The sequence below is a fragment of the Ascidiella aspersa genome, chromosome 6, assembly GCF_963924565.1.
Source record: "Ascidiella aspersa chromosome 6, kaAscAspe10.2, whole genome shotgun sequence".
In the NCBI taxonomy this organism is placed as follows: domain Eukaryota; kingdom Metazoa; phylum Chordata; class Ascidiacea; order Phlebobranchia; family Ascidiidae; genus Ascidiella; species Ascidiella aspersa.
The window spans coordinates 7395029-7467117 of NC_139452.1; the positions used below are offsets into that span (position 1 = coordinate 7395029).

General features: G+C 40.7%; 3 protein-coding genes across 3 annotated transcripts in view; 2 read left to right on the forward strand and 1 right to left on the reverse strand.

Moving 5' to 3' along the window:
* The first annotated feature begins 2808 nt into the window (after window positions 1-2808).
* On the forward strand, window positions 2809-44157 carry LOC146139434 (uncharacterized). The gene is made up of 12 exons (XM_083391739.1): window positions 2809-3178; window positions 7489-7918; window positions 29505-29735; window positions 30958-31051; window positions 32247-32444; window positions 33278-33330; window positions 33822-33999; window positions 35914-36064; window positions 36889-37051; window positions 39435-39532; window positions 40359-42788; window positions 43255-44157. The coding sequence occupies exons 1-12, from the start codon at window positions 3153-3155 to the stop codon at window positions 43400-43402; spliced, it is 4200 nt and encodes a 1399-aa protein (XP_083247865.1). The 5' UTR covers window positions 2809-3152; the 3' UTR covers window positions 43403-44157.
* Window positions 44158-48300: 4143 nt separating this feature from the next.
* Window positions 48301-55424, reverse strand: LOC146139435 (beclin 1-associated autophagy-related key regulator-like). The gene is made up of 10 exons (XM_083392137.1): window positions 55208-55424; window positions 54754-54819; window positions 54438-54480; window positions 53542-53733; window positions 52479-52621; window positions 51949-52066; window positions 51027-51319; window positions 50067-50243; window positions 49313-49477; window positions 48301-48936 (listed from the first exon to the last, which is right to left on the reverse strand). The coding sequence occupies exons 1-10, from the start codon at window positions 55414-55416 to the stop codon at window positions 48801-48803; spliced, it is 1542 nt and encodes a 513-aa protein (XP_083248263.1). The 5' UTR covers window positions 55417-55424; the 3' UTR covers window positions 48301-48800.
* Window positions 55425-70237: 14813 nt separating this feature from the next.
* Window positions 70238-72089, forward strand: part of LOC146139436 (uncharacterized) — an 8581-nt gene continuing 6729 nt past the window's right edge. The window contains exons 1-4 of the mRNA XM_083392444.1: window positions 70238-70525; window positions 70865-71090; window positions 71477-71581; window positions 71793-71853. Of these exons, the coding sequence (XP_083248570.1) occupies window positions 70341-70525; window positions 70865-71090; window positions 71477-71581; window positions 71793-71853 (577 nt within the window). The 5' untranslated portion in view covers window positions 70238-70340. The remainder of the gene's footprint in view (window positions 70526-70864; window positions 71091-71476; window positions 71582-71792; window positions 71854-72089) is intronic.

Sequence of the window (72089 nt, forward strand, 5' to 3'; positions counted from 1 at the left end):
CAGTCAAGCAAGCAGGCCGTCGTGTGTTATCAGATATCGCCCAGGGCCCCCGGCTAATACATGAGCGGCATCAGTTTCGCCTGTCCAAATGGCCCGAACGGAGCCGCGGACGCCGCACCGCCATTTAGGGCCGGCGGGGCGGAACGGCGCAGGTGAAAATTCCATCGGCCACCCCCCCTGAAAATTTGTGGTTTGGGCCGCTGGCACGACAAAGAAAAGCTAGATATAAGAGTCCGTTTCGCGCGATTGTTACCGAAAGGTCCTGAAGGCGATGCTTTTTTTAACGAGCCGTCAGATCAATAGCTTTTCTCGCCCGCTCGACAGCTACCGGCCACGTCAATGAGGCAACAAAATATGTACTATGTCGCCCAAATTTAGTGGTTTCAATTCGAAAGTTGACTGTGTCTCGTTTTGGCGATTATACGTTGGATTTGGTGCAGTTATGCGGTGTATAAATCTTGTTTCGCGTTTTTGTAATTGGCGTGTAAGCATTTGTTGTTATAATCTAATAACTCGCATAAAATTCAAGTTGTTTTGATTTATTAGTTTTTTGGTGCTAACGCGTGTAGTCAATAGACACATAACAACAATACTGCTAAATCGATACTGGCACAATAGAACAGATAAAGCAAGGTGCGAAAAAAAATAGTTAATTTAATTACTATGGTAAGGTTTTTGTCCTAAGATATAGTTATGCAATCAACAAACCACAAACTTAAGTATAGTTTTTCCTATAGATTTATTAAACTTTACAACCGTTTTACAAAAACTGCTGTACGTCTTGTGAAAGCATAGGAGTCTGAAACGATTAAACGGCGTTGATAAATGTGTATTCATGCGCAATGTTCCCAGTGCAAATCGCGATAATGTCTTAGAAACGCGATCACCGATCAGCCTTCATCAACGTTTTAACGCGTCTGCAGTGTTGAACTTCGGCGCTAATGGGTCCACGCAAAATTATATCTTCAGACGAAATACGGCGGCGGCAGACAAGCTAATGCCATGAGCAATACGCTATCGCGGTATCGGGTTATGCCAGATGGGACGGACGAGATAGGTTTCCTATTTCTCATCAAAACAAACACAATTAGGCGTAATTAAGGGGGACATTAACTTTATTTAGGCGGGCGACCTATTTCAAACCATGACATAACGCCTGCTGGCTCAGCTGCCCCGTTGGCCACCCGAGCCGATAATTGCGAATTTATATTTATGTTTATTTATAGAGATTACCAGTTTTCAAGTGTTCGCGCGTGCAAAATACGCACTAATGTTCTTCGTTGTTTGGAATTTTTAACGTATAGCCCACGGATCCGCGCGCTTTTTGGCGAACGCAATTACGTGCGATTGGTCAAGTGCCTTAAGGATGAAATTTCATTCCTGGATAAGTGATTGGCCTCTTCGCTTGTCACCAGCCCTAACCCGAGGATCTGGGCCGACAGCCACCCACCCACCGGCCCGCCAAGATATATCGTTGTTTTGGAGTGATTGCCTTCACAATTAGCGGCCGCGCCAGGTGATATCGGATTTCTCCCGCCGCCCCAACGCTTTCCAATGTAGTCCTGGCGACCCGCTGGCGTTCTCGATAATGGTCGTTTACAAATTGGCTTACGGGCCCTAAACACGCCGGAGGGATTGGGCGCTAAGCCAAAGTGTAAACTACTTTCGAGGGGCGCCGCAGTGCGTTTTTCCCGTGGTTGTCGTCACAGAGCCAACTGAAGCGCGCGCGAGCTGGAAAAGTTGAAAAATCAAGCCGGATTACGGCGGCGACGGCCCACGCTTATCCAATTTTAAAGGCCGGGCGCGCGTTCGCCGACAGTTGGGCAACATGTGCCGACAGCGCTGTTATTGTGAGTTGGCTGGCGGCGGGCTAGCATTGGTCGGCTGAGTAGCAAGCGCTGGATAAGCCGTCGCCGGTCCACCGATGCATAATTGATGCAGCACCCGGGCCGGATTGACATATTGGAATTCTCCGATCGATATATTCGGCGAAAAGGAGAGAAAGAAGAAGGTGTAGACTGGCCGCGACCGCGCGCGCACCCGATCGCCGGGCACAGTTGTAGCTCTAGCTCTTAAAGGCGGCGGCGTTTCAGCGAAGAAAACCCCGGGTTTCTATCAGCGCACGCTGCTGAGTTAGCTCGCGGAAAAAAGGAGGCTTTCGCGTTTCGCCCGCCCTCTTGTTGACAGCCTGTTGTTGACAGCCCGGTAAATGCGATATTTAGCAAATATTGGACTTGTGGATTACCGCCAAACCGCCGCTGTCAGGCCCGGCGCGCTTTGAAGACCTTGAAGTCGGCCAGCAGCTTGGCTGGTGATTTGTAGCGCTTTACGGCGGTACTATAGATCGCGTTCAGGAAGTTAGCCCAGGCTAGTAACCTCGAAAAAGTTTCAAGCTCTGTTATTCTATATTATACTGTAGTCAGTCTTTGCTTGTTGTATGTAAGGCCACTTTTAAAGGCAGTCATTTTTAAGTTTATAGCGGTGCGAATATATATAAATCGCGCTATTAGTGAACTAGGTGGTCACGTTTGCTGGCCAAGCCGGGCGGCGTTGTCAGGGAGTGCTTCTTTTCGTTTTGGCCAAAACTCGAACGCTCGGCACGATTGGAAAGCACGCTCCAAGTCGGCCAGTTTTATTTTTCGCGCATTCTCCGTCTCGGGCGTAAACAGCATGATCGGAATTCGGCCGTGGCAACGCGCGGCGAAACAGGAACCGCGCGATCACGTCACGGCCGTAAAACTTCGCCGCTCGCGTAACGGGCACGGGCGCGCATTAAAAGTCGCCCCGATGGTATTTGTTCGCGTCTCGCCGACTTTCGCGCACCAAACGCTTTGCGGCAGAGGCACCAGCACTCGTTAAAGCTGATTTTACGGGCGCAGGCTGCAGCGGGACACGGAACTATAGCACTACCAGCAGCAGCAGCGACATCATTAGGCATTAAGGCGCTGTACACTGAGCATGACTGGTGTATCCGAGCGTTAGCCGACGCTAAAGAAACCGTGCATGGACTTATACCCACTATCGCCCAGCGCTGAGCACCACACCTGCCCGACTGAAAGCGAAGGCGATGGAATGATTTTCTGGAGACTTATCGCCGAGCCAAGCGTGTACGATTACCTTCGCAACGGCGGCCCAGCGCCCTTCGGCGAGCTATGCACAGGAAAACAAACATTCCCGGGTAAGTGCCAGTGTTTGTCGAGCCAAAAGCTTGTATTTGCTCGCCTTTGTTATGGTTATTGGGACTTATCGTGCTGCTTCGCTCTCTCTCTATAAGTGTCAGCAAAGTTTGCGTCTGTATTTTTGTCCACAGCGCTGCAAAATGTAATTTCACCTTTAGGCAGCATTGCTGCTCAACACCATTTTTAAACTATGATAACTTATATACAAAGCATTTAAATAAAGTGGTAATTTATCTGTAACTGTGAAATGTGCAAACTTACGCTCTCAAAATAGATGGTATTAATTGCTGTGTTCGACAATTGCAATAGGTATGTGTTAAACCTGTTGAAAACCAACTGCTCAAACTAATGAGCTTTGCGTCTTTATAATCGCCTAAATTATTCAGGTTACGTTGTACACACGCTTTTACATTAAGGCTTAACAAGGGCACGACTCGTTATTGAGCAAGTGTAATTCAATTTCCCGCCCGTAGAACGAGCCTGGCATTACTGCGGCTGTATAAAGGCAAAACAGCGAAAGAGTGCCTTGTCGATTCCCGGGGCTTGGGTCGTAAACGGCAGGAGAGCCGCCCGACGACTGGAATCAATGAATTATTCAGTGAAAGCTCCCAAGTCCAAGCTCTAGGCGAGCGGCGAAAGGCAGCAACAGAAACAGCAGCGTTTATTGCCTGTCGTGCCGCCGCCGAATTTCTAAGTGGGTTTACTTGTACGCTGTGTGCTGCGTGTGAACAAGCTATAGAGCCCGTCAGAGCCCGGTTCGATTTTTGAATGATTTACGACGAGCCTCTTTGCGCAATACCTTCACACGGTGCGTCACACCTAAACTACACATGTCTATACAGAGGTTTTATAACTGTGCGCGCAGTGGGTGGCTATGCACTGGAGGCGGGCTTCTCTTTTTAGGGTATATTGGTTTCACCAGGGCCAAATTTAAAGTTGTCATTTTGATTTTGCGACTTTTTAGTTTTGACCTCTTGGCCTTTAATCGGATCACCCCGTTAGCGCACTTTAACCCCAAGAGGCTACGCCCCTGGACCCATTGGCCGCAAAGTCACTGCGGCGGCGGGCTTTCATGACGTCACAACGACCTGACGCAGTCGGCGACTCTGTGATGTGCGCGGGAGAACGTAAATCCAGTCATGACGGAACGTATTTCACAGCGCAAAACAGGCTTGATCGCACCGCGGAAAACCTAGGACCTGTCACCTGCCCAATGCTGCTGCTGTAAATATCAAGTCCTCGGCACTTGATTCGATTTAAGCCCCTTTATTGAGCGCTCACTAATCAGTTTAGCCCTAACGCGCCCAAGGTCTTTTTGTAGTGCAGTAATCGCCCGGAATTTCGCCATGGATGTCATCAGGTGAGATGTTTCAATAAAACGATGGTTTAAGAACAAAATAGGACACAATTCGAAGAAATTGGGCGTTTGAATGCGTTAGAGGTGAAAACATTTTAGGCCAAAAGTCGTCGATGACCGTAAAAGCGAAGGACCTAGATCACTTTGTATTTTAGTCCTCATTCACCAAGGTCTTTATGCGGGCGCGTCACTGGCACACAGACTTATAACAAAACAGGATAAATTTTAAAGAAGTTGAGCGTTTGATTATTATCGGTGTTAAGAATTTCGGAAAGAATTTTTTTAACCTCGATTCAAGATTCAGTGTTCATTGTTTTACAGACCCTATGCGGAAAATTTTTGCTACAGACGTAAAACCAGTTAGTTAAGACTTCGTAGTCACCGACATACCAGTTTAAAACAAAAAATCATAAATTTCGAAGAAGTTAGGCTTTTGATTAGCGGCGCTTACACCATTTAGGCGGGAAACTTTGGCGGCCCACCAACGTTAAGGAATGCAGTCGGATTAAGTGGCAGCACATGAACACCTACAGCGGCTTAGTTGTGGCGTGCATGAGTAAACTGAGGTAGCGGGGTTTCGTCACGGGAGAGGTGCTCAATTCTTGATGATTTCACTGCAACGTGTAACCTGCGCCGCTGCGAGAAACGACTTGTCAGATTCGGGGTGCTGACGAGAAGCCCCCTTACCGACCCTCGATGACCCCCTGTTTAGAAGTAATCGTCATATTATCTTTAGGGGAATAGAGAAGAATTTAAATGGCGTCATGTGTGATTCTTTGTGGTGGGGAGGGATAATCCCTGTTTCACTGTCACCGTTTCCCATGAGTTTTGCTACTTAATCTTGTTTTAAATTTATTCATAATATGCCGAGATGAGTTTGAAAGATTGGGACTATTTGGATAAATTTAGAAAGATTAGACTAATTTGAAATAGCACAAAGCCTCAAAATTGTCTGATAAATTGATCAACGCGAGTAACGCATATTATAAAGATGATTAAAAATGCAGCTTAAAGAATGATGGTGTACTCCCATAAGGACTGTGATCCAGCAATAATCGGCCAAAATCGGGTAACTCCAAGCTTTCGCCTCCACCCTAGACCCACATACCTTTGAAACTTGTCAATGGAGGCAAACGAAAACGAAGGCGGAAGTTTACATCAATTAGGGACCTTTGGACAGGTAGCCACCGATTCCCAGAAAGAGGATAAAGATAAAGTAAAAGAGAAAGGCAATAGAGCGGGAGAGAGAGAGAGAGAGAGATGGTGGTCGAGTTAGAGGTTTAAAGTTCGCGCTTTGTGTAGTAAGCAGCCGTAACCAAAACAGGCGCGCTGGAGGAAAGCTAATGGGCCTATCGGAACGGGCGAGAAAGTCGACCAAACGCAGGTGGCTTGCCTGGGCATTGGCTCTGGCCGGGCGGCTAAGGGCGATTAAAACTCGTGCAACCGCGTTCCCGGCATTGCCGCTGTTTGTCGACCAGGGTATTAAGTAAATTAAGTCGTTCGCTTGGCAAGAACTCAACGATGCATTTTTGCCGAAATGTACCGACCTGACAGCTTTGGAGACGAAAAAGTCAGTTGGCAATGTGTATGTAAGGGTCGTTCCAGTTTTTGATGCTGTTACGATCCCTGGGTTTAAATACAGATAATTCGCTATTCTAGACCGGTGTGAGGATTTTCTAACGTATTACTGAGTAAGTCGGCTGGAACTACGATTAATCTAGGCTGGGTATAGTGAGAATGTTTGTAACATCTACGGAAGATGTTTTTTGTTTTAAGATGTATTAACCGACTTTAGTAACCCCATAATCTATTTTGGGGCCGATACGATTGACGTAACAAGGAGGTTTGAATTTTAGGCGTTCATTTAATGCATTCTTTGGGGATACGAACTTGGCTCACCCCTTATACCACGAACAGCTTTATCATTTGTAAAATGCACAGGTGGGTAAATAAATAGCCATGCCGGGCCGGGGCGTTCCCGTAACACCTGGTGTGTTGCAAACACTCGGCCGACTCGTCAAATGCCAATTAAGCAAAACTTAAGCAATCGCCCAAGCTATGGCACCTTTATTTCGCGTTGGAAGCCCAGAGAGGCCTCCTAGGCAGCATTTAATCCGGCTGTGGGTATGTGGCTTGCGCTGGTGTGTGCAAACAGCACAAGGCACAACGAACGGCCGCTGCTGCGGCTGAATCGCCTTTTAATTCAATTCGAATTTAACTTGCGTCGTCCTTATTTGGCCTAAACGTGCCGCTTGCCCGAGCCGCAGCTCGGTTGCATGTGTAGGTTTTAACCTCGCCACTCGAATAAATACAACATATGTAGTGTATGTAAATGTGCCCCGGAGCTGCCCTTTCAATAAACTTGTCGCATAGGTAGTCTGAAATAGCGAGGAGAAAACAAACGAATGCTCATTTCGCCATAAGTCGCCAAGTTGTAGGATAAGTCGCCAAGTTGTACGAATTCGCCAAGATGTAGGATAAGTCGCCAGGGCAGCAGAGTGGGATGAGGCTCATTGTGCAGTTTTCCTTGCGAATTGTGTAAAATATGTTCAGACCGAGTTGTGTACGATCGCTTATACAAAGATCGAATTCGACATCTTGAGAGAGGGTCTTTAATCAAAGTCTGTCCGCCTGAGTGATGAGCGCGATTCTATTTGAGCAAGAGGAGGCAGGCGATGCCTTTCGCCGCGAAATAAGCGAGTGCTGTTTAACGGCTGACAAGCTGATCGATGACCGCGATTTCGTTTGCGCTGGAATTTTACTGTCACAAATCGCGAGCAAACATAAGCGGGGCAGACCGTTTTGTCGGGTTTGTTATTGTAAAACGGATTGGGTCGCGGACCAGTTCCGCATCAGACCTTTTATTACACAAAAATCGATGGTTTTCCTATAGGCAGGCAACACCAATTTGTTAGCACCTTTTTGTTATTCGTGCTTTGCATTCCTTTCCAGACCCCAAGTAAGAACTGCTACAAGCAACGGAAACGCATTCTCGACGAAAGCGAATCGTAAAAAGCAAGTCGGGGACAACAACCATCTAAACCAGAATTCGCACCAGCGATACCAAAACGGACATCTCACTCAGCAGCAGTACAACCACCAGCGGCACCAGTACCAAAACCACCAGATCGGCCATCAACAGCAACCAGCAGGCAAACACCAGCAGCAACAACAGCAACCCAACCCCAAGCGACAACCTGTCGCGTGTCGCGTGCAGCAGAACGCGTCGACGGGCGACAGGATGCGACAACGCCGGGTATTCCCCACTAATTACTGCGCCCTGCTTAAGAAGGCCCCACCACCCATTCCCACCAATCTGATTAAGGGATTAAATGGGGTTGACCACTCGTCCAGGAAAAAGGACCATCCGGGACTCGGAAAGGTTGGTGATCTTAGTGTATAACTTTCGGGATAACAGGATGCAACATTGCAGATCAAAGGACCATTAACAATATAAAGTAGAGTAGATTAATAAAAAAATTCAAAGCCGAAAAGGTCGAGATCTGTCTTGATTAAGACGTTTCGATACAAGCTTTTAACCGAAGATGATACAAGCTCGTATCGAAACGTCTTAATCAAGAAGATGTCGTTTTTAGCTTTGGAATTTATTATCACATTAGATTAAAATTTTAATAATCATCTGAAACATGGTTTGTACATTAAACCTTAAAATTAGCTTTGTGATGTTCTTATTCATGTATTAAACATAATAAGAGTAGGTAAAAACATACAAACAACCAACAGGTGACTTATCGGTATAACAATGCTTTCCTGGTGCTAACGTAGGGTACAATTACCGGCGTTTCGTATTGTTAACGTCGTATAGCTTTGCTATACTTATAAGAGCAGCAGCTATAGCGAGTCATATAATCTGACTAAGTATTTAATCCGTTGTATCTATTGTAATGGTTAAGTGTGCGCCAATTCACAACCCGTTATATAACAATGGCCACTCGGACGTTGTTGCCACGCTTTCAGCTGTCTGTTCACAGTAACTCTATGTTTTACGGAGGAAGCTGAACTCTATACTCCACTAATAGGATTAAAGGATTAATGATTTCGGAGCTCATTGCTTACGTTCACGCAATCCAAGCATTTGACTCTTGTGTCCAAGGTATATGGCACAATGACACACATACAGAAAAACCAAGCTGCTGTTTCTGCCGTCCATATAATTGCTAGTCATGATAAGAGCGCGTGCGTTCCTATTTTAAGATTGAGTGCTTGCCGTAAGGTGTTGTCATTTTTTTAAGAGCACAACACTTATCTTTGCAACAACATGCGCGATTTTATTTCAAGGTAGACAAAATCCAGCCAAGCGGCGCAAAACCATTTCAAGCGTTTTTACGACGGCTATCTTAACCTGACGATAACAACATTAAAATCATTTGTTGGCTCATTATCCGCAATAGCAAATGATGCACACACTCTCTAATACATTTATCACCGACTTTACCGCAGTAAGCAATCAATTTGTACCTGGCAGTTAAAGTGTTTTACTGGAGTTTAACTGCTTTACGGGTTTGTTTTACACACACTTGTTTGACCAGTGCTTTCATTACTCTCCAGGTCATCTGGAGACTAATTTGTCAGTTTAATTTTGCGGCTTGACGTTTAACCGATATGGTATCGTTTAAATAAGGGGCGCTGTATCCTAGTAACCTCATGAGTTTAATCCAGTTTCATGCTCTTTAGGTTTAATAGTTGCACAATTACAAGATCTTAACGAGATGCACAACAGATTCATCTTCGTAAATTAAGCAGCGCAAAACTTGTCATACACGAACGTTTATTAGATTAGAGCCATTTATGAAGGCAACTCCTTTGAAAAGCCATGCGGTCTAACTTGTTTTGCAAGCCAAAAACGTCTTAGAACCGCATGAGGCCGACGCATGTCGCTGGAAGCGGGCGTAAATGAGATCTTTAGATTTGCCATTCGTTAAGTCGCCTGAACCGCAAGTGCACGTCAGTCGTTTGCGCGAACGCACAGAGATACGCAATGTCATCATTCCAGTCTTCGCGGCATCTCGCATTTTCCTATAGTGCGATGTTGCACTGAATATGTGACGATGGAAATCACCTCGACCCTTGCAAAATAAAGTCGATCTTAATTCCTGATCAGTAACAGCAGAATACCCTAGCAAAGCTAGCAATTCAGGTCCGATACTATTAAAAGATCTTAAAAGATATATATTTTCGAAAGGCATCGTCAGTATCTTTGAATAAACCAACGCAACAGTCTTCCTGAATTGTGCGATTAGAACTGCCAGTTTTCTCCCACAAGTTTGCTCAACAAATTGGTGCGAAATGGTAACTGGCAGTTCATAAAGTGACAGTAATGTACTAGTAAAAACTGCAGGCGTGAAAAACGTGCATAAAACGATCTTTTGCGGCGACCACAAGTAAACCGACTGAGATAGATTCCGAATAAATGCTAGCGCCAATTAGAGCGCCAAATTGGAGCGGTATGTTCGCCTTTCCGCAGCGCTAAGTGCCCCAACGCGCATGTAGTTTACACACACGCGCGTACGCGCACACATACTCACACACACACACACGAAATCTGCGAGGGTTACCGGGGCAGCGGCACCAGCGGATCGCTTATTAGTCGAGCCGGGGCCGAGCGTGCCCGAAAGACCGCCAAGGCTCCTTTTGATTCGGCGCCTATTTGCCCCACGCAAATACGGCCAGCGGGCGCCCTTATCCCCCGCAATGCTTTCGCTGTGGCTGTCGCCAGAGTTGTGCCATGTTTTTGGACCAAATTGCCGACGGCGAGCGCCTCTTCTGAGATTCCGAGACGCCTGTGCGGTTATTAGTTGCGGAGGGGGCGGTTAAAAGACGCCACATAAACATTTTGCCTGGGTTTCATAAGTCCATTTTAATAACTTCTTGCTATACGTTTTACGTACACCTCGAGCCAAACGGCGTTATACAACCTTTCCTTTTAAGACAAGATCGACAAAGTGCTGGATTTTAAGTAACATGTGGATTTCCCTGGAAGTGTTGTTCAATTAACGCTACAATCGCCTTTAATATTTAGCTCAAACGTGTTATAATCGAATAGTAATTACTTTTTGCCAAATGCACTTTCCTTACATCACCGGCACTATATAGCCTTCACCTACCAGACGTGAAAGGTCGACTGCTGGATTTAAGAAACTTGTCGATTTCTCCTGGCAAAGGGGGTTTTATGGACGTAACAACCGCATTTCACTTTTAGCTCAAACTTCCAATAATTCAGTTCTAATTACCACTTGCAATGACGTTTCCTTGCACCCGAAGCCACCAGCACTATAGTATATAGCCTAGACGTGATAGGCCTTGAGCCGGTTCGGCTCGTTCATGCCCCGCCAATCGCGCCTGGCATCTTCTCAGATCGCATTTATCATGTTTGATCAAACCTTTGCGTGCGAAAATACACTTTCCGGCGAGTGGAGATCGGGCCGCCAACAGCACCGCACGGAAGCCCGGCGAAATCGGGAAGTGGCGGTTAAACAAATGCCGTCGTCGTGTTTGGGTAATTCCGGCAAACGTTGACGTGTGAAAGCCGTAAATCATGGTCGGTTGCCGGCGATTCGACCAAATTGGACTTTGTCCGCAAAATTAGGTTGGTCCTAGTAGGGAATATCGGGGTGAACGGAGGGTCATTTTGTTATAAATTTTATGCCAAATTTTACCAAAATCCAACACCTATCGTATGCTATTTTATAACTTGATATGGCGGCCATCCTTTTTACGTTTATCTTTGATTTTTCACTTTGCCTAATTCCTGCAAGTTATTTGAAAATGTCAGACCCTCAATTGATAGCTTTTTTCTACCGCGTCCAAATAGTTTCCGCGTGAATATTTAAAATGTTCAATAATGTTGCTTAAAAAATCCTTGGTAAGTTTTATTCACTTTGGCACTTTCTTATAATATTGCTTTGGAAGTTTGCCAAAGATAATCACAAATATCAAACAAAATCTACTTTTGTCGGCAAATACATTCTCCAGCGTGCATTTATCAATGAAGTAAAAAACCCTTTTCCAAAGTCCGGTTTAGATTCCAGTTCGGAAGAATATACTTCAACTGGCGGAGTTCACGTCTGCATAAAATGTTATGCAAAAGCGACCAGTCGTCCAGCGCCAGTCAGCAAATCCAAACCCCCACAATTTCACCAAATCACTGTTTTCGCGTCGCTTTTGTTATTGGCTTTGGACGCCGCGCGCGGCAGAAACAGGAACGCGTGCGATTACTGTTCAGATATCAAACGCCGTATATTTTCCCTTCACTCGCCGTGTGTGCCCGCTTGAAGAAAAGGACACTGTTTAAACACGGTCTCAGCCCGGGCACCCTTGTCGGTTTTGTGTGCCTCAGAAGTCAAACACGCTGGCCGCGCGCGCTCGCGTACTAATACATTGTCGACGTCACAGGCAATTTGCTGACGTCATAATTGGAATGCTGAGCCGCATCGCCATGACAATCGGGCGGACGTTATCTGTTTTTTTATTCCCTTGCAAAGGTGACCCTGCTGTCGTTAAGGTTAAAGGCCCGGTTAACGAGCCGACCGCGCAAACTTTCACCCAATAAAAGTTTTATCGGGCGTGAGGCGGGCACGATGGCGAAATGTTTGTCAGGCAATTATAACGGCGCTTGGTGGAAGGCCTCTGAGAAGAGTTCGACCTAGGGTGTACGCGTTTTCAAGGCAAAGGGCTTGCAACGATACGTTGACAGCATAACGCCTAACAAAGATAAAAAATTCCTGATTTGTAAAAAACTTTATGGTTTTAAATGGAGTTACGCCGTATTTCTTACTTGCTCGAGGTTAGAATCTTGTCAAATTTTCCTCCCAAAGTTTGCTATACTTACGATAGGTTTTGTGATACGACATAGTTTTAAGTTAAAAACGGTGGAATACATGTGCGAAAGAAACATTGACAGTCAACAAAATACTATTTTTTATGTACATTAATAGTGAAGCTCAAATGTAAGAAGTCTGGCTTAAAGTTGCCCACAGCAAAAATACAAATAGATTTCGCAAATTATAAGAGGTTAATTCCACCGGCAATTCTTTTACATTCCCGGGGGCAACGCCAATGATATTTTGTATTATTTTAACCCCGGGCGTTTTACCATTTCAAGTTGGGGCGACATTGTATTAAGATGAGACGTGTGTCGACTGTGAAACATTTGTCATTCTTCCAAGCTAGCTCGCGTAGGTATATTTTCAAACTGGCAAAAACGGGTTTATTATACCAGCGGTTAAACACCTGTTAAATTAGATAGACTATAGCAAGCCACCTCGCTCACAACAATAGCTTCCTATCGTGTTTCACGCGACACACGATAGATTTCTATAGCTTAAAACGAAATCTTACATTAACCCAAGAGACAATGCCGAAGAAAGGGGAAATGGGCTTAGACGCTGTGTGTTGCAACACCGATAGTAATCGTCGGGTAAGCGGAAATCCAAACTCAAACGCTCGAGTAGTTGCAAGAATTTTTCGTATTCCCGTTTTAAGTGCAAGGGATTGTGTATCAAGCAGATTTCTACGGGCGTTTAAAATTACAAAGTTCTGCGCTTTAAAAAATCTTGATTAATGCACCTGCGCGCATGCAATTCGAACCGAAACTACGCCAGGAATCCTATAAAATGGAGTCGATCAAGCCTCTTAACGTTTCCGACCAAAAACAAACCGATACAATTGCTTTCCAAATCCCAGCGCAACAAACCACGGCGCACTGTCCAATGTGTACAGGAGACACATGCGTATTAGAAATCGACGTGCGTATAACGCAACCCGTGATTTACGGCGTGACGTCACAGACAGAGGCCGACGCACGTCACGCCAAACCAGTGGGACGGAACACGAGGGGTGCTGCCGCTAGCCATGAGGCGATTCCGTTGGTTACCAATGCACAGTGTTTAATACGACGCCGCCTGGATTTGTTGTTTTGTTGTGTTGAGCGCTTTTCATTGCAATACACGAGCGCAATCTGTCGTTGGCTCACGGTCGATTTTAATGATTTCCTAATCTTCCCTTTGGTCTTTCGGGAGCCGGACCGTCGCGCCGTGGCCCGGAGGCGCGCGCACACGGCGACAAAATTGTAGGTCGCCATCGACTTGCCTCTGAACGGACAAAAGGCCAGGGCAACATATTTTCGAAATTGGCTATTGCGTTTTTTCGGGAATGCGCCTAAATTACAAAACCAGGTCTTGTGCCTGTAAGCCGTTTGGGTTAATGTACATTTTAGGGATGAGGTCCCCTACATTTTCACACAAAATTAATACTAAAACATTCTTAGCTTTTAATCAGCGTTTAAATAAACCTGTTAAAAAGTTTTTTTGCCATTTTATACACTTTATATATTATTTGGTCCCAACAATTAAAAACATACTTTTAAATGGTCAGCATTAAACCTATAATTAAAATGGCCTACATTTATGCCAAAAGTCTTATATATATTGGATTCCTTTGCTGGTTAAAAGTCTTGCTTGGCAAAAGAGAAACAAAACCGCTCTCCGACCGCTATATACGATTGGACTCGTAAATTACGGCTTATGTATTATTCAGCGAAGCGCATTAAGCTTTAAAGGGCCTTGACTGGGACGAAAGCTCAATGGCGCAATGGCGCAAGGCTTCAACCAGTGTAAGGTATTTTGAAGATAATTCCACGCACTTGCAGAGCTATTAATTATGTCATAGGCATAAAGTCACAAACTTTAAGTCGATACAAATCAATACGATGGCAATTAAGTGTTTCACTCTATTTTGGTTCGCACAGTACGCCCTTAACTAAATACGTACAGCTTTTCATAATGGCCTTACAAATTACCTCTAATTTGTTCCCTAATAGCCGCTTTGCTTGAGCGCAAATCGAAAATGTATCATTATGCACCAGTAGAGAACATGACTCTCAGTCGCCGATCCCTAGCGCGGGGTCAAGGGTTCACGGGGTCACGGCGCAAAGGTCAAGTGTCACTTCGGTGCGGCGTCGAGAGTCCGGCCATCCATAAGGGTCGCGTTTCCGCCCCCTACTTGGCCACGTCACTCGGATGGGTGAAACATTATAGGGGTGTAGCGTTGCCCCTTATCGGATAATCTCGCGCCCCCTGTTTTTATCGCTATTGAGAAGCGCGAAGAGAAAATTTGGGAAACTGCTTGTTCGTTTATTTAAAGGCGACGGTTTTGGGTGGATCAGATCATCTGGGGTGGGCGAAATAAGCCACCGTTCTTCTGACGCTCGTTGTGCAACAAGGGCTTGCGTTGTTTTGTTTTAAATAAAACATTTTTTACAAGCTTTTATAATTACGAGGCTGAAATAATAAAAGTCAATCACTTGATTCAAGCACATTGAAGTCACTTGATTTTCGCAAATTTTACTTTTTATGGGGTTGAATATGTAAAATATTATTCATAATTGAATGAGTTAATCTATTTAATAGTATGATATTTAGTATTGAATTTTAGTTGGACTTGACTTGGCATGGTCGATTTATTTGATTAGATCGTGTTATACAATTTGTACTTTTGTGGCGTAACTGACTTTAGTTGGAGTTGTGTCATTTTAAAACACTTTTCAAAACCCTTCTTAATTGTGTTGTGATGTTACATTTTGTCAAATAATAAACATTAACAAAAATATAGTGAGCACAAGTAAAATAGAGCAATTTAAAGAGGGTGTGCTCTCATATTTTGGCAACAACAACAGTTCACGCAGAACATAATTTAAGCCGACGGGGCTTTCTGTTAATGGGTTCTTTTTAATTTTTTTGTGTATGCGCCTAATATATATTTATACACTTTTAGGACATTTTTTTAATGTTTTTTACCGTCTTAAGTGCTTGACACCGTTCGAAACGGAAAAGTGTTTTCAAACTCCCGTCATGCCGCTCGCTTTGAAAAACACGCGCACTTTGAAAAGCCATTTCTGTCCACAAACACCTGGCTTACTTAACTAAAGTGTTACAGGCGGCAAGAATAAGGTGCCAAAGTACACCGCCTCGAGAATCAATCGGTTTTCCGAACATGGTTCACACACCAGTCATGGCGCTTGTTTGGAAAACGACTTCCCCCGGGTTTGGCCAATTGCAGCGACCTTACCTGTAATGTATGTAGACCAGTGAAAGTGAGCGGCGCGCACAAAGCCTATTGACGTACGTAAGGCGAAAGTTATTTCGGTGAAATTGCCGTGAACGAGCCGACGCGAAAGCTCGGCTGTCGCTCTGGTTTGCTATTTTCTTCGTTTTCGCCTCGTCCCTTTAATGCGAAACACAATAGCTCAAAGGAGATGTTATGGCGGCCGAAAATAGCTTTTTCTGTAAGACTGTCGTCGCTTTGAATGCCATGATAAAAGTCGAAATGATCGGTTGTTTCAGCGGGGGTGTTTGGGGGTATTCTATAACTGCTGATAGTTGGGGGTGATGCCGTTCTCCGTAATAGTGATCGTATTCTGAAGCAAACACGAGTTTCCTCCAATTAATTGCACTAAAGCTCATATTAAATTCCATAAAACCGTAGTTATGTATAGGCAGTGGCATTCGTGGCGATTTTTTTTCTTTTAAAAGGTCATTCGAAACGTTCACAGTAACAAAACTAATATAATAAAGCGAAAATAAATAAGGTATGAAAACTCGAAACTTTAATGTTATTCTATTGTTTGTAGCTGGAATTAAACACATTATAATGTGGTGTCGCTTGCACCGAGAAAAGTCGCAATACATTTTGTTGTTGTTATTGCATTCGGCTTATACTTGCAAAAAGGCAACGGCGACCAACGTAGCCGCAAAGGCAGGTGCAACGAAAGCAGAGCTGTTGGCGTAATAACGGCGCACCACAATACTTGCTCTTGAGACTTGTACACCTTGGCTGGTTGTTGCCGCGCTCTCAAGTGCTGGTTTCCACAGGCTCGAAAAACTTAAACGATCGAGCGAGTGAACAGAGCACACAAAACGCACGACGTTTGAAGCATCTCATAGGTGAAACAGGTGCCCGCGACGATAGCCGCTTGTCACTCTGGCGCGTTTAAAGCGAAAGCGCAGTGCTGCTGTTGTCACAGGCATTTTCCGTTAATACCCAAAAAGCAGGTGCGCCGGACCCCTATATAGTCGAAAAGCCGCGAGAGCAAGAATCACACGACTCTCTGAGACAAGCCCCACGCATAGACTTCTCGACTAAATCGCGAAAGTATTCGCTTAAAAGCCGCAGAGCGATGGCATCGGTTACTCGGAACGATGCTGCCTTGTCAATCTGGGCAAATGATGGGCGCTGGAATTTCACTTTCGACTTAAGTCAAGTAATAGATCCCAACGGGAATAGGGAACCCATACGCCTGTGTTAATCCCTCAAACCGCGCCAGACCCGGGACGGGTGCCATGGGCCGCATTTCGGAGCCAAATCGCGGCGTCATAAGGGTTTGTGTGCGCACCAAAGCGGTTGCAAGATAGGTTGTTTCGCTAGATGCTGTGCCTCGTCATATAAGTGAGCAATGCGATTCGTTCAATTCATATTCGTGTAATCTTTTTTGGTGGTGGGAGATCAGCCGCTAAGAATATTGAAGCGCCGGAATCTATAGCATTATTGCAATGGCCACCATTGCAAACTCATCATAACCTATTGAACTCATTTGTTTTCTTGCCCTATAGTACATTGCCTCCAACAATCGGCTTTGGATATTGTGCATTTGACTTGGTATTCAAATAAGATTCTGTTATTGAAAAAAAACTGTTTTTAGTAAATTATACTAGAATTACTGAAGCTGGTTCAAAAAAGAAAGCGTAATCCTTGTACGATTAAGTAACGATTCATTATGAGAAAACAAGACTTTACTTGTCTGCAATATATGACGCTTTTGTAATCTACGGTTTAAACAAAATTTGTGTGTTGTAGCTGGATTATTTGTTTTATCTTATAACAAATATCGATTCAAAAATTGAAATGAACCACCCTTTCGTTTAAGGTATTTTTTCACACTTGCGATCAACCAATCATAGCCTTTTATTCTCAGTAAAAGCGGTATTGCCGTCAGATTCGGGCGTTGAAAATGGGCGAACGCTTTCATACAGTGCGCAGATTGATTTGGGATTCTGCAAATGGAAAACGTTTCGATCTGACGTAAACGATTTACGAGCCCGGGAACAATCGTGTTTGCTGGGTTCCAATTTCAAGTTTTCAAATTGCAATTTCAAACCGCAGGCTAGGCTCTAAGAAACATAAAAAGTTGCACTTTAATAGAGAGTTTTCTGGCAAGGAGACATTGCTCTCCCAATTAATGGGCGCTGAGAAGCAAAAACGCGTGAGAGGCGAAAATGAGAGATATATCTACCGGCTTCCGCGAAATTGGCAGAAGGGTTTGTTTGGGCTTGGGAGCAACGAAGCAATTTCGAAACCGCCGACGAAGGCCGTTAAAATTTTATTTCCGGCATAAAAATCTTGCGATAGGCGACCGCCTTTTGACGCTTTGCAGCCAAAACATTTTACTTGGCCACTAAACACAGGCAACTATATAAGGTGCAGTGGTGACCAAGAATAACCGCCAAAAAGAGGCCTAAAAGGCTTGTTACCATGAAGTCTACAAAATATCAAATCTTAAAACTTTTAACACGCTAATATGTCGTTTTAACAATAAGGACACAAATTATCGATTTTCATATTTGTAGACCTAAAATATTAATTTTAAACTTGAAAGATCTTGAAGATCGACTTTTTTATATGCTTGATATTGGCAGACTTTCAACTTTTTGCGGGAATTATGTTAAGACCACGGTGGAAATTTAATAGTCTTACTTTAATCGAACAACAAGGTGTGGCGCACAGTAACTTTTAACCACTTTCGCACCCTCTTCCTAAAATTGCAGCCCGCTGCTTTTTAGGGCGGCCAAATTTCCAACCATGTCGCTTATTGCTTGTCGCGTGCGGCGCGACGTTATTGTGTAGCGGGGCGGCGCAGTTGAAAGGGACTGGACCGACATCTTGCCAGGCTCGCCGCTGTATACACAGCTGGTTCTGGCGTGTATAGCAGCCGGTGTGTGTGTCTCAACACACGTTAGGCCGTGTGATGTCTCGCTGCCAGAACGGGCTGCAAAGGTCTGGACGACATAAGCGCTCGTGAGAAACGGTAACGTTAAAGTGTTTTACGGCCGATTCCGTCGCCTTGCTTGCCTGTCGCCCAGGCCTTTAATAAATCTCGTCGAAATGAAGGCAAATACGCGCTAGCATGAGAGGCATAGTTGGCATGATTATATAGAACAATAAATAAATCGCAACCCAATAAAACCCAAACCACTAGGGGTGGACACTAATAATTTTCTTCAAAAAACCTTTTTCATAGAAAGGAATCAGTATTGTGGCGACCATGGCTCGGTTTTTCAAAATGAATTTCTCTTGTCTTTATTCATGGCGCATTCGATGTATTTCCCGTCTTCGAAAATGTCTATAGTGGACCCAAACAACAACAACATATAGGGCCAATAAACAATTTGCAGACTAGAGATATTGACGATTCGTAATTGGCTTTAAAGAATGCAACATAGCCTAGAGATCATCGTAGGAATCAATATATATCGCCCTTGACTTGTACGTATTGCCCGTGTTAATATTTTTGGCGATTTCGGTGTATAGTCCTTGTCCCACGATACTTTTGTGGCACTAAACAAAAACGTAAGCTCAATGAAGGATATACAGATTAGAGATCTTGACGATTCGTAATTGATATCATACCATGCAACATAGCACAGAGATTATTGTTGCCCCCAAGGAAGATTTTCGATACATTCGGGCTACCCAAATCGTAAACTGTTAACTATACACCAGGTGGTATATTGTCACGTTGTGAAAAGTTGTTTTTCGTCGAGATGGAAAGCGATCCGACCCTGATCTTCCACACCTTGCTTTGGTTAATTCGTAATCGGATATCACACGCGGATTTGACTTTTCTCAAAATAGCCGAGGAAGTCGTGTGGCTTACGCGTTCCATAAGTATGTTATTATCGTTGTGTTGTGTTTGGGGCGTGGAGTAATGGCGCATTAAATATGTAGGTAACATCGATACAAAATGCAAAGCTGGAATATGCGATATAATCGGCAGTTTTTCTCTCCTGTTTAAACCCTTGGAAAGTAGCTAAATCCACTATTATCTTTGTACAATAAAAAAGAAAAATTGTTAAAATCGCAAAAACATACATTATTTCAATTTTGTTTTGTTGAATTTTTTTTAAACCTAATAAAATTACTTCGAAGACTCACTTGTTAGACTTCACGTTTTCATTTTTGAAAATACACAATGTTAGTTTTGCCCCTTATATGTACAAGGGTCGGTTTCTAAAACGAGATTATGCGCAAATTCAGATTGCGTCTTACGGCGGTGACAATTTTGCGCCGGCGCGGGCCTGTCATTAGCCTATCGCGGCGCCCCCTTAATTTCGCAACCCGCTCGTCAATGCAATTTGCGATTTCAAAAGTTGAACTTCAAGTTTCAGCGTCAAAATAAAGCGATTCATGCGCGGGCCTTGAAGGCGCAAAGTATATTTGCCAGGGTTGTAAACAAGTAGTTCTGAATTGACTTATGTCTCAATAAAGTGATTTGTGAAATAACTCAAGTCCAAGTCAGGGCCATCAATTAAAGTTTAAGTCATTAACATAATAAACATATTTAACTTACAAATATATAACTCTTCCGATTCTAAGCAATATTAAAATTAGAAAACAACAAAAATGCATTATATAGTAAGCCAGCTGCTTCAGCCAAAATCGAGGTTGAAAAACGAAATGTCCCCCAAAATTTATAATGAACAATATGGTCAAGTCTTTTATTCAAAAGAATATAATCACGTTAGGTAATTTTGCCCAAAAGTACAGTCGTCTAAAATCCCTGACGTCACTAAAACTCGGATATCGTCTCATCATTGGATCTTCTGCGTTTTGTTTTTTAGCCGGGATCATGTTTTGTTGCTCGACTTTTCTCCAAAGGTATTAAGAACGAAAGTGCGGTCGAATATTAAACGTCTGTGTTTGGCAGAAACCGCGGACGTGTTTGCAAACAGCAGGTCGTCGTCGTTTTGCGTCGAATTCGGAATTTTCGAGCGGCTCCGAAGCGAAAAGGCTATAATCTGTTTACCGGCTGCACTGGAAAAAGGTGATTGGCAAAGTGGCGAACCTGCCTAGTCGAGTGGTCGCATAGGCCGATGTTTGCCGCCAGGTGCTCACTGCTCAGCTGTCGTAAGCCGTGCAAGCGGCGAATTTTACCGGACCTCCGATCGTTGTTTATACCCAACCTTAAAGCCGCCGTAAGCGCCCGCAAAGTTACACGAAACCTCTTCCTTTTTTTCGATCGGTTGACACCGGCTTCGATTTTAAACTTGTTTTCCAGCATTGCTTAACCATTATTATCAACAGTTTGAATGGCACAGCGGAAGCTTAGCCTTTGCACACTGCTTTTTGTTATATTTGCGCTTCCTATAGGAAAAAATAATCAGTCCTCTTTTAACTGCACTGTTTTGCATTTCGCAAATGTGAGAAACGCGTATTAAACTCGCTACGCACTTTTATACAACCTACAAATCAATCTCGCTTTCCAAAGGCAAGATTAGGGTGGGGGAAGTGTAAAAAAAATAAAAAAAATACTTGGTCGCCACGTTACACAAACGCCCTCTAAGATTCGAACAAAAATGGTTAGGCGACAAATTTCCAATACATTTCTAAAATAGTAATCAAGCTTTCGGTTAAATCAGTTCTTCTCAAATTTTTCGCGGCCAACAAAAACTTAAGGTATAATCTTTGGCGACCCTCTTCTTTTCACCGAACTTTTTGAGAAAGGAAGGCGCGTTCTTCAAAGTGGCCACATCAACCGAGCCTTGCATTCCCGTGGTCCCAGGGCAAGGTCGATTTCTGTCGATTCGCCTGTCGGGGAGTGAGAGAATGTCCGACATAACAACGAGAGAGGGCCTCGGAAGGAAGGAAAACCCAATCAGACGCAATAACCGAGCTGTCGTCACTAGCTCAGCGCCCGTTGAGATTTATGACCAATAGCCGCGTCATCGCGGCAGTGTGTGGATCAATCTCCTTTGCTGGACTGCTGCCGGTGCTGGTGGTTCTTATTGATTGGGCTGATACACTGGGGGACTTGGGATTGATTGCTTTGTGGCGTTAATTTGAAATTGCCTGGTGCACGTTTTAGGGCCGGGCTTTGGTGTCGACCGCTTTTACTTGTGATCTTCTGTTGCCATCGTGCAATACTTTAGATGATACCAGAGCTATCTAGAGTAAGTTGTTATGTGTTTGAAACACACTGTAACGGTTGCAGTGTAATACATCCCTTAAATAAATACGTCTATACGGGAAAAGCGAGAACAAATAAAGACTTGGCTAACACCAACAGCATATAAAACACTGTATGATCACTTTTATCAGAATTTTTTTACTTGGGATGTACAACCTTATTTGGGGTTAGGGGGTGGATTTTACCAGAGGCAAAACACAATTTTGTAAGTGGTTCGATTTAAATTCTATTCCTGTTAAGGATTAAATAACAGTGTTATCGTTGCCACTGTTTATCGCGATAACCTACTTAATTCTTATTTAAATAGGCTATTGGGAGTTTGATGGTCCGTCCGCGCAACTCTACTTCTTACAGTGGTAAAATGGAGAAACAAAAGCCTAAATGTCACTGATTTGGATTACAGACATTCCACCATAAGAGCGATAAAATAAACCCGGGAGAAACGTTTATGACCAAGCTAAACTCTCGTGAAAAATTTCGGATAAAACATTCCGCCCATATTTGACACGTTGTCTGCTGTCTTATACACGTTTCGGTTGTGCATTACCACATAAAATCATAACAGTCTATTAGTTGCTTATCGGTCCATTAAAGTAGATTTATTCGTGAACTGGTTGTAGGGTTTCTAAGGATTTAGAGACAATATGAAATTCTTTATAAAGCTAGAAACTTTTTATGAACCTTATTTGAAAACATCACACTATTATCTTTAATTTCTCATGGGCTCGGATTTTATGTCAATTCAAAAAAATTGTTACAAAGCATTGAAAATTTTCCTTCAGTTATAGTTTAGACCTGACGATGTAGATGTAAGTTAAGGGCTGCTGTATGGACAGCAAATACGCGCCGCGCATTGTGCATAAGCAGTCGGCATCAATGTGGGCTTCCATATCGATCGGTCGGACGAAGTCCCTACTTACTGCAGCAAGACGCAAGCAAAAGACAGCGACGGCGACATATGGCTTATTCGCGCCAGGCGCTTAAGTGAAATTAGCTGCTGACCAGAAGTAAGCTAGCGACGGGCGAGCGGCAGCCGACTTGATTAAGATCGTCGGCACCAGCTATCCCCGATTTCCCCTTGTCTCTGTCGCCGTCTCGCCTTTTCTCTCTTTCTTTAGCCTTGCCTTGTCTCGGCCAGTAATCGAATATATGCGAAACCCGAGCGTTATCTGGCGACGACCCTTTTAGCGCGTTATAGCATCGCTGCTACGAGAGATAATGCAGTTTTATTTTATTTTTCGTCTTTCTCGAAAACGCGCGGCGCCGCCCTAAAAGCGCTGATGGCGTTTTTAAACGAGCGAATTTATCAGCCGGCAAAGATGTTTTCCTCCCCCCGAATTCTGACAGCGGCAACATTTTCACACGAAAAAAAGGAACGATTTTAGCAAACGATCACCCAAGATGTAGCAGCACACGCTATAAGAAACACTTGTCCATATAACAGCGCTTTTTAACCGATGGACTCTTTCAGGTGGGCGCGCACTTTCGACTGAGATATTTTAATTTTGGTTCGGAAATCTCAAGATGGGAAAATGAGTTCCTGAATACAGAATAATTTTTGGTGTGAAAATTGCACCGATTTCGGATAAGGATTGAGTGCATTTGCTCTTTTTGTCAATTACTTTACCGCAACACCATGTTGTGAACCCTAAAATGAATTCTTAGTAAAAGGTGCCGCTGTCATGACGTGGAAAATATAGGCTAAAATGCAAAAAAAAGGTTTGGAAGCGCTGTCCTATGAGGTTGATAGAAAAACAGAAAACGAGAATTACGAAAGCGAGGGAAGACGTTGAACGGGAAACTCCCTGTACTTTGGACCACCGAGTTATCGGTCAACTAAATCCTCATGCTGGTCGCGCTTAGGCCTTTTAGCACGCCTTAAAAAATTGGCCTATATTTATCGCGGAAATCCGACTCGGCCGCTGTGCGACTTGCATTAAGTCGAATAATAAGACAAGTCCGAGATGCGAGCTCTAATCCCGCACTTTGCCTGGCCTTAACTCGATTCCCGCGCGAGTTTCTTTTCTCAATGGGAATTAAAGGCGTCCGCGTGCGGTTTAAGGTGTATTTTAATCGCGCTACTGAGAAGCGACCTAAACATTCGAGCGAAGTCGGCTTAATTAGCTTCCGATGATGGCAAAACAAGCGCGGTGGCCATAACCAACGACAACATCGACAAAAAGCACATCTGCTCAATCTGGCTCCTCTCATTGGGGCACGGGCTTGAACCAGGTCGCCTCTGACGTTGGGAGGCCGCATTTTTGTGTGTATCGTGTAATTGGCGTGTAACGAGAGGTTCAAGGCACTCCGTCATGCCTTGGTCCGTAGCAATTAGGCCTGACCTAAGGGCCAGTGTTCGGACCCCGGGCTCGAAATATCCCTTGACGCCGAATTTCACGCGCGCGCTTTTTCACACCGCCGCGTATGGCGCAGGGTGTCTCGCCAGCCGACTTGGGATTCCCGAAACGAGGCCAGGTCCTAGATCGCCGCTTTTCACGCGTTCGACGGGCGACAAGTTGACGCGGACCGCCCGCGCGCCTTGGTTCAGTGCGGTTTTCGCGGCGTGGAATTACAACAAAATCAGAACCCCTGACACACAGGTTTAACGGCCCACCAGCACCTTTACTACAACATGTTTGTATTATGGCGAGTGCCACACGCAGAGACGGTTCGGAGAATTTATACCTCTTCGCCAAACTATATTTGGGATGTATGAAGTTGTCAGATCCGGCTGATACCTGATACTATAGTGGTAATATCGCTACTCGTTCGATACTAGTATTGGTGCCGATCTGATTTCAAATTGACAAGTATATTCAAACTATGGTTTGCAAACCAACGCAGCAATTTCTATCTTGAAAGGTTACTTTCTTATTGAATGGTGTATTAATTAATAAAAGTTAACCAAGATTTTTAACACAAATGCAACTTTTTGCTGTTTAAACTGGATTTCATTTTATCGATTTTGTTATTTGCCCATAGTAATCAGAATTCGTTATAACAGATTCTGCGTAAATCCGAATGGTGAACAACAAACGATTCTGGTTGCACATCAATGATAAAGATTAAACTGCGTACAGGACCTAGTGAACCGAAAATAAATTTGTTTATATGTCACATGATAAATATATTTCGCTCCTAAAAGTTCATAGTTACGATGTAATTTACGGACGCCCGTACTTTATGCTCAAAATATCGGGTATCGGAATACGATACCAAATATCGTGCATCCCCAGCCTGAACCACCCGCTGGCGTTCGAAGCGAGCCCTGGAAATAAATAGACGCGACTGTAAATTAGAGAATATACAGACAAGAGCCGACGAAATCCCCGGCGAACGTCGCATTGCACCGAGCAAACAGACATGACCAAATATAACTCACAGCGGTCGGTCGTTTCTTGGCCCGCCGCCGAGGCACTAGTCCCGGGAGATTGAGTCATGTTTTCCTATTGTCAACACCAACAGTAAGTCGCCATGGCGAAGCGGGAAAGTTGTGGTGGTGGCCTTATGAGCGCCACACAAACCCGTAGTAAGGGAGCGGTCACCAACAGCATCCCCGTGGCGATAAACCGTCGTAAATTTGTTTTCCGGCTGGCGATTTTATTTTTATTTGAGCACGCGCGGTTTTTAGGGTAAGGAGAATGTGTGTCTTTCAGTGCAGATGTTTGCGTTTTGGACGCCTTGTGTGTGTGTAATTTTAAAACCGCTGCACACTTTCACGTTAGTGTTTTAAGTTGGTGGTAGCGTTTAGGTTGGGGTTATTTTGCAGTATCACTAATTAACGGTAATTCCTTACAAGATCCTTAATATTTTACAAAGCTGAACGAATTTACGAGAAGGTTTGATACGTTTTTGCCGACATTTTCGGTGTTATATTTTAAAAGTGAAACGTTTTCCAACTTTTTACCTGTAAACTTTATCCTGCCGCTATGAAATTTCGACAGTTCCTGCCATTTCGGATTCCCACGCCCCCTGTTACGTCACATCACGAGGATTGTAAAATTGCGATGACGTCATACAAGAAATAATAGCTCCCGTACCTCAATTCGATCTTAAAGACCGACTTTCGCAATTCTAGCAGTGCGCTTGCAACCCATAAACAGGGACACCGTTAAACGGCAGGTCGGACTTGGAAATGGAAATAACCAGCGCCCTCTGGCCTCGTAAAGGGCGCCGTCGTAAATTTCGCTTCCACTAAAGCGCAACTGATCGTGCAAGTGCGCCGTAAAAACGGAAGCACGCACGCACACGCACAACCGCACACACACACACACACACACACACACACACACACATACACACATACACACACACACACACGTCAAAGGTCGTTTACCCGGGCCGAATGTTTTTCCGAACCGTGCAAGAAAGATAGGCCATGCTTTGTGAGGGGCCAAAGGTAGCGATTTTAATGAGCCGCGTTGCCTCGGTGCTGGTTTGCAAAATAGGCACCGATCCGATTCACTATTTCCCAGCTTTGCAAGCCATTTTATATTGACTTGACTCTACAAAGAGTCATTTGCAAAAAGAAAGCACGTCCAAGCCAGTTAATTGCAATATATAGTCAAGTCCAAATTTATCATTAACCCCAGCCCACTAATCAGTTAGCCTAAGACCGTGGGCCTGTTTAAGTCATTCACATGGTAAATGAAGTCAGTGGTGTCAAGCAATATGAAATGAATTGCATTCAATTTCCAGTAGTATTGCGCAAAGCAAACACGCCTAAAATGGCAGTTACAATTCGTTGAAAACAATAACTAAAGTGCAATTTGGTCGACTAATTATTTTCAATCAATACAACAATTTCTTGATGGGTAAGCTCGCATTAATCGCAAGTACCTTAAAGTTACTTCAAAACGTACCCCCGCCTTAACACACAATTCGAATAAAATCGAAGTGTCGTCACTTTTACACCCCTGTTTCACTTTAAGCATACATTGCTCCGAAACCAGAAATTTCTTTATGGCCGTCCTGTTTTGCTGCCGTTTCCAACACAGCTGCGTTAAGCGCGCTTTATGAAGGTTGGTGGGCGAAATAAACTTTGCTGTATTAAGATTTCATAGCATTCTTGTGGCTTTTGGAATAACTGTCCCGAATATTTATCCAGCGATGTGCAAACAGCTTTTCAATTGTTTACGTGTTTAATATAGCGACTGAGAAGAGGAAACGAATCTGATTGTAAAACGTTGTGTTTAAGTCAAACACAGATGAAATATATGATAAATTTAGGGCTTTTTAATATCGGCAAAACACACAACCCCGAGATATTTTAACGAGATTAAACAGAAGACGTGGAAAAAAAAACACTATTTGCTCGACAGTTATTGGTAGTTTGACATGGCTTTATAAATAATGATCGCGTGCGTTTGAAAAGCCGCAAACTCATAGCTGTATGCGAAATACGACTAAAAATCAAATCTAGTGGCTGTGGCAATGAAATTACAGGCGACTTTTCGTTGGCATTTGCAAGAATTTTAACAACGGATGCCGAAACTTTAGCAGAACTTTTAAAGATCGAGTTCTTGTTATAAAATACCCTATTACAAGGCCACATAGAGTTCAGCCTACGTGACAAGCAGCCTATGACGTACCTTTGACTTTGACCTTTTGTCGTCTAATGTTGTTTGCCTTGCTTTCAGTCGCTATCGTAAAACGACCAAAATTTTAGGGTTTTGCACTTTACGATCGGTTGACCTTTTTTGCAAATGAATGAGTTACATTCATGGGGCACTTAAAACCCGGCGGTCTGTGCGAAAAAATGGGTAAACCAAGGTTTATTGTAAGATGAGGTAAAAGCCTAAATTTCAAACTTTGCTTTTTTGACGAAAGTACATTTTGTTTGTAAAATGTTAGCGGCGACTAGACTCCAGGCCGATAAAAGAAAAAATCCCAATGATTTTTTTGGCATTGTTTTTACTTAATGATTATAATTTTCCCTTAAATTTGAAACTAAAAAAATTCGGAAATATATTCAACCTATTGGACACGATCTAGGCCCAATCTTCGAATACTCGAGAGCGTAAAATGAAAAAAATGGGCATGACCCTTGAAGCAATGCTCCGAAATAGTTCGTAGTTTCAGTAGGCATACTAATATAATTTAAGCCCCATATGGACATTAGTAAAATCAACCCTGCCTGCATCACACCTAGCTTCCCATGGAATGCTTTGAAAGTCCAGGAAAGATGTCCCTGGTAAGCATTTCCATCGTCACAAAAAAAGTTATATGTTATGCGAGTTTCAACAGCAAATTTCATGCAAAATAGTCCATTTAAAGCGCGACATTAGCATAACTTCATAAATGCTTTTGCTCCTATTGCTATCGGCGGCAACAACAAAGAGCCTATACGTCACGCCTCTTCTGATCTATTGTACTCGCCCGGATGTCTCTAGCTTCGTAAAACGCTATGTTCAACTTCGCCATACGCACGCGGGCATTATAGCCTGGGTCAAAGGACCCTCTCTCCCTACTCTTGGCAATGCTGTGTACCCGCTATATCCGCCACACGCGCCCAACTATATAGCGGTTTGTGGATTCGCCAATCGTCTTTACTCGTTCACGCATCGCGAGTGTCGAAGGCCCTTGAGTTCTGGCGACGCCAGCACGACAAATTGCGGAGCAGGTATTTGGGAGTTGGCGAAATTTTTGAGGGCCTTCGCCGCTGCTGGTTTGGCACGTGCCTTTACACGACACGTTTTTCAAGATGTTCGCTACTCCATTTCAAAGTTGTCGCCCCTTACCCAATGTTATCTCTTCCGCAAAGAATGCCGGTTTAAACAAATTGTGGGGAGCCTTGGCCCTTGTCACGTTCAAAGTATTTGAAATAATTCTAAAACCTTGGCCTTGATCCTCCCACAAAACAAACAATGTAAACGTGTCTACTTTTTTACAATTATTTGGGACGCCTCGCAAAACATTCTTGCACGTTTATTTCGCCTTAATCCACAAACATTACTACTTGAGGGAGGTCATATCTCTAGCATACACACGTGGTATTGTTCGGTTTCGTTATGAAGGATTGCGAACCGGTTTATTGATTAAAAACATAAATTTCCTAAATCTCGACTTTTTACACTCCTGAGAGAATTACTTTTGTATGGCTTTGACGTTGGTCAGTGCGACTTTACAAGTGGATGATTATAATACAATTTAGTATACACAATTTAGGTGGCGCAATTGACTAATTGTAGTTTCAGATTATTATGGTATACTTCAAAATGAGACAAATGTAACTATCAACCAAGATCAGTATGCAAATGACAAAATGTAACTATCAACCAAGATCAGTATGCAAATGGTTCAGCATATTTATTAAATAACAACAAACAACTTAATAGGTGTCATTGCGGCATCAGAAAGGTATCGCACTTATACACGTGTTTATAAACAGTTTTCTGTTTATTCTTATTAAAGTTTATAAATGTAGTTTCCTATTGTATTTAATTTTTGAGTTTTTAAATAGAGATTTTTCCTATTCTGTTTATTGCAGAGATCTATCATAAACAACCATAACTATGCCAATCAAAGGTATGTAGAGTTATGATTACCAGACTGTATAGCATGTTGATACGCATATAGGTTTAACACCTCACCAAACACTACACGTAGACGGAACTCAGAGTAAACTGTTCTAACAAACTACAACTGACCAAATATACCTAGTGCAGTATTTCTAAAAAGCAACAAACGTCACAAATCTTTTTTCATCCAGGTGAAGATCATGCTCCGCATCTCGGACTCGGATGCGATGAGAGGATCCGCTCCCTCCTCCCCTGCATCACCAGGAGTGGGAGTAGGAGCAGAGGAGTTCCTCCGGGTGGAGAGCAACCGAAAGCACGTGAGCGTCTTCACCCCTCGAGACCCCCGCGAGCCCCACAAGGAGATCATAGCCGCTCCTAAAGTCTACGCATTCGACTCGATTTACACCCCTCGCTCGACCCAGGTAAGATTTTGTGGTTATTTTAAAACGTAAATCGTCATTTTAGGAAAGGCCGTACTTTTATGAAATCCAAAACCATTAGCAGCAGGGTTTTCCTTCGATCACTGTTCCGCTGACGCGTATATAAACAATAAAACTCAAAGTTTTCAAAAACCAGAGTAAAACCGGGATCAGACGGTTAAAATGTCTGATCCTGATTTTACTCAGGTTTTTAAACTTTTTTTTTTGGTTTTATTTGTTCGCCATTATAGGTATCGTTAACACCTAGTAATAAAACGCAATTTTATTTATATTTTGCAAACTTCCCGCTTCTTATTAGTGAATGGTAGATAAAAGTGACGTGCATTCGCCGCGCGAAATATGTGATCATATAGATCTACAGTTGATCTTCCGACCTCGCGCAAACTGCCCTTGAAGCGTTAGTCTACTTATATGATATTTGAAGACAAAAACATTTCACCCACGACACGACATTATCTGCCTGTTAATTCAAGTCAATCTCCTATTTGTGTTCAGTTTACGCACGATTCAATTACGGCGTTTTCAGGCCAAGCTCAATATTTGTTATTTTGTGTACGGTAATTGGTAGTGAGGATTAGAAATATTGCGCTTCGCCAATCGGGCCGAGTGTCTGGTTGCAGATTAGTGTTGTGACCGCACATTTGTTTTCCAAGTGCAATGCATCCCGGTTAATCCAGAAACGCCAAATTAACGGGAAGTTTTGGTCCTCGGGGCAAATTTACGACACAATTGAGAAAACAAGCGTCCGTATAAGGCATCAATTATCATTTAAAGCTCAACGTCGAACCTAATAAGAAAAGTAATTAAAACGCAAATCCAGATGACTCACTTTCGCGTGACCAAAAACAACCTTACAACTTGTACACAGTTCCAAGTGCCAAGTCGCGGCATTTGGATATAGGGAATAGGTTTAATAGAAGTATACGCCAGTTATTATTTTGTAACCGTATAAGGCGTTACGTCATGCGCCCATAACTGCGACTTCGATTCACAAAAAGGGATAAAAATAGAAGACTCTGTTCCCTGGCGAATTCAAATCCATTAACGCCGAGCGACTGGGACATTCGATTTCACGAGCGAGCAAAAAAATTCCCGGGCTTTTAGGCGCGACAGGGCGGACTTGAACCGCGAGCGACTGCCACCAATTTCCCGGTTTATGAGCATGGCAGTAAACCCGGAGCTAGTTTTCCCTTTTTATTTGCAGGCCGAGGTTTGCACCACCGGTCTGGTTGACGTCATCCAGGCGGTCCTGAACGGAGCAGACGGCACGCTTTTCTGCTACGGACAAACCAACCTGGGTAGGTGGCCTACGACGTTCGAATTAGGGACGTACAATATACTTCCTGATATTTTCGGTAAAAAATATAAAAGTCCCATCCGATAGCAAATGACGTCATTTCTATGGTCTGAACAGAAACATTGATGAAGTTAAAGCGTGCAAACGTAACTGCTTTCAGGTTGTTAAGTACAAAAATGATTTAGCGATAGGAACTAACAGTTAGTTTTGCTGTTATTATGCTATAAAAAGAAAAAAATGCCTTCTAAGTATGAAAACGTTCAGCTAGCTTGCAAACAATGAAAATGCTTTATTGGTATCGAAATAAGCACCGATATAATATCCAAGTATGTACCGATACTATAGTTGGCATTAGGATTGGTACGATATTATCGCAATCCTCATAAGGTGTTTCTCATAAAAAAGTTTGCCTTTGCTTTCTCGATCAATAGGAATATAAAACAGGTCCAGGTTAATGAGCTTTCGCACTCCAATGACACGCTCAAACTTGTCACAAAAACTAACAAGCGAAGCTCTTGCCGTTTAAACTGTGCATATTAAAAGGTATTTTATAGTTTTATGGTCGAATGCAAATGAAATCCAAAAGGTCGATTAGTTGGAAATTCTCGGCGAATGGGATTTTTACGACGGTAACGCGTTCCGATCTTGAATAAACGTACAAGGGAATTGCACTCGTCGTAAAATCGGCAATGTCAAGGCGCTTCAGTTGTCGGTGAAATTGCACTCTGATTTTGCGTGTAAAAACGGCATGAAAAACGACGCACTCCTTATTTAGTTGTGCAATTCACACTAAATCAATGAACTGCTTTCATTTGGAAAAGCCTCGTTACTGCCAAAAGTCCATTACATTCCCGAAAACACGTTTGAAATTCTAATCTAAATGCTAAACAATCACTATAAAATCACTATACAAGCCATGCATGTTGACTGTAACCTTTCAGATCTCGCCCACAACATAAGAGGGCGTAGAAATAAAGTATAAAATATTTATGAACTATGGAGCATAATGGTTGGAGCTTGTAGTAAGACCTAATAAGAATATCTAAGTCCAAAAAGAAGTAATAGCTTAAGATTTTCACCGCTTCGAACAAAAATCCAAATAAAAGAAGGCATCTTTTTGAACGTTTCGAGTTCTCTTGATTTATTTTCAACACCATTCTTACTACGACTTATGAGCTAGTTATTTGTCCATGCAGGCAAGACCTACGCTCTTATGGGTCGCGATTCTTCGATCGACCAAATGGGTCTGCTACCGTGCGCCATCTCGTGGTTGTATCAGTGCATTGGCGAGCTGAAGGAACAGCAGGGAACCAGAGTGGCGGTGAGCGTGTCCGCCATCGAAGTGCACGGCACCTCGGAGAAACTGCGTGATCTCTTGGGAGGATACGGCGAAGGTAACTGGGTTTCAGTAGATTAGTAATACGATGTCTTGACTTCAAGGTAGCCAACAGTTCGGGCACTAGACTGAAGTTCGATGGGCAATGGGTATTTCTTAATATTGCGACCTGCTGGTAAAAAATCGATTTTATTGTTTAGGAAATTGTGTGACTATTGTTGTACAACAGCATCTTGATATTTATCAGTGCGAGTAGGAAAGGGGGATAAAATGATTGTATCATTTACAGCACCGCCTGGCCTGATAATACGAAAAGCTGTTTAAAAAAGAACAGTGGGCCCATAAAAAAAACAATAAATGGGTATTGATGTGCACGGATGCAGATATAGCTATTGTCCGAAAATGCAACAAGTCATAAAAAACTGTTGCTTGGGCGCAAGCGAATCCACACCCGTACGTATTCGCGAATATGGCTTTACTGACTTACCGGTTACACAGTTTAAATAAAAAGCTCATCTTAAAATAGATTTTCATGAATTGTCTCGAAGGCGATCCAAGTTAATACGATTATACAGTTGTTTTCTCTCTCGCCTTAAATCCGACGGTTTTTCAATCGTTTTATGGTTTGCATCACCTTTACAGAAATGCCAAATATTTCGGTCGTAATCGGCCACAGACTAAACGATCAAGGCCCAAAAATAGACACACAGCGGGTGCCTTGCATTTCAGCTGCGGATGTCCACGGGCGTGTATTCAATATAAGCGCGCCATTATTGCCTGGATTACACGGCAAAAGAAACGTGGCCTGTTTACGATCGCGCGGCCTTACGCGCGCGGTTTTGTTGCCGAGCCATAACGGTGTTTAACGAACGAAATCTCTGCGTTTTACAGATGTCAGACCCGGGTCTTTGGCGATTTGCGAAGATCCTCTGATGGGAACCCAGGTGAGCGGCTATTTCCTTGTTATCGCCCACTATGTATATAATCGATTGAGTTAAATAAATAAATGCAAGACAATAAAAAAAATGCCGGCGTTGCTTATACTTAGCCATATGCGGTCACTAATAACTTTCATATGGTAATAATGCTAATCAGGAGGCAAACAATTATACGAAATCTTTGCCTCTAACCTTTTTAATCTATAGGCAAATTTATCCATAGTTTTATGGCTTATTAAAAGCAATGTAACACAATAATTATCGTGTCATAGATTTATAATTTTGCTTTTAATGTTTTAGTTGCAGTTTATTTTGTCATATTTCTTACGTTCAAAGCAACGACGAAAACCTATACCAACAAAAACAGACTGAAAACAAATATTTAAAAAAAATATGTTCATTACTACGAAAAAAATATTTGAAACAAATTTCTCAGCATGCTAATTCACAAACACACAGCCACTATACTCATTTTAACCATTCCCCGGCGCTCCCAGATCGTGAACCAAAGCGAGATCCGGGCCAGTACAGTCGAGCGGGCCGCCTACCTCCTCGACGCCGCCCTGGCCGCACGTAGCTGCTCCGGATCAAGGGACACCCCCCAGGCTCGACGTCACTCGCACATGTTCTTCACCCTCAATGTGACGCAACAACGCGCCGACAAAAACGGCGAGGGTGAGTTGTTTACCTTAAATCAGGGGTTCTTAAACTGGGTTCCATCATAGACCCTTTTGGGAGTCCGTGAAATAGTTTCAGGGGTCCACGAAGGCCTAATAAAAATATTTATGTATATTTAAGTAGTAATCGATTTTTCATAGAAAAACTTTAATTAAAAATAAAACATTTTTGCACTGAATGTGTCGAGACTCCATTTCATTTTCACATGTTTTGGACCGGAAACATCAGATTCCTGAAGTTGTATTGCGACGGTTACGACGTCATCTCTGAATATGTATTGCCTACTATTGTCTACGCAAAGCAAAAATAATTGACTGGTTTGCGGTAAAACATTTTTTAGAACGACTGCCTCAATTGCATGTTACGTTTTTAACAAAAACGACCCGCAGAAGAGATTTTGACGTAAATCCCTGTGGCATTTACAGAAACAAAGACTTAAAGTTCCTGAAATAAATTCAGCTATTCTATAAACGTCTTCTGAAAAACATATTTCTGTTTTTCTTATACGAAACGATTTGGCATTTTGGTTGTTTTAATTTAAACATCCCAAATCGGTGGTTTAATCGCCAGTTATCCCTTTTTCCAAAGGCTTTTACTTAGTATGGTTCACCACCAGCTAAATTCAATATCGCTGTCCAGTTGTCTAAACAATTTACATTGCTATCTCAATATGTCCTCAGTGTATTTAAACAAAGCATAACAATCAATACATGATTTAATTGCGAGCCCCTACCTTGTTTTAAAAGAAGCCCTAAGTTAAATAGAACCGACACTGAGTTAAATGCCAGTCCCAAACACTGATGCCCACAATCAAAAAAACGCTTCGCCGTGTATCAGCCCGTTATGGAAGCGACAGCTGTTTAATTAAATTACGTTCGTCGCGAAAAATGCCATTCAACGACCAAGGCCGCGTACAATGCCGCTCGGCCGATGAAAGCGAAGCGAATTGCGGTCGGTCTGTTTGTGTTTTGTCCTCATTCTTTCACGCCGGAAAGAGCCGCGACCGTAATTAGGCCCTTCGAGCGTCCGGCAAAACAAGAATTTCGCCGCAAATTGTAGACCGCGTCAAATTATACACCAGAATCGTGCTTGCGAGCGAATTGATTGCGATCCAGGCAAGACGGCGATTTCAATTGGGACCGAAATATTGAATAACCGAAAGAAGACCACCGTAGAAGTGGTGGAAAAGGCGGCCATCTCGTATCGCCTTGGCGTCCATTATTCGCCTTTGATCATTTTTGTTCTGTCTCGATTAGCCACCCTAAACACAGCTGCGGATAGCTATTTAATGACACCTTTGAAGAGAACACTCAGCGGCCGGTCCGAAGTGCAATGTTTAAGATGATTTTGTCCTCCCCCGAAAATAAATTTCACTTTTTTATGTGAAATACATTAATTGATGATGTTTCAACGTTGATGTTTCTTTCAAAAAATATTAGTTTGGACGAAGGGCGGTAATGACAGCTATTTATCTGTGGTCATTAACAAACTGCGATATATTTATATCCTATTGGTATGTTGTTGTAAGATCCATCAAGACATTTAAAGTTCCATGAATTTTATTGAAATAGGGATTTTGAATTTTCTATATAAACTGTAGCTTGTATGCATATATATAGCATACAAATTTTCAACTATAGGGCCTAAACGACATTTGCCATTTGCCAACTATGAAAGACATTTTCTAAATCTATATTAGCAATATCATGTCAATTAAGTACCGGAACAACGCAAATACATTTGTAATATCTATACTTAATAAATTTTTTTTGCGAGAACTATTGATTCTCCGCGTAACTGCAGTATTCTGTTTTTAAATAAAGTTGTTTTTAAACAACCTCCGTGCTTAGTGTTGGCTTTCACAAAAAATGGAGAAAATATAAATTAACATTTGTCATCCTTCCTTTGCAGCCGGTCTAGTGCGCAGCCGTCTGAACTTTATCGATCTCGGTAGCTGCGAGAAAAACCTCATCAAGACACCCGGCTCTCTAGCGCTATCCCTGTCCTCCCTAGGTCACGTGATCATGGCCATCGTCAACAACTCGAAGCACGTGCCGTTCAGGTTGGTTGATTTTTGTAACTTGCCCCTGCGATTCCAGATACCAGATACGACACTCTTACCCAGGGGTTTCTTAAACTGGGGTCCACGGACCCTATGGGGGTACATGAACTAGCTTTAGGAGGTTCATGAAGGCTTAGTTGAAATTTTAGTATAAATTAGTAATCAAATTTTCAAAGAAAAAGAAAAAGAAAAAAAGTTTAATTAAAATAAAGCGTTTTCGCACTGATTGTATATTTAGACTCCATTACACTTTCACATTTTTTGGACCCAAAACAGTAGATTTTTGAAGTGTATTTGTATTGTGACGTACATTTATGACGTCATCTCTAAATACATCGCCTCTGTTCAAATTTGCTTGTTTACCCGGGTAATGGCGCCAATTGATATCGAATCGGACGGTCACATTTTTTATCGGAATAAAATAAATACCGAGCTGCATGACGTAGTAACGTTTGCCTTTCTCTTTTTTGTACGTCACGACAAACTTGTACCAATGATCGAGTGTTTAATTGCTCTCATTGTCGCGGGCTCGACCGCCTTAATTTGGTCGTCAATTTTTTTAATTTTAATAACTACAGACGGAGGTGCTTTCTCTCTTATACCTTCGCGCTGTTTGTCCTCATAAGGTTATCCGGGTTTATTGTCAATTTTTGTGATATATTAGTCTGAAGTTGTTAGGCTAAAAAACACATCAGTCTAACTTAGGTTTCTGCACAATTGTTAGTAATTACAAATGATTAAAACACTTAATAGAAAAACGTTCATCATTCTTAACACCAGGAAATAAATTTCGTTACCAAATACATTGTTTTTTACATTTCCAGGCAGAGCAAATTGACGTGCGTTTTGCGAGATCGACTGGGCAACGTAAACTGTCGAACGGTGATGCTCGCGCACGTATCACGTGATCCGCGTCACTACGCCGATACCATGGCAACGATCCAGCTGGCGTCACGAATACACAGAGTGCTTAAAAAGAAAAACAAGGTAAGCAAATCGGTGGTTGGAAGTTTTATTACAATTATCCCCAGGATTTAAACGTCAATTATACATATTTGTCTTCGTCAATCACTTTCAAAAATGCTCTCGGCAAACTGTTACTTGTTTGTTTTTGTTGAAGGTTAGAAATGGTCAAAGACAATTGGCACCAAATGGGATTTGAACTCAAAAATGTCTCAAATAAAATGTTTTTTGAACACAGCCAAGTGAGTTTCAATAATGGGCGCTGGTCTAGAATCCTACCACAACACACATCATTTCGGTTTTGGTTAGAGTGGGTCAGGTATTATTATTAAATAATGAATATTATAATAATACTTGACCCACCCACACCCAAACGCTAACTCGTACCCTAACACAATTATTGTGCGTTGTTTTAACAATTGTGGCAGCATTCTAGACCAGCGCCCATTAATGGTATTTACTTCGAAAAACACACTTGGATTCATTCATCCTTCAAATTTATGCCAAATATCCCTGATGATCATTTTTGTTCGGCGTAAGAATCGTTTAAATTTTAAAATAAAAACAAATGTAACGCAATTTCTCAAAAATGTGTAATCCGCTACCGCCGCCTTTTGCTGAAATCCAATTTACATTTATGCATATTGTTGGGCCTAAACAACGCCCTCAAGGTGCAAAAACAAAATGCTGCAGCCAATTAACCCGGCTGCATCAGTAACGAACGGATTATTGTAGCACCGAAAAGCCAATCGGATTAAGCGATCTGAAAAGACAGGCGGTAGCCTTGCGCCGTTTGAGCCCTTATAAATGATTCAGAATGTTTAGTTTGGAAATCTTCCCGGTTGATTAGGGGACCTGTAAGCTGCTTCGCATTAGGCAAGGCACAAATTAACCTTCTTTGTCCCAAGTAAATAAGTATAGAGAGTAAACTAAATTGGGCGCTAATTGTAAAGGAAATCATGGTCACCGCTGTGGTAAACTTTGATAATGGATTTGCTTTTGATTGTAATTCCGCGTTGGTTTTGAGTCGTTTGTAAACATTCTAAAATTCTCCGGTTCTTGATTCTTCGAAATAATTTCCACAAGGGTTCTAAGCCGTTGTTTATTTTGCATTCTTTAATTCCCCGCTCTTAAGATGTATGTATAGGCTACATCGTTTATTGGTTCAGTAGAAGGCATACCATTGAACACTCCTGGATTTGCCATTCTTAAGAAGTATAAATAGTCTAATAGGCATCTTGTATTTGTGTACAAAATACATGTCAGCTACCAGCAACAAATAAAATCACTTTAAAGAAGTTAAACAAAAAACGAATCAGAACTAAAAAACAATTACATTTCAGATTGCCAGGATCAATTTTCAACGTTTCGTCAACGTAAATACTCAATTAATAGTCGGACATTTTTGCGCCTAAGCCATGTGATTACACGCCCTTTCGAATTCCAAAGCAGCGTAATCGTTTCAAGCCGGTCGCACAGTTGCTTGTTTTTATAGCGATCTTATCACGGTACGCGACATAGCCATTTCAAAGCTTTCCGACCCCGACTTTTTGCCGTGCCTTGTTGCTACTTTCAAATCCTAATCCCGGTTACAAGGCAGCATCAAAGCGGTCTCTTTCCGATCTACATTCTCGTAACACGTTGCCACCAATTTTGCAATTTACACAGCTATTTTACACATAGTTTTGCGGGTGAAATAAAGTTCGGCCGGGTTGGCGAAAGGGTGACTTTCAAGTAGATCCGACCCGTTATTTCAAAACGTTTTGAGCGAATGAACCGGTTTATTTGATGTTCTGAAATGTAGAGCTGCTTTGACAAATTCGCACTGTTCGACTTAATAAATCGGTTTAAAAAATACTATACAATACTTGTTTGGAGAGCTTAGGGTTTTTAATCTCTTTCTCATCAGTCGTCAAAGAGAAATCTAGTTTAAAATTAAATGACTCTTGCCTAAAGTGTTGTTTTTTTTATTCCGCACATAATTAGGCAAATATGACCTTTTGTATCTGTTCGGACAGTAGTCTCGATTTTGAAATCGACAAAGTACACTCCTTAGACACAAGTCAAGTATTTTCAAAGGCAGAGTTGTTTTGTCAACTCTATACAATGCGAAAATAAACGATTCTTTAAAGCATTCATGATTGTATTCGTTTTTGGTAATAAATATGCCCAAATGCAATTAGATTACTTGACCTGTGTGGGTTAAGTCAATAAAAATATTAAGTCAAATACAAAAATAAAATAAAAAATACTTTAACAAAACGATGGTTTTAAAATATTAATAACAATATCGTATTCCCAGCGGTCATATTACTTTTCCAATCGTTCGCTGAAGCAAACCCTTAAAAAAAATTACCCGGAAAACGATATAAACCTATATAACAAACAACTCTTTTTCTCCGCAAAGGCTCCCAACCAGTCGTCGGTACGTTATGGGGTAGACTCGAGAATTCACCAGAAGCACATGCGCAGAGCCAGAGAGGACGACAGTATGCTGGGATCCAGGTAAGCCCATAACCTTCTATATGCTTTGATTCCATGGCTGATCGATGGTGGTCGGTTTCTTTGCGACTGTCACCAAACAGCACCCTAAACCAACAGAGGCTGCCCAACGTAAATAGGACCTCGGCGGAGATTTATCGCTTTTATTTGTTATTTGATGCAGACGAAGGGTAGGAGGGGTTATCTGCCGATCTTGATCGTTTTAACGTTAATCCACCCCGCCCCAGCGCCGAGCCCCTTCAAATAAAAAGCGATACGTCAAATTCCAGTTTGGAAGAAAGTTTTTGCACAACAATTCGTTTCAGATTCATAGCAATTTACACCAATGATAACTGACTAAGTTTCGAACCCACGCCTGTACAATAACACCCGTATGCTTTATGAGCGCGCAGTTGTTTTACGACCTATCGCGGTGATTTTTATGACGCGTTGGTATTTTGCTCTGACGCGCTTTAACATGAATGCTGGCGCGTTTACAATACCATAACACACACCCATTACTGGGAGGTGTGTTTTTAGGTACAGACACATTTCAAACCTGCGCTCTTAGCATATTTTAACTTGAATATGTTGTTAGTCACTAATATGGCTTCTATAACTAAATCTATCGATATGCCTTTCCTTATGCCTTCGTAGCCCCAAACAATTACAAGGGATTGACTAAACCGCGCTAACAAACTGTTAGTATTTTCGGTACTCTATTTTACTGTTAGTAGTTTAGGTACTCTATTTTAGGAAATACGAGGACAAACCCCATGTTCGCCAAATTTTACACCATATAATACATTTCCTGTACAAGTAATAACCTTTAAACAACGTTTTCTTACAGCTCAGGCATGGAATGCACATCAGGAAGCGAGCTCTCTTGCGACACTGTGGTCTACGTAAACCGAAACGGCGTTGCCATGAGCGACCGCGAGCTGACCGACAACGAGGGCCCGCCGGAATCGGTCCCGGTCCTGTCGGGCCCCGGGAAATACCCGCCCCAAGTTTTGAGTCCTGTAATGGGCGAGGCGGTGGTTTACAATGTGCCCGAGGCTCGGGTTCGCCCTGTCCAAGAAGTGATGTCACAGCAGAGCCACAAACAGCAACAGCTACAGTATAAACAGCAGCAGCAACAGCAGTACCAGATCCAGCAACAGCAACAATTCCGAAAGCAACAGCAGAACAGGCAGCAGCTTAACGATATCTCGCAGCAACAGCAAAATCAGCACCGCCAAGGCTTGCCTGTGGCCAAAGTAAAGGGCTGCGTGGCCGGCTCCATGCTGCCGGTTCGATCACCCAACCCTCGGAAAAACTCCCTGCTGGAAACCAGCTTTTCAACCTCGGTCACTGTCAGCGACTCAACTCCCATCAACTCGCCTGCAAGGAGCGGCAACAAACCGGTCAAGCCCCCGCGTTCGGCCGGCAAGGCGCAGAACTTTACCTTCGACACGTCGAATTGCGAGAGCAACGGCGAAAGAGGTCAAGAGGGTTCACCTGCTTACAAGAGCGAGCAAACGCCGGGTAAGGGCCCTGGGGCGGCTCAGGCCGTGTTCGGCGACTTAGCGCGCTCGCCAATTCGCAAGAGTAACGAGCCGCCGCAGTGCGACAATAACATTACCGGCCTGGGGTCGAACGCGGACGCGGCGGCCCGCGAAGGTAATACATCAACATTAACGCGCGGCAACGTCGCCAAAGCGGCTTTGCACTGTGACCGAAGCGCCGAAGCCGCAAGCATCACGAACGGCTGCTACGAGGACGTCCTAGTACCAACCACCTCACACCAAACGGCCTGGGCACCCAACCCAAGGCCAGAACCAGCAGCAGTTAGTGAAGACCCGCCAATATACGAGAACGTGAACCCCAAGGTTGAGGCGGATCCGCGTCCGGACAGCATGGTCGTGAACGTGGACGATCGTGATTGGCCCAATGAGCGCCTACGTCATCATCAGCAGCAGCGGGAAGATGACGGTGACGCGGTCGACTTTTACTGCTTGACCTTGACCGCCATGAACCCGCTGGTGCCTTTGTCGCGTCGCGAGTTCGCGCAGGAGATCGCTCGCATCAAGCGGCAGCGAGCCACAAGCGAACAGCCGCGCACCAAGCAACAGCAACAACAGCGCCTGAGACAACTGCAGGACAAGGTGGCCGGACAAAAAATGGCGTTTGTCGATGAGGATGCGACGCGACAAGCGCTGAGACAACTGCTCGAAGCTGAAAAGACCCTGGAGGAACTGGTGCTCGACGAGAGGCTATTCAAGCCTAAAGAGGACTTCGATTTTTCCGACGATTCGCCCACCATCAAGAACAATAACAACGAGTGGGCCTGGAAGCTCGGCAATCCAGTTATCGAACTTACCGACGATGTAACGGACGCAGACGACGTTGAGGTGCTGACCGAAATGCCGAAGCTTAACTGTGATTACTACGGCGTCAATGGCCCGGGATACGGCGCGCTTGATGGGTTCGAAGGCCCGCGAAGCCTGGCTGAAGTCGCGAATGGCGGCTGCCCGAACAGCAACGAACCAGCGCATCGCCATGTCTGCCTGTACGACTCGAACAGCCTGGAAATGAACTACGTGAGCCAGTGTCGCAACCAGCAGGAACACCAAGAGCTCGAAAGAGGCCAGGAAAGTCCTTCGCGGCTCTCAGACCGCTCCGACTCGCCAGGAAAACGAGTTGTAAAGGACAGCGAGCTACGAAGGCGTACCAGTCGCCCGGTGATCATCACCAAGTCGTTTTCACGCGAAGGCGCTCAGCTGACCCTGGTCAAAAAGGACAAGGGCAGCAAGCCGACTCTGGAGTTGCAGATTACGCGCGAAGAAGTGAAGAAGGATTTAGACCCAAAAGATCGCAGCAGCAGGCTTAAAAAGCCCAGCCAGACAAACCGCGCGCGAAAGAACGGCATCTCGGCCGACCCGCACTCCAACGAAAACAAAGCGAAAGCGAACGATGGTGAAGGGCAGAAGCGATCCAAATGGCTTGGCTTGGGGAGGTTTGGCAGCAAGAAGAGCGAGAAGGCGCCAAAGCGGGAGGGTGGAAGCCCGTCAAAGGCGAGCCTTGTATCTAAGCTGCTGACACCAAAGATAAGGCGCGCACAGAGTTGCAAGGAGCCTCGTAGCAACCGCAAGTTAGCAAATGCCCTGGACGCGACCCCGAAGCGCCAGCCGGACGTCGTGATGGTCGGTAACGGGGTTAACCCCCTTGCAAAGCTGCCCGGTGGCAAGCCGGTCACCAACGGAATACTGTCCAACGGACACACAAGGGTTCAGTCGCGGTAAGTGTCTAGTTTTGGGATCTCACTCTATTAAACTTGAGTATTGGTTTAGAGTTTAGAAAGATATACAACTTTTACAGTTATTGCAAAAATTGACAGCTAATTTGTTGCGGATATTACAAAAAATGGCACAGGATAACAAATCGATTTAATATTTTAATTGTATTTGAAAATTTACTTGAGTTTTAGACAATATCAAAAAAGTGTTTGGCTAATACCTTTTAAAATGGCCTAGCTCTAAATGGCCTGAACTAACATTTTAGCAGCCGAATATGTCTATACAGTACTGGTAGGCTAGGAAGGTAAATTTAGTTTTGTAATATGATAGTAATAAGTAGCAACTTGACATAAAAGCATAATATCGTACGTTAATTCCTTTCAGGGAATTAACGCTATTCGCTGTACAATAGTGCTTCTGCAACAGTTATAAACGTATAATAAACTAAACTGTATTATTTTGTTTTAGCTCTACGGGTGACACGGATAGCGGATCGACAACCGACTCGACGAGAAGCCCGAGTCCGAAACCTATTCAGAAGAAGAAAGGGTCAGCAAAGTCCGCCCAGAGTCCGTCCAGGTTCGGCTTCAGTCGCAAGAGCAGGAATAAGACGTAACACAGCAAGCAAAACGGTTTGAGAATGCTGCTTTCTTTGAAGAGTGACAATCGCCCTGTTTGATTATCATTGAACGACAAACGGTTGTTTGATAACTTCACTGTGTGCTGATTAGTCGAATCGCGTTTTTCGGATCTATTGGTTCTTGCTGAAAGCTATCGGTACGAGTTGAAATGGCATTGTCAAACGTACTTTTTGCATTTCGTTAAACAAATTATTGTAAACTACGAACAGGAGACCGGCTTTCGCTTACAGATCTACTAAAAACCAATGAAAGAAAATTTGAAGTTGTATTGAAGCCTCTGCTTCACCACTGACATTACATGACAAATCACCTCCAACGATAGAAGTAGTTTAGTCATTTAATCTGAAACTGCCGGCTTCGTAATACCTGACATCGTCCGCATTTTCCAGTGTTCCGCCTTTTAGCGTGGCCATTTTCCACCTTTAAGCAGTCGAAGTCCATGTCGGTTAGCTAGCATCGGCTACTGTATTTTTATTTTGCCGTTCTCGTTTATTTGCTTTTCGTTGCAGAGAGTGAGAGACCTATCATCGATCGTCCTATCAATTTTATTTCGTTTATTTGTCACCTCCTTTTTTCTACATTTAGTTCCCCCCTTTTGCGTTTTTACTTTGCGTTTCCCTTTCCTTTTACTTTCACACGAATCATGATGTTTGCCTCCTTTCTGCCATCGGCGCTTGGTGTGAGCGTGTCCAATGTCGACGTATACGTTCAGCTTGTTTTTTTCTAAAGATACGACAGTCGCGTTTTGTGATCACTTAAATAATAAAGAAAATATTTCGAGAAAAAACGCTTGTAGGTTTGAAGATTTTCAAGGTGTTATGTTCATCGCAGGATTATAGGGACTGTAGTAAACTTAACCCATAACAAAATGTCTACCCTGGGCTAAATAAACTTAAAGACTAAGGCAGAATTTTATAAACGGTTCCTTAACAAAAATATTGCCAAATTAGACAAGTAATACATAATATGGTATATATATATATATATATATATATATAAATATTAAGTTTTGGTAATTTATAAAAGTGATATTTTATTCAATCTGGTTAACGAATTACTTCCTGTAGTTAGCACTACCCCAAGTTAAAAGAAAGCCGTACTATTCTAAAGCTATAGGGTGTACCCTACCCAGTAGCCTATTAGTAAAATAGTAAAACTGAGTAGACCAGTGCTTTTTAGCTTTAAAATTTCCATCCGCACATTTTCATTTCGGAAAATTTTCATCCGCACGAAACAAGCACAGGTGTAAGTTTGCAACCTTTAGCTTTATTTGTGAAATAGCAATGAAAGAGTTTGTGTATTAAAAGGTAAAAACCGTGTGGCTAAGCCTTGACCGATATAAAACAAATAGCTTAAGCTGAAATGAACCGCTATACGAAACTATACTACTGTACCTGTAACGCATAAGTGGGCACACCATCTATTTAATTACTGTATTACACATAATAAAAAAAAATAATAACATGCACCATTTTCATCTGAACATTCATCCGCATGACGTTAGTCATCCGCATTCCGGAGTAGACTATTTTGCCAAATTATCACCCAAAATTTACTACCGTTTCTTAAAACATTTAGTTCAGGGGTGAAATAGAATTTTATTAGCAGAACTATGACAAATTTTTTTACCGAGACGCATGAATTTTTTCAGAGATGACGTCACAAAATAACGTCATAACAAGGTATCATAAACACGTGATCTAAGGAACCTGAGGTTATAGTTCGAGATAGTGCAGAAATATGCAACTAAAATCTGTGCTAAAGGCATTCAGGGAAATGGTGTGATCGCCTGGTAAAACAACGGACATGATCAAGAAAAAAAAAACTTTTTTATTATAAAAAGCTGTTAGTTCAGCCAGACGCTGGCATTGTTTTGAAGTAAATTGCATACAAAATAAGCAGATTTCAGACATACAACACCTTTAATTGTCATGCATTGTTACGTCACAAACGATATAGTTAATATTACGTTTGCTACACATTAATGTAGTTTTACTACTTTTAGACAGTTTTTGCTCTTTTGGGTATTGCGTTTAACACTCATTCAGTTGCTGCTCGAAAAGGTTTGCTAACACTGTTTTTGTGTTCGTTACAGGAGTTAATACATTGGCAAAAGCTAAACAAAAAAGTCCAAACTTTTTGGCCCCCCAAAAATTTTCGGCTTGCTACGCCACTGCCCGACAGTCTTTTCGGGCAAAATGACTAAATCGCTTGACTAAAATCAAATGTTTCAATTAGATATTTTTTTGTAAAATAAGGTTATTTTTATGTCAATAGTTTTTTTCTTTCTAAAATTGTTAAATTTTTGTGTTGCTATCAATGCAAAACGTATTTTGTAAGTTTACATTTATATTTATTTGTAATACCAATGTTGGGACTTGAATTTGATTTATTTTGGTAACTAAGGCCCTTTTTACTGTTTTATACCTTTAAGGTATTTTTTTCACGTTATTAGTGCAAATTTATTTTAGGGATAAGCTCAGTCACCTCCAATTCTTAACCTAATGTTTTTTTGAAAGATTTGTGTAGTGTGCATGAATTTACCGACTAAGAGCTATTGTGTTACAGTAACTTTTATGATGTATTTGCTTATGTCAGAGAATTATTGTCTATGCGAAGCAACGCTACTCGCACCAAAGTGTTAAATGCTAAATGGTCTGTTCTGCGATTACCTCTGCAGTCAGCAGTTGGATTGTCTGTAGCTATTTAAGACCGCTTTCCGCTTGTAAACTAACTTCTAGCATCTCCTATATGCTAACTTGTCCGCCTACTATAGTTTCAACTGGCTGTTCGTTTATCTGCTAATACAATTAATAATCACTAGAAGCCTTGTGATTGGCTAACGAGTTTTACGCACACAACCTTCAAGTCAACTTAAAATTGAGTCAGGAGTTCAACAATTAAACTCGTGCCCCACATTAGCCTCTAGAAATCACTAATACGCAAATCATGGCTAAATTATATCATTTTCCTACTGGATCGGCACAAAAGTACAGGTATTACTACCTAGAATTGTGTATCGGCCCCGGTTCGATATTATCGGTCATGCATGTCTACTGCCAATAAATTGTAACAGCAAATGGACGTCTCTCTATATGCACCCAAACGTCGGGCAACTGAGCCTTTGTGAAATCTTTTTTTACTGCATGAATGCGTGTCTTTCCATTTTGAAGATGCATTTATTTTGTGCAAAAAGGTAAAAGAAGGAACGAAACGATCGGCGGCAAAGCATTTCAAGTGCACGAGAGGTACTATACCACTCGGAAGGCCAAACGCTTCCGACATAACCAAGCAAAAAGGAAAAGGGTGGTAAAAAAACGAACAGTGTTGTCGTGTAATGGGTCGCAAACACGTAAATACGTGTAGCAATAAAAACAAATTGTGACGTATGCTGTCGGCAACACTTGGATCAGGATTGTTGAAGGGTCGGACGTCACAAAGACCTATGTCGACGTCATAGGAGCAATCTCTGGACGTTCTGTTATGTCCGAAAGACAGGCTGGTGTCGATAAACAAAAGTTAAAATGGCAGAGTAGAGGAAAGAATACCAAGCGTGTTAGATAGCAGATTACGACACTTGCGTAACGATTTTAAAACGACAGGACCTGGTTATTTTGTGTCGCCAACGCTTAGACTGCCACAAGTTGGCGTGTGTATTCAACAAATCTATTTTTCCGTATAAATACATATATATAAATATTTAAAACAAGTTTGTCGTGTACAGTCTGGGCGTTGGCCCTGGTATGACGCGTTAAAAAAGTCAAACTTCCAAACATGTTGGGGTATTTAGAAAAGAATAAATACTAAAAGTGAGAGATTTATTTAAAAAGTTAAAACCGACATTGTTAAGATACGTAAACCTTTCGCACTTAGGCTACTCTTTAATGCGTCCTTCTTAAGACAAATAAGCCTAAAAGGGTAGACACGAACGTTTGAATGCAATATAAAACAAAAAACAGCCTTCAGCATTGCCAAAGCTTAATCAATCAAACGGCTTTGGCGGCCGAGTAAAATACCAGATTCACCTATACACAGCAATTACAGCACACAAGCTTGTAAAACCGATTGCAGCGTTTTTGACAGATGATCAATACCGGACCGCTACTTATGCTGTTTACAAAGGCAAGGCATACTACTAACACCAGAACGTCGATTCACAGCACTACAACCACTTCAAAACAAAATAGTCATAATCATTGCTTGCTTAGTCACAGTCCAAAAATGTCATACATTACTTCGATACATATCAAAAGTTTTAAGTAAACTTCTGAAAAAAAACAAAACAATATTTTCCAAGCATTTTTATGCTTGACAGGTGAAGGCTGAAACTAATTCAAATCAAAAATAAATAATGCGGACAACACTTAAAACCAAGACGCCATTTTGGAATGTTAATTCCGATCTGTGTCGCCACAGTTTAAAACAATATGGCGTTTCTAATTGATTGCAGAACAAGGCAAGGTTTATAGGAATTTAAACTCATCATAAATTTACTATGTGGTTTTAGGTTGTATTGTAGCCAATGGGTCAGTTTGTACACAGGTAGTTTAAGTGACCACTTCACAAAGCGCCCGCCACCTTTGACAACATTAGCTTTTTGGCGAACGGTATTTTGTGTTCAGTTGGTGAAACATTTTCAACTTGAAATTAAAAAATATGGAGGGCTCAAAAAAACAAAGCGGCATCATACACCAAAAGTGAAAGTGGAAAAAAAAACTTCTTTACCGGAACGCATGAATTCTCAAAAAAACACGTCACAAAGTTACGTCATAACAGGAAGTCTCAAACAAGTGACCTTAGAAAACTTCATCTTAGTCTGAACACATTCAAGGGTATGGTTGGATGGACGGGTGAAAAATGGACTTGGCCAGGTTAAAACGATTTTTTTTTCGAGAGAAAAATAACTTATTTCTTTTTTAGCGGAACGCTTTCCTGGACCGTTCCAGCTTACTTTCGCCACTGTTATACACTGGCAAACAGCATATGTTACCTATTTTTCTTCGTAGTTCACATGGTCGTTACGAAGGCTGTCTCTGGCCCGCCTAAATTGCAACGTAAACAAGCCAAAAACACTTCGAACAAAAGTTAAAAGCATCAAAGGCCCGGTAAAAACATAAAATTGTCGTCAAAAGGGCATCAAGTCTGTATTAAGTGAGCAACTAAATCTGCTATAAAACCCAGCTTCCATTTTTTTTTCAAGGCGCGATTGTTGTCTGGGGCATAATTTACTAATTTTGGCCTCCAAAGTCAAAGCCCTTTGCCATGGTAAATCATCAAAATAGCGTTAAAAGGGGTTCAAATCTGTGTCAAAAAATAAATCGGCTATAAACCAGAAAACTTTCTTGAAGGAGTGATTGTAGTCTGCGGCATAATTTACTCGTTTTGGCCCCAAAATCCAAAGCCCTTTGCCCAAGCAAGAGCGCTGGTGACCAGGCCAGAGGGTTGTTGCATCACGCTTGACTGCGCGTTCGTTGACGTGTACGCAGGCGATGACGTCACTTCGCGCGAACTGAGAATGACATAAGAGAAGTTCAATTTGGTCCGATATTTTTAGATGAAAAGCAGTCAAATGGGACTTGTGTGCCGTTTAGGTTGTGCACAACAGAGTTGGATTCATTGTAATTTGTTATTGTAATTGACGTAATTAATCCAACTCTATAGTGTACACTGTGTGAACTGTGTTAAATAAAAAAAAAAAAAAAAAATATTTACAGAAAGTTTATTTATAAATTTAGATGACTACTTTTAAATTCAACATATAGAATCTTAACAAAAAAGCCATCAACCCGTTTAATCATCAGCAAAAACGACGTCTACAAACGTAAAAAAACGATTATCCGAGAACTGAACACATTGGAAGGGAAATCCCCACCAACTTAACTGACCCGGTCACTGCGGCGTCCATCGACGTCACTTCCTCCCAATCGCCGACCAGCGAGTACTCCATTGTGTCGTCACTGTCGTCCAGCTCGTCGTCGGATATGTCGCCTAGCAACAAGCTTTCTTCCATGTAGAGCACCAAGTCCAGGGAGGGGACGACCGGGAAAGTTCTGGATGGGTGAAAATGATCCTTGTGACTATTGAAGTTTGGCGCATGTTATTAATTTTAATTAGGAGTGATTTATTTTAATTAGGGGTTCCAATACTGTTAGCAGATATCAGGGGCGAATCTAGAAAAGGGGGGTCAAATTTTCCAGTAAAGGAATTCTCATTTTCAGTCTGACGTCTGACGATGGTGATTAATATCGTCATAATATAGTGATGGTATGACGTTATAAAATAGTAATTGTAATGACATCATAAATAGGAAAAACAATGCTAAAATTTGGCCTGTGTATGTGTAATCACACAAATGCATTCTGCCTTTTAATACTGTACTTTAAAAGTAAAAATCACAGCACACAAATTGTGGCTTACATTTCCATTAATTTGGTATCGGATCGACGTCAATCCTAAAATTAGACATAATTTTGGATGTAGCATGGGATTTTTTAGTTTGTGGTATTTTTATATGTTTATCAGAGTCAAAAATTAGAGTCAAAACCCTCAAAATGCTCCACCATCGAAGAATCTTTCTTATAATGGGAGTATTTTCTTCTACAATCTTATTATATTACTAAACGATTAAATGTCGTTTACCTGACTCCGTCCTTCTGCAGTTTGGCGAATAGCACCTGGAGGTTTCGAAGTGAATGCAGTGGGTGAAGTGTGAAGCCGTCGACTCCCTCCTGGACGCACAAAGCTAGAATGTTGCTGCTCAGTAACTTCACCGTGTTGTTGAACACCTGTGGCGCTATAGAGGCCTTGCAGAACGTTCTGGAAAGAAATTTAAACATAAAAAAAATTTTATTTTAAAATAATATCAAAAACGAATTTAAATTTCGAATCTTTTTATGCTAATGTCTCGTTAGCTAAATATGTTACTCAACTAGGATCAAAAACTGTACATATCGATTCGGTTAAAAGGTAATCCGACTGTTGGCGACTAACTAAGGCACGGGAATTTTATAGTTCCAATAAATGATAAAAGTCATAAGCTAAGTTTTACAAGTTTGAAAGCTGTTTTACACACCCATCATGCAGCATTCACCAAGTGTTGCTCATTAAACAATTTTAGGTGGAGCTGTATTTGTCGTTCATCAGAATAAAAAATAGTGCTAAGCATACAAGGACCGCCGTTTCCTAAACCTCGGCTTTAACAGCAAGGTAAAGAACCGAATTAATTTTTTTTTGAAATGCCACTCACCAAGTTTTTTGAAAAGGCGTAAAACCAAGAGCTAAAATTGCACAAAAAAACAGCGCGCAAGACGCAAACAGCCGTCCAGCAATCCTCTCAGCACGACTTTTACGTAATGAATACAAGCCACGTAAACACCTATAGCGCATCTGGTGCGGCACAAGTATACTGAGCAGCTTTTAACACAGAAAAATAACAACATGCAAAAATCTGTTATTTTTCCTATCAACAAATACCGGGTCTTTGTATTTAGTATTTTAACACTAAATTTCCCATAAGCGGGGTCCAAAAAAAATTAGGCAACTATTGCGCCTATACCCCAAGCACGACCTTTCCATAATTACGGAAAGCCACGTCAATACCTGTAGTGCACCTGGTGCGGCAGGTGTATACTGAGCAGCTTGCGTGTGACTTGTAACAGCTGGGCGGTGTGACTCAGCGCTGCGCTCACAGCCATGGCGGGGTTCTGGGCGCGGTGGTGCACCGTGGGGCTTTCGCTGGGTGAGGGGGGCGAGGGACTTACCCCCGGGGGGTCGGAGCCCGTCTGTTTGTAGTTGGATTCGAGCCAGTTCTGGTAGGCGCCGTAATTTCCATCGGAGGGCGCTCGCGCCTCTTCGGTGCCCACCGAGATCTTGACTACGTCACTGCCGCCCGCCTGTCAATCAAAGTTGGGGTTTCGAGTTAAATGGATCATGTTTGCTTTTCGCCACAAATGCAAGCCAAGTAACCAAGAAATCAACAAAAAACATGAGATGGTTATTGAGTCAGTTGACCATGAAAGCAAAGGAAATTAAAGTTATCTTAAAATACTAAAAACCGAAATTAAAGTGAAATATGCTAGTTAAGTGTGTGGTTATCGAGAATAATTTTCGGGTAAATTTTTCCGTAATTTTATGTAAGATAGCACATTTTTAAAATTATAATTCTTTATTTTTGGAAAACGCTTAAAACAAACAGAAGGACAACACTAATAAAACCATAAAAATTTTAATGACGATTTTTTTCAGAAAATTTATCAAATGACTAGTATTGTTAAAACAATGTTAAGAAACAACGAATAGTTCAATAAATTTTCCCTGAAATTTTGGGAATTTCTGAAACGCTTTTTCAATTATAAAAATTCAATAAGATTTATAAGGTGTTCTTCGTCATTGTTCCCAAAGAGGTTATTTACACCGGTAGTATTTTGAAAGCATAAAGAAACTTTGACAAAAAAATACCGTCGTTAATCGTTATAGCACAATAGGCAATGTTTAGGTTAGAGGTTGGAAACACTAAATAAACCTGCTGATCAACCCATCTTCCGTGCACAAACGACATTCTCCTAGCTTCTTCCAATTCTTCCTGGAGAGAGGTTGCATCTTTGTCGGATAGCAAAGATTCTTCCTTAGAAACCTCTTCCCTGATTTAAGTAAGTTAAACATGTGCAGCATAAAAAAAATTGCAGGTATATTTTTGAACAGCCTTGTTTTTATAACATTACCACATAAAAATATATAAAATGAATATAGTTGTCCAGAAAGTTCCAACTTTTAGATACACATAAACACAAAAATTAAATTTCCGAGCATAAATAACTTTTCTTTTACCTACTTACTCATCAGACAGAAACTCAATAGTAGGATATTTTTTAATTAAACCAACAAGACACAAATTTAACCATTGATTACAAAATAAAAATTTAGCAGCATTTTTGTATTATCTTGATTAGAAGAGCACATTAAAAAAGGATGGCTATTATTTTGTAAAACAAGTGATGGACAAAGCAATCATTCATGCTTTTAAATAGCAACAAATATATTAAATCAACTTACCCTACCACATCCAGTTTGTTTTCCTCTTTCATTTCACTGATTGGAAAAATGTATTCGACCAACATTTTGACATGGTCTATTTGTTTTTGCTTTAATCGTTTTGTTAGTGGCTCTAATTTTGAACGGGTGGAGAGAATCTGAATCTACACGAACAGAAAATATTAAGAGTGTCTAGGAATGTATACTATTGTGTGGTGTTTTTATTATATTTTAAATTTAAAGTTTAAATAAAATATAATGAACTGGATCCGGTTTGCACATTTTGTCTTTATGATAGTAGTAAAAAAACACAAACAGTGGTACTTGGCTGCTTATTAGTATTTATTTATTTTTTTAACTCTGTCCTACTGAAACTGGTATATTGCCTTTTTATATACACTTTTTCCTAATTAACTATGTGTAAAATCCTGAGGTAAAATCTATATTCTGAGGCGACTGTTTTGTTCAACATCAAGAAGTTGATATTGTTTTTCTTTATAAAAAAAGGAAAGTGAAAACACACACTTTATTGGACCAAGCAAAAGCATTAGCTAAGATTCAATTACATTAGTTTAAAAAACAAGAGGCTTCCTCAGAGCTAGACTTAGAAAAGCCTCCTAAAATCATTCTTATGTATGCCATGATTGTTGGCTAGCATTTTAGAAGCAACAGATAAGTATAAAGGCCCGTTTACACTACAGCTGCACTGAGCGGAGCTGAGCTGCACTGGGCGTGATATTATTTTCACTACAGCTGCAGTGAGCTGCGCTGGGCGTAAAAATCGCGACAAAACATAACGTTTTTCTATAGCTGCACTGGAATTGAGTTTAGCAAAGCATGATAAGCTAGCTGCAGCTGCTGCACGGGGCTTGAGTTTACCAAAGCGTGACTTTAAGCTAGCTGCAGCTGCTGCCAAGGGCTTGAGTTTAGCAAAGCGTGAAACGCTCGCCACAATAGAATTTAAATGCAAATTACGCTTTGCTCAGCTCAGTGCAGCTGTAGTGTAGACGGGCCTTAAATCAACATTTGGCTGCATTGCCTATTCAGCTCAAATTAAATTTACATGAAACGCTACTGTTTCTACCTGTTTATTTGAAATGTACTCTTTCATTTTGCTTTTCTTGCTCAGCACTCGATACAGCCGCTTCTGTGAGCTTGCCAGCAATCGCCTTTCTTCAGCTATAGAATGTTGCAGCTTCTGTGTCTCTAGTTTCCTTGCATTCAGAAGAGACATCAAGCGGGTGACATTATGTTGGCACTGGGCTATGGCACTGTCCTGTAAAGAAAATTAATTCACTTAGAACATATATGCAGGTCAATAGAACATATATGCAGGTTTGAGATTTTGCACGCTTCCGCTTTTTAATGCAAGTTTACGCAATTTGCAAATACCAGACTGGTGAGTGTCATAGGTAAAAGTTTGGTGCTGTTATTAAAGCTACTTGACCAAGTGACAATACTGAAGTCCAAGTGTTGCGTCATTTGCCGCAATGACATAGCAGAAATCTTGCCAGTCTCCTGGTGACAAGCATTTCGGCCTAAACTCTTCATTTTTCGGTTGTATCTCCTAAGTCAAATTTGTTAACCTAATGAATGTTTGAACTTTGCCATGTTTAATAAACAAGTCAAGTCACCAGCATTTAGCCACACTGTGATACACGCTTGCACAACCACCGCATAAGTGTACACAATTCTATTGGTTGGTTAAAAGTCCTATAGCAAACTGCTAAACAATCAAGACATACATACTACATATACAAGAACTATGTAAACCACCAATATAAAGAGATTAAGTCAGTGATTCAAAACAATAAGGTAGGATGTAATTTTGCAAAAGACATGTCAACATTTTTGGCAAGCGATATTCAGTTAGGATGGGTTTTGAATGGTTGACACTCGCAGACTAGTTGGTGCAATTTTATTTCAATATCAAACCTGATATGGTATGTGGAAAATTATTTAAAGTAGTTGAAAACTTACTAGAACCTTTCTCTTGGTTATTTGCAGAAGCTCAGAAGATATTCTGAAAATATATAAATAGAAGGAATAATTATTATAAATTCCAAGTGTTACACTGAGATATTGTACTCAATAATAAGTTATAACCGTTGCTTTGCATTTACTAAACAGAAAGCCTTTCCCGCCTACAACTTTTACAAACAATACAAAATATTATAAAAAAAAGCTTGTATATTAAATCTTTGTTAGTATATAGAAAATAAACTTTGTAATGTATTTCATAACATATGTACGACAATGTCTGTCATCTGAGCTTAATGAGATCCAAAAAACTAACCTAGCTTTGTCTTGTTGATGAGATGACAATATTGCTTGCGTTTGTTGAAGGTTTTCTTGGACAGTTCTACATACATAGACCAACAGTAAATTATTAGTAAGTAAATCAAGTATTGCAATATATACGCATATGTAGACCTATTAAAATAACATTAAAAATGACCATATACGTATGCATGAAATGGGCAATAACAATTAGAAGATATGCTTAACTTAGCTTAAGAAGTCAAGTAAGGATATATTAGGTAGCAACCCGTCCTCAGGGAAATTATTTTATTACATAGATTGGTCTTATATCGCATAAACTATTTTCCAAATTGGCAACTACAAGGGCTTCTAATAACCTTCATTATAACAAAAAAATATGCATTAAGGGTAGGACAAAACAAAGATCTATGCCCTGAAACCCTTGGTACCTCTTACACACTGCAGTGACACTTAAACTTATTATTTACTTGTTCAAGAACATAGTGCGAGCCAGCTGATTCTCAGACTTGTTTACTTTTCCCTCAGTCAGCACCAGAAAGCTTGTACGGTCCTCATTTAGGCAGCGTGAACAGGCCAGCGACTTGCCCACCCTCTCACAAACGGGACACCTGTCGTACACGAAACTTACACCAGCATCTTGTGGGCCACAAAACGATTTTGTGGTTTCCAATTCCATATAACCAATTAACAGAAGACACCTAAAAACAGTAAGCCGCAGCATTGTGAGTTGAGTATATGATAAACAACATTGAAGGAGCACTTTTTAGGTGCCTACTTGAAAACGGTCATGAACACCTGGCATGATTGTTTCTTTGTATTTTGTTACAAAATTTTGAAAGTGATACAATACAATGGCCTTTACCAATAAACCTTATATGTCTGGCAAGGATTTTGGACTATCACTAAAACTGCTGTGTGTTCTAACAAGCCCTGATGTACTACAGCCCTGTAAGACCAACCAGTTACTTTCAACAGTGAGTGAAAAAACAATTCCTTCATAGAAGCCTTAAGTAAAATCTAATTGTAAAAATTTGGGTGCTGGTCTAGAATCCTACCACTTTTTTTACATTAACGAAACAAGTTGTCAAACATGAAATGCAATAACGATAAAAATATGTGAAAATGAAAATAATAGTAATACATGCTAAATAAAAATGGTGGTGCTGGTCTACCTACCAAATTTTCGTCAAGGCATTTCAATATTGCTTACATTATTTTTGTTAGGGTGCGAGTTAGCGTTTGGGTAAAAAAAACGCTATTGATTTCTTGCTATTTCAATTTGACAACTCGTTTCGTTACTGTAGAAAAGTGGTAGGATTCTAGAGTACAGACCAGCGCCCGAAAAAAACATTTCTGAATGGAATAGTCTTGGCAAAGAAACAGAACAATCCGATATTTAGAATATGCTTTAATTCGTAGTGGAACAAAAACACTACGTTTCAACTTGAGATAAACAACAATTCAGAAAGTAAAGTTTCGCTTAAGTTTAACCTGAATTGCTTAAAGGTAACAAACCGCTTTGTTTATTATTGTTTCCACAATTATGTAGCGTAACGCATGTCGCCTACGGCTTGCGTCTCGCACGTAGCCCGTTGCATACAGAGTGATAAAGAAGTTAAAAAAGCAATGCTCTAATATTTGATGGAAAACCATAATTGAATAGAAACATCCTATTCCAGTGAAATGATATTATTATAACCATTTAGTTCATAAGGACAAAATCTGTTTCATGCTGCTTGCTGGTGGTTACTTGCAGCCTTCAACTGTGAAACAAAGAGCTAAAAAACTTCAGGCGCCGTGATTAACCTTATTCTAAGCTGGTTAATTATGAAATAAATCTAAAACCTTTAAAGTGCTTAAAAAAAAGAAAATTTTAAAACGGATACTAAAGGTAGATAAAGCATTTACTTCCGGTAACCGCAAAAAAGTTATATAGGCTGCTATAACGCGAAAAGCGAATGAAAAAGAATGCATATTTTTAAGTATAGTGTTTTTTATTTTAAGTATAGATTGGTTAGCCGTTTGTTTTTGTTTAAAACTTTGTGGATTAAAGGCAAGTTAGAAAAAAAAATTAGAAACCTTTACTCAGAAAATAGAAACGTCTAACGTGGCAGACGACTAAGACGAAAAAGAAACAGCTGAATATTTCAAGCGGCTGTAACAACGAGCCAATCTGTTTACTACACAATAAGCCTATTGCCTAAACATAGTGTATCTTATATAGTTTAAACATAAATAGAGGTCTGTTTAACTCGGGTTGGGGCATTCTTTATACTATTTGAATTATAAATATGGCAAATTGAATATTGTAAACTTCTGAAAAACCCTATTGTAATATTGCACTTTTAACGAAAAATGTTGAAAATTGCACTTTTAACGAAAAATGCTGTCATTAAAAATATTTCGTTTATCAAAGAATACTGTAAGAAATGTTCTGTCGATTATTAAAATGCCCTCGTTTCTACAGGTCGAATATCTAAGTGTCCGAAGCCACTCCTTTAAATACATCAAATAAAAGGCATCTTAACCGATTTAGCCATAATGTCTGATGTCTTTGTATGGTGTGCAGTGATTGTTTTCGAAAGTTCTTTTTATCGGATGCGTTCACGTCCATAGCCCATACAATTCGATAATACCGCTAGGTAGCGTTGCTCCACAGTATTTTTGTGGTCTATTTGTAAATCAGCGATAAGGTGCCAGAGAGAACTTGTCGAGGACTAAAGAAAAGTGCAAAAAAGCGAAAGTACGGCCAAGCAACTCTAGCTAGGTGGTGTTTTGATATAGAGGTTAAAACTGTTTATTAAAGTTTGACTTTAGAAAGAAGCCTATAAGTAGGCTATAGGCCCATAATATTTTAACGACCTTTGTTGTATAATTTCTCCTATATTAGTAGTTACCTGTGACTAATAAATAAAACAAAATGCATCCTGAGATACCTCGATTCGAGGAAGACCGACTTACAAAGCTGAAGTTACTTGGTCACGGTGGCTTCGGCAGTGTTTGGCTATACAGTTACAGCCCTTCTGACCAAGCCGTCAGTAAGTTAGTGGCTGTAAAGAGATTGCTCGAAACGCATATGGACGACAGGTTGGTACTGAGATAATTGGTTTTTAGTACAAGCAGCGCATCTAGGCTGGTGTTTTTTCCACCTGCTGGTTGCAATTCTATTTTTGGTTAAGGTGATTTTCCATTTACTAAGCACTCTAACAAAAAACGATGTGCTTTAAAACTTGCCAGTAAAAAAACGAATAATTAAAAAATGAAGTGCTTTTTTATTAGCGTTATGTACTAGGTATATATCTTTGCAGAATCTGAAACCATTGAAAGCATGTTGCTGACTGTCGATCGCTGATCGGCTAAACCATATGTGTACAAACAAGTATAAATTAAGTTTAAAAATCAATAAAAACACAGGAATATACGTCTAAGTGGTACATTAGTTACTGAATTAGTAAACACATTCAGGACAAGACCGAACCTAAACCTACTTAACATGTATTTAATGTAGACTTTATCCCGTTTATTTTTCAACAGAAACATGTATTTTTACGCAGCGACATCGCCAAGCTACGCAAGGAGTCGCTCATTTTACGTGATCTCAAATGTGAGTACATTATTTCACTCGAAGGTCTCTTGTACTCGGACAACCAGTTCAGTCTAGTTCTCGAGTACGCGCCAAACGGATCCTGCTACGATTTGTTCAGGAAATTACGAGAAGCACGGCTTTGTCAACTTGACGAAAATAAAATATGGCCACTTAAATGCCGAATTGGAGAAGAGGTTTTTTAGCACACACGTATATAATTTGTTAAAACAAACTATAGTTTGATACATATACTTTGATATTTTAGGTGGTGGAAGGAATGGCCTTCCTGCATAGCAAAAGGCCGAGCAAGATTCTTCACATTGACCTCAAGGCTGCCAATGTCTTATTGAACAAAGACTTTCACGTGAAGGTAAAAAAATATGGTGGTAACACTGAACTCCATGGCGGACTTTGGTATCGACAGCTTGGGGAAAAAAGTGCTAGAGTAAATTATTTTGTGAAATTAAAGATATTTTAACGATTGTTTTAATGACTTCGGTCAAGGATTTAATTAAGTGCAGTGATGTTGTTTTAATTGCGGTCTTATGGCGAAAGCCCCGCAAGATACATGTTGCAATAGTTCCTCTTTCTTTGTTAGCTAAGAGCCAACATCAACCATTGGGACTTCAATAAGGGCTACGAATCCAGTCATATTGCTCAGTGTTTATTCACAGAAAATAGTCACTACAGTTTATTTACAAACATAGTCCTTTATTAAAAAAGATAAATCTGAATGGTCATATTTGATTAAAGAATCATCTCCAACTAGCCTAATTTAACTTTCCTTCTCCAAATCCCTATATTTTTTAAGCTTTAATTTTATCTGTGGATGAGTGTTTTCAATTTGATTCTGCATTGACAATTTTAAACAATTCAAATGTTGGAATATGTCATTTAAATTTTTAACTTTGAATTCCAGAATTGACCAAAGCCATAATAAAACGCAACACATTTTCGGTATAAGAGTAACATTTTTTCCCATTTTCTCGCGGCGCACCTGGCAACCTTCCGCGGCGCACCAGTACGCCGGAGAAACGCTGCTCTAATGTCCTGGACTCTGAAAAGTTAGGCCTACTCGCTATTGATTGAAAATGTGTTGTTCTGAACTTTGTGTTGTAAATGACTATAGACTGAATGGAACACCATTTATTTACTGTTGCTTTATTTTCATAAGTCATCTCTATCGTTATAAATGGTTTTCAGAATAGTTGTCAGGGTATAAAATTTTACAGTGTTTTTAACTCTTGATCAAACCAAACAGATAAGTGATTTTGGATTGGCACAAATGCAAACCCTCACTGGGCTAACAGGGGCGATATCGACATATCAAACCACGGATGGAATAGGTTCGGGTGACCGCAGCATGTTTATCAAAGGTAGGTTTAAACTGCAAAATTACCCGTTTGTTTTATTAAATTAATAACCATATTACTTTAATAAACTACCAACAGAACTAATAAGTGGCTTTGCAAAGCAGCAAAGCTCATATCAGTTTTGATTGGATTTAAAAATATTCATGTGGAATGAACTCGTGGCAATACTGCATTTATTCCCTATTTCCCTTGTTAAAATTTCGGACACTTGGCAAGTTTAGGTTTAATATTCGTGACTTCCTTTTGTAGTTTTTAACAAAGAAAGGCAAAATGAATGGTTATACAAACCAAGTATGATCGATTTTCTGTTTGCGGACCGACAATGTAAATTATCGCTTGGCGCCAAAATTATTTAACTTTCTTGTCGGTGTGCGTTATAGCCGATTTTTCGGCCTTAATTAGGCGCCTTTCATACCATGAAACTGACGTACAGTTTACCTTAAAATATTTTATCGCGCTTCGCGCTAATATAATAGGCCTTCTTCTTTTAAATAAGTCGTATTCAAATCACACCGAAACTAGATAAACAAATAAATGTATGGCGCTTGTTAAAATATTTTTGATTACAGCCTTTTCTTCGTGATGTCAATCCTTGTGGATTTTCAAACATGTAATTTCTGCAAACTAATAAAATTGAATACATTTTTAGCGTATTTACAATGGCCATTGTAACGTAGATAACACCTCCCGTCCCAACTAAGAGTTTTAACAAGATAAACGCGACGCTGTTGTGCTGCTTTTACGGGATATTTGTGCAGTCATAAACCTGTTGCGGCAATTGACTTATTCACGTCTCACTCGAGCCGTTTAGATAAATTCCACTTTATTAGGCAATTTGCGCATCATTCGCGAGTCTATTAAATGTGTCCGCATCTAAATTCAAAGTTTTGCCCATACCGCTTTGCCGCCTTCTTCGGTTACTGGACTTTCTATCGCTTAATAATCCTGGGTCCGTTCCTCATTGAGAAGTAATAGAAACCACACATTTGATCAACAAAAGTGTTGTTGAAAATCTATTATGGCCCGCCGATAACCTGGGTTTGGCTTTGATCTGTGACTGGGAAACGATTACTTACTTAAAATTTAAGCAATATATTAAAAAGCTTTTTGAAGTGTGACTGTTTAACCAAACTTCTAAAAAATGATGAACAAGATTAATACTATACGGCGAAACATTAAGGCTCGACCAATAAATAATTTTGTTTAATCAATAGGCTACATGTGTTTTTATTTTTATTTTTTGGACACTCAGGCCTAGCAGGTTTATACTGTATGTGGTGTACCTTCTTATCCATGTGATAACACTTATAAACTATACCGTGTGGTTTTTCCAGATGCCGGTGGTCAAAACAAAAGGGAAAATGTCGGAGGAACAATAAGCCACATCGCTCCAGAACATTTGCGAAATCCGAATACCCGCCCGACTGTCAAGACGGATTCCTACAGGTTAATTTAATATGTAAATGATACTATAATAGAACAGGTACAACATACTTTTCTACAGACGATATCCGCCATTTTAATTCCTAGTATTTGTCACAACACCTTACATCGCTAAGATTGCCTGTATACCATATTTTAAACCTGGAAAACAGGACTAATTGCCACTTTTACCACGAAGTTGCAACACAAAATAGCCTGTAACTTGTAGAACAGGGCTATCCATTAGTTTACTGTGGATTTTATTAAATTCAATATTTACTTTTAATATATTCTCAAATATGTGTTTTTTTATTTCAGCTACGGCATATTTGTTTGGGAGCTTCTTAGCAACTCGCTGCCATACCAATGTGAGTCAGTGGCGTGTAGAGGTTTTATTGCCCTTTTAAGAGACTAAATGCATGATAAAATAAAAATGGAAATATTGCCTTACGCTATCTAATCCATTAATTTAGGTGTATTCATTTCCTGTCAACGTTGTTTTAACTGTAATTTAAGTGCATTCAGCAACCCATTTTGAGGTGGTTTTATTCTTAACTGTCATAGGATAAATATTTTTCCCTCTTCGTCCATCCCTTTTCGGTCGAATTGTAATTCAAAAAAATATAGTTATATCATATTTATATTTTGAAGAATGTAGGTTCGTACCAAAATGCTTCACGTCTCTTTGACTAAATTATTTTCCCCATATTTCCGTACTAGATGCCCCAAGCTTAAAGGCTCTAATCAACGCTATTTGCGAATCCAACAACATTCGACCTGATCTGCAAAAAATCCCAGAAGGCGCCCCGGAATTTCTTAAGGAAATCATGCATCGCTGTTGGGACGACACGCCCTTGAAGCGTCCATCTTTCACAGGTTTAGTGACATTGGTTATGTGAAGAAAACTAAGTTTATGTAGATTAAATAAGTTTTAGTAGTCCAAACACACCAACCATTGAAAAGGAGGTAATACGTGACCATTCGCCTGAGTGTATACGTTATGATAATTTATTTAGGCTGTGGTTGGTGTCTGACGTTCAACCAAAGAAGGCCTATGTCCATTTAAAGCAACTAAAGAAGCATCGGATAAATTCGCATGTGTTGTAAAGGTTTTGCCTTCCGGTTTATCTCTCTCCAAAATGTTGTTAAAAATTATTCGGCCAAAGACACTTTCCATGCACTTTCTATAAATCATTAACCGGTAAGAGAAATGTTATGTAGACGTCAATGGACTTTAATGGATCCTTCCAGTATTTACGACCATTGCTCTTGCGTTTAAGCTTGTTTACTCTGCCGCTTTACCGGAATTTGCTCCTGTATTTAGATATAAAGGAAATCTACGGTCGTGAGTTTCATGAGAAGTCTGTGCACGCCCACACATCAGTCGAGTTCCTGGCTATCAAAAAGGTATTCGTATAGTTTGCTTTGCTTGAATGGTGCTAGAGTAAACGTAACTTACATTACAACCCGATTTATGACCGCATATTCGCTAAAACGCCCCTTTTTCAATAGGGGCAGTTAACATTATACCTTTGTAGCCTTGAAATTGTTTTCTGGAACCTGTCAAATAGGCTGATATTACAAACATCGGTTACCATAAAATAAATAAACGTTATTTGGTCTAAGTATTTCAAAAAACATAACGAAATCCGATGTTTTGAATACGTTTTATTACGAAATTAATGTTTACACGATAACAAATTAATATAAGCTATATACAACAGCCAGTAAAAATTAGCTAATCTCTTTAATACGCCAAGAAAATTTAACAAAATATTAAGTTGAGTTACGGATATTGGTTTGTGACAGAACACAGCGATTCAGGTCAATCTTATTGCAATAGTTTTTATTATAGATTTGCCCTAAAACGACTGACAGCGACCAGCACCCAGTGCCTTCGCTTTCCGGCAACCTCGACGTCGCCAAGCTTATGCGTTCGAGGGTAAACGAAAACCAAGAGGGCTGGGCGAGCTTGCATACCTTGAACAACAATCAAACCGACCAGGACAACCAAATAATTTCCACTGAGGGATCGTGCTCGTCGCTCGGCCAGCAGATCCAGCCCCAATCTCCTCTTGTAGGTTTGATGAGATCACGGACGAACGAAAATCGAAACGCTTGGACTTCCTTGCACAGCATTGAGCGCCCTCTGGTGTCCGCAAGTGGAGAGTACGAGGAAATCCAGGAACCGGTTGGCTCACAGAGGTATCGACAGTGAAAACACCAAACTATACGTTTTTCAGGATATGCCTATTTTTGATCGGTATAATGCTATTCAAATTTTGGGTTATTTGACTGGTATTACCAGTCTTTAAAAAAAAACAGGACATGCAATCCGTTTGTTAGATCACTGGCTCACTGTGGGCTATTTTTTGTGACTAAATGTAAAAGTAAATACATCGGTTGTCAATAAAACTAAAGCAATAATATTCCATAAAATCGATATTTCGGTATTCACAAACGTTGGGCTATACTTCATGCCATTATTAAAGTCTGTTAAATATAAATAAGGTTTAAATTAAGCCAGTGGCGCCAACTTGTATAGTGGACACAGTGCTATAAGTTCACTTCATAAAAATGATCGAATAGCTCTGATCTCAGCAATTCGATTAAACCATTGAGGCCTTGGCGATAACGGTACAACCAATAACGTCGGAATAGACTTCGATCAACTTGTGGCCATTATTGGAACGACATTCGTAACTACCAATTACCAAAGATGAAACTATAGCTTTCAAAGTGTGATACCCTTGTTGGTGGTCATTCGATTTACATATACTAAATTAAAAATCGAAAAAGCGGCAGACACAAAAATATGAAACTTGCAGTTAAAACTTTTTTTACTTAACGATAATTAATTAATGAACCTTTTCCGTTTGAACCACGTCATATCTCAACAGTAAACCTTTACTGACAAAGTATTGTCATCTTTGCCGAAATAATATTGGTTTCATCACAAACAGTGATTTTTACCTTAAAGTTTATTTCGATCGAAAAAACGTCCAATAGCTTTTCCAAACAATCCAATTCATTGTATATTGGCAGCAAACCAAACGAGACGTCTGTGTAGAGATTCAACCCTTAAAATACTACAAAATGCAACGTGCTTTCGCTATTTTAGGGTTGTTAACTGGAAAACGTTCACAGTGAGGAAATATTTATAGTATACTTTATTTAGCGACCTAGCATTCCATTCGTTAAAAGTTCAACCTGTTTGTCGTAGGAGTTCCGCCGACGAAATTGCCGACGACGGAAACAGTTTCACGTCGTCTGTAAGTGCGCAGGGGATTGGCACAGTTAGCGATCCGCTGATACCTTACTACACGCAGGTCGAAAACAAAAGTAAGAGAACCTATATACTGAGTGTAACTTTAAATGACTCATATTCAGAATGAATACAGTTCAATGTGTTCGTCGGCCCTTTAACTCAGCAGCCTTAGGCTAAATGACAGGAAGGGAGGTCTAATGTTTTCCAAAGCCTATAGCTTGAAATATTTTGGATCCCTGGTAAAATGCATATAAGGTAAATGTCGTAAAAAATGGGTGTAGATGATTTTCTTTTATAGACTCATGCTTGAAACATACTTGCTAGTGTTCTCGATGAATAAAGTTAGGGGTAGGACATTATATATGGTTAAGCAACATTAAACTCTATATTTAATCCAATTAGGCTCCCACAGAAGTATCGGTGCTATTGATACCGCTCTATTGCATTTTTTGTATTAACTGCTTCAACGCCATTGACTTACCATAAGTTTTTTTTAAGATGCCCTGTACTTTACCAAGAAACGTGTGGCGAAATGGCTGGTTTTCGTGCTTCTCATTTTGATGTTTCTGTCGGGCGGAATACTGGTTACCTTGTACTTAACTCACGGAAGCTCTTTTTGTTTTCTGTCAAATTCATGTGGCGCTGTGGATGAACTATCACATAATGGAACAAACACCGGTTTGTATAAGTTTGTACGCTTAAGTCAGTGCAAAATCGCTTTTTTATATAATTTAAAAATATAGTAAGCAAATATACAAACCTAATTTTTCTATTGGTGTAGGCCTATAACAGGATTAGCGATACGCGAAGTATCTCGTTAAAAGAGTCATTTTGATTGACAAAGCTCGTAAATGTATATATCGTGAAATACAGATTTCAGATTTTTTGTTTTGTGTAGCGAGATAACACGAACCAAAAGATGAGGATATATTTGGCACACCTTTAACAACATTTAAATGATAACCGTTTGTTTTGAGCAGATATGTTTACCGTTACCTCTACAACAAGGATGAACTTCAAGCCGAATAAAGCGACAAAAATTGAAAATCCACAAAAAGGGTTCCAACAGGCTGGATCAGCCAAATTACCTGAAACGACTAACACTTTTCAACCATTTAAAACAGATAAATTGTCAAACACGAAACCAACAATATCGGGAAAAGTAGTTCAACCTACTGAACTAAAATCGCGCGTCGGATGCGAGAACATTCAATATCTTCATGCAGAAGGTTCCCAACCATTGCTATCCTGCCCACCGCCTTCCACATCACACCAAGCAGTTGTTTGTATGTTGTATTGTTTGGATGGGTATATTCTGCATGGCAGCGATCGCGTTGAGTGTCGCCAAGGTAGACCGGGAAATTCAACAGCGAAATGCCGGAAAGGTAACCAATTTTGATTTCTGACCAGCAAGTAGGCTAATCGCGAAAATTCATCTAATATTGTGTCATTTTAGCTGCACCCACCTGTCCCATAAAGCGGTTTATTGGTGGCAGACTAGTTTGCAATGGTTTCGATGTTGACCAAGTCGAATCTGGAGATGTGTGCCAAATCAGGTGCGATGACCGATACAAGTTGCGAGGTTTGGCTGATCGGCAATGCATGTCAGATGGAACTTGGTCAAAAGCGAAAGGAGAATGCTTGATGGGTATGCACCGGGTCATGGCTTAATAAAAACTTTTTAAACATTGTTACTCATTGGGGGAAACAGGATGGCAGCTGGCATGAAAAATGAACGGTTTTTCGCCGTCCGTTTTGGGCCAACGAACGCCTCTCTTTAACGGTTTCACATAATTATATACCGTGGTTGAACAATAAAAAAATTATCTTGTCTAACCTTCTTCGCCGTAACTAATCCATTTTGACAAAAATTTGGCCATTTTAGCTTTCTGCTAAACTCGTTTTACACTATTATATCTTGACAGAGTGCCCGTTCGACGTAATTCCCCATAATGTGATTTCGAAAGGTTGTACCAACGGAAATTTAACTGGTTCTGAGTGCTCCTACACTTGTGGACAGGATCGAATACAATTGGTAGGTTTTCAGAATAAATAAATTTAAAACGTTAAAAATAACAAAATTGCAAAATGAAAAGTTAGCGCAAAGTACTCGGATAAATTGTTACAAAATCGTATAGCTCGATCAGTAAATTAATTTCGGTGCGATTATTTTCTATTACCATTGTTTAGTAATATTATTACCTTCGGACCACAGAGACCGATCGTCTAGTGCAAACAGCTAACCAAAACTCTTTTTGTGTTGTAGAGCATTCCCCTAAGCAGAAGATGCTTGCGAAATGGTCAGTGGGACAAACCACTTCCATCGTGTCCTTGTGCAACCTGCCACTACGGAACCTACTGTGAAAATCAATACACGTATAGTCGTCTAAGTGCGCAATTGGACCAACTCAAAGCTGACAAGTCGCCAATCGAAGTTAGAAAATATATTGGCCTAGATTTTTTTTTTCAAAATAAAAAAAAAATTAAAAACTAAGGTGGGTAAGCAAAACTCCTAAAATATGTATCAAAATAGTTGCTTTCTCTCAGAATATCCTCCTATTTTCTAATTGGCTGAAAAAACACTTTAATCCAACTTTAAACCATAAACAATTTCTTTTATTTTTCTTCGAATATTCCATTTATTTTATTTTGTGAATTTCATCATAGTAGTACAATATTTTTTAAATAGGTTTGGGTCTAAAAACAATGAATCGCATTTTAGACGGGTCATTAAAACGTTTTAGTTGAGACGTTTCGCAAAGCTTGGGGTCACGCAAGGTCTTTTAACACTTATCAATTTCCATTGCAGTCCAAGTCATTGGTATCAAAATTAATGATAAACCATCAAAATAGATAAACACGTTAAAACACGTCTTTTATTTTATTGTTGACACAAACAAGGAAACAATTTCAATCATCACACGTTCACAAAATCTAGTGAAATAAATAAATTTTATATAAAACACATTACATGAGACCTTGAGCGTAAGTTCAGTTTACAAAAACCAAGCCAAGGCGTTTCTCACCAATGATTTGAGTCAGGCCAAGTCACTTAAAACTACAGACTTAAGGGCTTGCAAAACGCCATTGCAACACTGCCATCGTTTAGCATTAAGTGATTAATTCTTAAAGTTGTTTGCGTTGAAGGCAAAGTCGCAAGTCGTTCAGTTAACGGCTAACCTATTGATGCGATTTTGTTCAAGTTGAACTACGGTGACGAGACGATAACTTGTGAGAGCGACGTGGACATCTGGTTTATCAACTACGACTGTACATGCCGTGGACCAGGTGAAAGTGAAGCAACTTGCAACGATTACTTGACTCGAAGGGCAGCGTGTCGTCATGCTGCATCGTCTCTCTTGCGGAACGCCGCTCCTCAGCGCTTAATTCCAGAACCCTGCGATCTGGCAGCAAGCTATGTTGCTTGTTGATTAACGAAGCATTCGAGCGCGTCAAATACAAAACAATTTTGCCGATTTGGTTTTTGCGTTATAATGTTTTTATCGAATTATTTTTTCAACAGTCAAGTTTTGTACAGACCTTTTTCGAAAAAAGTAATTTTAATTTTCGGATGTTCGATTTTGTATGTTCGGAGCAAAAGCCCGATGCCTATCTTTACATAATGTATATTATTCAGGGTTTGCGACCAAACGCAATTGTTGTACCTCGAACAGTACATTTTAACAAATACGAAACTTGCAATTCAAGATAACTAAGATTACTAACGCTACAGGTAATTGTGGCTACATAACTTAAAAAAAACAGCCATCAACTTTGCCCATAAAGTCGACAATAGTAATGATATCATTTCTTAACTTGGGATAGCCCTCCATCTCGCACAATATGTCGGGTAACGGAATAATATACAAAGTTTCAGAAAATATAACTTTTTACCACCACACCAAAGGGATTCATCTTTTTGTCCAGACTGTTAAGAACCACCTATCGTCACCAAGCTTCCCAGATATACGTAAACAAAATAAGTTGACTTAAGGACAATTGCTGTTTTAAGCTGTTTTCTAACAATATCTGTGGTAAATATTACACAATATGTCCAGGATTTCACGCTTGTACAAAGACAAAGTCCTAGTTCGTTTTATGCCAATCTTTTAATTTTGCGATTAATATACACTTTGCTTATTAAGTACAAGAAAAAAATAATTCAAGCCTAATATGTTTTTTGCGGTTCAAGTATGAATGAAAAACAATTTGGTGACAAGTCTTGATGAAACAAATTGCGTAAGTTTTCATTAAATCTTAAGCAAATTGTTTCTAGAGCAATTGTTTCATCGACAGTTGAACCTAAAGATCAGTTACAAAACGTATGTAAACTTAGTATGCGCCGAAGAATATAGAAGCGCCTAGCGAATTGCCTTTCCGCATTTTGACAATGCATTCTACTATACTCGTCTTACTAATAGCGGCTTGAATCACCGCTCTGTTTATCGCTGTATTTCTGAGATTTGTGAATATACTCTAAGAGCAACTATCTACTGAGTGGATTGTCTTTGCTTAGAGTACAAGAAGTTAAGGACAGGTATTCTAGCGGCCTGCTCCTTTGGAGTCGGATTAAGAACTTGTAAGAGACTTAGGCAGCCGTCGGCCCTCGTCTACAGGGTCAGCAGCCTTCTTATACGATACTCTCCACGCTTCACTTGAACAAACATTTCCCTTTGAATGAATAGTGCCACCCTTTTCTTTCGTGAAACCCCAAACGGCAATTCTATAGTTAAATATATACTCGCATGATGGCCGTGCTTCTGTAAATATCAAGGTTTAGGAAGGGCACATAGTTTGCAGTTTAGTGTAGATATTTCCTATCACTGTAGCTTAGCAGCATTTGAATAAATTCACTTTTAACAAAGCAAATATCGGACGGTTTGAATTTGACTATGTTCTAGAGTAGATACGAGTTTTGAGTTTCTTTAAAGTGACAAGAATCACATATTTACTTTGAAAAATGAAGTCGTGAAAAAAAACAGGGTATAAAAAAATTCTTTGTTAAAATATGTATATTTGCGGTTTGAACAATGGCTTATAAAAAATTTTAAATCATAGTTTTTTTTTAAATTGAAAAATTATACAAAGGATAAGTTTTCTATTTTGTACAACAAACGGTTATGAATCTATCTACTGGTGTACCGCAAAGAGGTCCAAGTTTTTATTGCTTATCAAATGTTTGCTATCCATGTTTAACAGCGTCAATTTTAGATTACGCTCAACTGCCTGCAAGCCAGAGGAAAATGGTCAACCTTTAAAGTTTTCGGCCAAAAAATCGCGAAAATTTGGTCGTAGCTTATTCTATTTTGCTGAAATAGTGCTCGCAGAGGGATGGTGAGGGCAGCAGACGCCGTACTCATTGCAGCCTAAATGCGTTGTTAGCAGGTTTTAAGCTAAGCAATATCAAGTTTCTTTCATATTTTAGGTGCTGGTTATTTGTAGTCACCTTCAAACTACGTCGTTGGATTTGCTATTTATACAAGATTTACGACAGATGGCGTAAAAGCAAAGTGGTTGACTATTTTGTTCGGGTTGAGTTTACATTCAAATTTTAACTTCATAAAGCAAATCGGAATTTTAAGGCATGCCGCACGCGAACGAACAAAGTATATTTGCCAACGACACACTATAAAACGGCTTGGAGCATATTTGAGCGGCTTACCTCAGTCAACTGTTAAGCAAAACTAAATCTTTGACTTTAACGTCACTTGACAATTAAGGTTTAGCGCTTTTTTAACTAAAATTGTGTTTAAGGTTTGACTTTTACATATAAAGAAATGACAGAGTGTTTTGAATGCGTTATTTTAATTGGTTATACAAATAAGCTATTTTAAGTTCACCCTGATATCTAGAAATGTTTTTCTTCACAGGTACGGTAAAGTAATTTAAAAAAAGTGGGATACAGTACCTGTGATAAATGGGCGTTGAGGGAAAATAAAACAATATCTAAAATGGCGTCTTCTCAAAGTATTCCGGACGAAATTCCAAGATTCGACATTCGTCAATTTACAGAAGTAAAGCGACTGGGTCAAGGTGGTTTTGGAAGCGTGACGCTTTACAATTATAAGGAACCGGATGGAGCAACGAAACGGATAGCTGTGAAGAAGCTGCTCGACGGACAGTTCTTGCACAAGAGGTCAGTTGTATTAGAACGCTTAGCAACTTGCTTTTCTACTTAGTGTGGGGGGCATAATGACTTTTCCCAACTTTATTGTTAACCTAGGAAACAAAACAATAAAGCTAAAATAAAACGTTGCAAAAGCTCTATGACGTAACGTTATGATGTAAATTTTGTGACGCCATCTAAGAAAATGTGACGTCATCTTCATTGTTGCGACATATTTCACGTCCCCCCCCCCAAAAAAAAGGCATGCTCCAAAAACAGATTTATGAGACCTAAGATTAATGTCGATGTAAACAGACAAGAAAACATTTACAAACAAATTCTAAAACCTTGTTTTTGTTTTCAATAAAGGAACATACAAAGGCTTAAACAAGAGGCGCGCATTCTGTGGAATCTCACGTGTGAATTTATCATCAAACTCGTCGGACTCGTGTACTCGGAAACCGAGTTCAGTTTGGTACTCGAGTATGCGCCGAACGGATCTTGCTTCGACCTTTTTAGAGACCTCAAGGCGAAGAACTTGAGTAAGAACGGCCAAAAGAAAATATGGCCGCTAAAGATTCGCCTCGTTGAGCAGGTAAATGGTTTCTATTTTTTCACATTTTGATAAAAAAACTCTTTTTGATATCTCTCAGTAATTATGTCTGTTTCATTTTACAGCGACTGCCTGACAATAAATGTAATGGGCTCCGCCCAACAAATATAAAAAGTTTCTGTACACATCAATCAGTTAAAAGTTTGTTGCGCTTTTCTCCAGGTGCCATTGGAAAGGTTTGTTATCATAACACTTAAAAAAAAAAAAAAAATTTCAATCATGGAAAGATAGGCTAATATGTAATAACAAGACTTATTGTAATGGCTATAGTTTCCTCGCCGGTTTCCTTGCGTGTAACTTTCACTAACCAACTCGACGCATAATCGGAAATATCTGTTTAAAATTAACAAAATTGGTTATTATGTTAGGTAATTGACGGAATGCTGTTTTTGCACAACAAAAAGCCCAAGAGAATCTTACACATCGACCTTAAGGCGGCCAACATCCTGTTGGACAGCAACTATGTTGTTAAGGTAAGTAAAAAACAAGTAAAAATTAGTATGACAACATGACGTCTACAAACAATTTAGGACCGATTTAGTAATTTTTATTTGACATTGAGGCTAAAATTATTATATATTTCACAAGTTAATTATAATAAAATTTAGCTGAAAAAATGCTTTCAACGACGATTTGTATGCCAACAGAAATTGGAAATTTTATCGATTTTTATTCTTGTGTCAGATATGTGATTTTGGATTGTCCCACATGGAAACTTTGACAAGCTTATCATCAGTTTATCAAGGTAAGACCAATTAAGTGTTACTTACCAAAAAATAAACATTGTGGCTCTACACAAACGAGTATTATGGTTGCTTGTCACACTAAAGCTAACACAACCCAAAGTATGTGGATTTAGAATCTAATTCCATTTATACCAAAAAAAATGTTTTTGTAACATACTCCTAACTATCATCAAAACCCTTGGCTTTTATGCAGAGATGCATCGAATGAAATTAAAATAGTATTGCATCAAAGTTC

Bases quoted from the DNA above. Each gene is read 5' to 3' on its own strand.
- LOC146139434 (XM_083391739.1), top strand. From the start codon at position 3,153: ATGCACAGGAAAACAAACATTCCCGG. The intron at 31,052-32,246 runs GTAGGTGGCCTA...TTGTCCATGCAG, and splicing joins CTACGGACAAACCAACCTGG to GCAAGACCTACGCTCTTATG. The intron at 37,052-39,434 runs GTAAGCAAATCG...TTCTCCGCAAAG, and splicing joins TGCTTAAAAAGAAAAACAAG to GCTCCCAACCAGTCGTCGGT.
- LOC146139435 (XM_083392137.1), bottom strand. From the start codon at position 55,416: ATGGAATTGGAAACCACAAAATCGTTTTGTGGCCCACAAGATGCTGGT. The intron at 52,622-53,541 runs GTAGAAACAGTA...CTGTTCGTGTAG, and splicing joins AGTACATTTCAAATAAACAG to ATTCAGATTCTCTCCACCCG. The intron at 51,320-51,948 runs GTTTATTTAGTG...TTTGATTGACAG, and splicing joins GAAGATGGGTTGATCAGCAG to GCGGGCGGCAGTGACGTAGT.